We start from the raw sequence: 58,968 nt of genomic DNA on the forward strand, positions 1-58,968 counted from the left end.
TAAAACTTGACTCTTGATTCACTTTTGACCTTGACTGAACAGCCTCTGACAGCATCCAATAATAAAACTTTTGTCGCTGCTTTGTCAGTGCAAAGCAACTTGAAAGTTAGACAGAATTGTTCGAACTCAAAAGCAAGGAAAGAAATAATGTGATTATTGCATTAAAAATACATATGGGTTATTTATTTCAAGCCTCCGCTTGACACAAAAACGCTGTGAATAGGCCTGTGTAGCTGCTATGAGACTGAGGTCATATTGTGTGTGTTTTTATTTTCTTTGAGTTTGTGGGTTTTCATACCCTGGGAGGAGTTCACGTTCTACGATTAAAAACTTACAAATGGTGGGTATTTTATAAGCTGACTTTTAGACTCAATGGATTAAAATTGACTGCTTTTGGCTGACAGAATCAAAAATAAACAGAGGTTTCAGCATTTATGTGCCAGAATTTTATTCCTGACACTATGGGGAAGCCTTTGAAACAACATGTACGTTCCCATGTTGTTCCAGTCCAAGTATTCAAAGTATCTTATTTATTTTTTTTGTTTTTTTCTGGGTCAAAAGACAGTGATGAGGTGTGCATAGGGAGGATTTATGACCTCAGTATTTCTACAACACTGGCTACAGCCCTGCCCCTAAGCATGGAAAACATGCATAACAACTCAATAAATGACTCCAACTTTAATCATCAAGTTTAACTAAAAAAAAGGCTTAAGTTAATTTCTGGATACAACAGACAAACAATCCCCAGAAAGTCTCTCTGGGGCACCGCTGGCTCCTCACACAGGTCCATGATGCCGTGACTACACTACACAGACTTCAGAGGTGCCCATTCACCTTTCAACACTGTCCACAAGTGAGCCCGGGGAGGCTTGATCGAGTGGGTTTGTGGGTTTCTTCTAACGCTGCAAGGACCTCTCCAGCCGACCCCAGCACGTAAACAAATAAAGCTCCAGTTTCATCATCTAGAGGGGGCTGTTTCCTGTCCAAACGCAGCCCTCAGCCTGCACCCCCCCTCCACATATACACACAAAACTCTACACCTCCGCCTCATCAGAGCCACTCAGCTCCCCCGCCCCCAAAATGCCAGCCTCTTTCCACTGCTCAATTGCCGAGAGGAATGGAGGGATTTGAGGGAAGAAAGAGGGAAAGAGGGGGATGGGTGGTTGAGAGGCAAAGGGGATTGGGAGCATGCACGGGGATCTTATTGCAGCTTCATCCCAGTGAAATATTTTGCTGTGGAGAAAGCGCAGGGAGAGAGAGACAGAAAGGCTACACTGCTGTGGCATCTAGATAGTGAGAGACCCCAGACCCCCACCAAGCCCTCCATGCCTCTCTGACAATAGAAGCTTTATGCAGTGGAGTTTTTGGTTCTCTTAACAGCCTTTGAAAATAGGAAGGAAAGCACCACATAATAACACCAGTAAATGTCATTTACCCTTTTATGTTAACATTGGAGGGTGGAGGTTGCGTGATATGTACGTTTGCTTGCACGAGTATGTACGTGCACACACGCTCATCCGACTCAAAAACTTTTCCTTTTGTGCTTCCAAACTGATTTGCGGTAAAAGTTCCTCTTTCAACATGATACGCTGCGGAAATAAATCTCTGCCTGGTTGCAATGTTCACATACTTCTGCAACAGAGATGCACGTTACTCACCTGTGTAGTCTCTTGGCGTAATGTGAGGCGGACTGGAGAAGGGGGGAGGCACAGTTTCAGTGTAAGACAGACTTGAGTCTGGTAAATGCAGAAGAAGCACAGACATACAGAAGAAGAGTGAGATCCAGATTATCATTCAACCACAAGTTTGGCAATTGATTAATCGTAATTCATCAAGTAAAAATGCCAAATATTCCTGGCTACACCTGCTTACTTTTCTGATAAATGTGTTGAGGTTCTGGGCTGTTGGTAGGAAAAAAGCTCAGCTATTTCAGCCCTAAAACAGTCCCTGAAACTACAGAGCAGACTGCCTGTTTGCACAAACAGAGGCTCCCTATTATAAACTCCAGATGTCATGCTCATCAAAAGGGAAGATGAGAACAGGTTAAGCCCAACTAACTGTGCGTCGCTTTCAACACAACCAGCGTTTCAAAGATAATCTGTGTTTGCGGTCTAAAAATATGACGGTGACAACGCCCTCGGTGCCATTTACCGGGCTGTGATGCGGTATACGTTTTTCCAAACTCACCCAGTGGCTTGTGTTCATCTGAACGGGACAGAGAGTATGGGGGAGGAGGTGATTCTGGAAATACAAACAGAAGTGAAGATTTAGTTAAAGCCTGTGTGGTCTTAAAATGAGAAAAGAAACTCCTCGCTCATTACGCCTCACGTAGTATTAGCTGATGTGTGAGATAATCAAAAACTTAAGGTATTTTGCAGTGGTGCAACCAGCTATGTGAAAAGCTTATTGTTTGCAGAGTTAGTTGGTTAACATCTCATTTTTCATTTCATGGACTTATAAGACACCAAACAAGAATATAACCAAACACACAAAACACTGCACCCCATCACATCCTTCCCCAGACACAGTTCCTTATAATCATCCACCAAGACGAACCATAGCCCTTAAATGATCATATATTGAACAATAAAATGTTAAATGGACTTCATCTTCAGTGTCACCTCCAGTAAACCAATCTTTCCTCCTCAGGCCATTAAAAACTCACCTGTTTCTATATGAAATGGCACTTGTAGAGACTGTGTGCATGTAACTGTGCACAAACTGACTCTTGGCTATATTCTGCTTCAGATTATACTCTCTTGTTGTATTTCATGAGCTAAAATATTCAGAATTTAGGTTTACCAAACACCAACAGACCATCTTTGGTCACTATGTGCACATGACTGCATAACTGTAAATGCATCTATGCATCCATGTATAAATCACATCTCAGATCTGAGCATTTCATCCCAGACCTCGTATCTTTTAAATGATTCTCAAGATGTTTTATCCTCCGCCTGTCTTACATCTCCATAGATAGGACATTTTCACTCACACGGACACTGCGGATGACTTCTGTGTGAAAGCAGCTCTGTAAACTGAGCAACAGCTCCTGCTGCTGCTGCTGCTGCTGCTGCTGCAGGGATAGTCCCTGCAGTCAGAAGTGGACAAGAGTTTGTGGCTGCGGCCCCTTTAAGAGCAGAGCCAGTAATTGCCGGAGTCCTCAGTCAGTCAGATACCCAGCGAGTCAGTCTGGCGCCAGCACTATGCAAACTGTATATTATCGGCACTCCTTCACCTAAATAACAAGAGGAGGACCTCCTTGTCAGAGAAAAAAGAGCCTAAGTGCAACTTGAGAGCGACCCTCAATTGGATGATGTGGGAAGCAGCAAAGTTTTGCGCAAATTTAAATAGGCCTGAGTGTGTAATGTGTTTGGAATGTGGAGAGGAAATCAAAGTAATGGTTGACCAAAGTAAAAGCCGAGTTGTGAAAATGTTATAAAACTGTGGAGCAGGTCAAAAGTCTGTGACATTTCTTCTCGTTTGAGTGTTGTGTTTTGAGCTTTAAACTTTAATCCACGCCAGCAAATGTTCAGAGGACTTCATTAGTAGTAACTGACGAAAAGGACAATTCGTGACGCTGTTAGACAAGTAACTCAACAACAGCAACACTCTTCTGAGGCTGCAGGCCTGCAGGCAACAACAGGGATTTATAGGAAATCCCCATTAATTTCATTTTTTTTCTCTCTCAGCCATCAATTTTCCTGGTGCATTACGTCTAATTAAATTCATGACGCTCTTCACTTTTATGAGATAGGTTTTAGTCTGTGCAAGGCCCCCCACCTGACTCTGGACCACAATGGGTTTGGGGGGGGGGGGGGGGGGGGGGTCCCAGGGGCCCCGATGAAGAGGTGGGATGGTTTCGTTTCACTGACGCCTAGTGCGGTGGAAGTTAGGAGCACGACAGATTGACATGGTAATATTTACTACCTCCACCCTCCCACCAAATCAGTGTTGACGCTCTTACCTGGCCCACATAAGCGGCTGTAGTGATAGGGGTTGCAGCACACCTTTGCGCTGTCCACCGCGCCGAAGCTCTGGCAGTGGCTCAGCGTTCTGAGCCGAGCTGAGAGCGGCAGGTCGCTCCAGCGGTACATCTTACACAGCAGATACTGTGGAGAGATGTGATGAGCACCGAGCCGCAGCTCCGTGCTCGGCACCAAGACGCACTCGCTGGATATCCCACCTTTGGTCTCTACAGCCTTCACCAAGGCGTCCAGAGATCTCTCCTTGAGTCTTTTCAAAAAAGCGTGAGCGATGCTCGCGAGTTCCTCCTCCAGCCCCGCATGCTTCGATGCGCACTGACAGGGGCCCCCTCCGTCCTTTCTCGGGGCCCAATAAGGGCTCCGAGGTCTGAGATCCCATTCCCCAAACAAACAACACTTCACCGTCCTACTGTCGCCCTCCTGTCCCCGCCGAGAGCCCCTGTGCTCCCGGACGCACATGGCACCCCGGTCATCGTCAGGCTGCTCCTCTTCCTCCCTCTCCGCGCTCTCTGCCAGGTCTCCAGCCTCCCCCGTGAGTCCCGGAGCCGGGTCAGTCTGTGTCACCGACCGCTGCTCATGTCTGTGGAGCTTTCCTGAGTGTCCGCAACACGGACCGTTCCGTCCCCCCTCACCTCGTCTGCTTCCATCACGCCCGTCGCTCTCGGTGACCAGACGGCTTCTCCAGAGTCGCCGTACAAGACCTGAGCGTTTCGACTTGAACATACGACAACCTAGACAGTTTTGGATGTGTCCTGTCGGTCCCGTCCGGGTCCCGGGAGATGCCACATCGATTTACACTCGTCGCGCAAGACCAGGGGTTTGTGCTCGGTGCGCACAGCATGCGCAGCCGGTGGTCACCGTTCTCTGGCTCTCCCGCAGCATTAGAAAGAAATCTTCAGTCATGCGTTGCGTTAAACATCACCAAACGTCTGTAGAAGGAGAAGGCTACACACAGTCACTGCTCAGTGACCTGCTGTCGCCAACTCAATTAAGCCACAACTTTTGCCAGCCCTCTCACAAAGCCTTGAACTCCCCAACACTCTGGAGATCCCGCACACAATCCACCAACCATAGTTAGACCCCTCAAGGAGCAGTTACAGTTTATATGAACAAAAAGAGCATCAGAAACATCCAAATGTTTGCCCGGAGTTTCTCCTGAAGCTCCGCGAAACCCTGATCCATAAAATCCTCACTTCACCCCGAAATAAATCCTCGCAACTCTGAAATCCCAATGATTTCTGTCGCTGTGGTGGAAGCAGTAATCCCGCTGCAGAGTCCCGGGAGAAAGCAGAGATGGTCGGGGACTCCGGTGCCAAACTCCGGGACGGATTCCGTGCTGAGAAGTTGTTTTAAAGAGAGCTGGAATTACTCCACTCTCCACTCCCCTGCAAGTCCTTTTCGGACGCGCACACACAGAGAAACACTCACAGGCACACGCACACACGCTCCTGCACACACACATTAGTCAAGAGAGACAGAGTAAAACCATGCTTGTTCGACCCTGGTTTTCAAAATAAAAACCTCAGCGGTGAATACATTGTGTTGAGGGAAAAAAAGTGTCAAAAATGAAAATAAAGGCGTACTTTTGAGATAGAGGTACACGAAAAAGTTTTTTCTTTTTTTTTTATCCAAAACCATATATCGATATATTGAAATAACAATAATTGTCAGTCTATTTTCTTGAAATAATATTGTTTCTGGTAAAGCTTTATTTTATTTTTGATTTCCTGAGACCTTTCCTGGAAACACTATAGAAAATTGTTTAGGGAGAATTGTTTTTCCTTAAAGAATAACTTCATTTAAACCCAAGTAAACATCAACTCATATTTCACTTTTAACTTGAAACTTTTCACTGCTTAATTGAGCTGCTGTACTAGATTAACTGGATAAGATAAAAAATTAGTTTGAATTAATTTTTGGGTATCGCTAAGTGTATCGCTGGATATATTTAGTGCCACAATTTAAAGTTCAGGAGGTTATTGTTTTTTCAGAAAACGTCCATTATCTACATTATCTAAAAAAAAAAAAAAAAAAAAAAAAAAAGGATCTGTTTAGTCTCACAGTTGTCATAGAGACTACTGAAAAAAGTAAACGTTTCATTTTTCCAAAACTTAAACATGCTTTTATTTTGAAAGCAAAATGAATGAGCCTGTGTAATTCTGTCCGCTTTGACTCTCTCTCTCTCTCTCTCTCTCTCTCTCTCTCTCTCTCTCTCTCTCTCTCTCTCTCTTGGGGCCCCAGAGGAAAGCTCTGGAGCCATTGGTTGATTCCCGCCATCATGTGCCAGTCTAGACACTTTGGCGGCTGGGAGCCGCACTGATTGTTGCGCAAACAGGTTTCAAGTTTCTTAACTCTTAAAGACGCAACATCCTGCTCCGCTCTGCTCAAACTGGAAGCGTCCTGCAGGGTGGTGATCACAGTGAAAATCACATTGATCACAGCTGAATAGACAGATGATAAGTACATAAGAAATAATAAACGCCTCCACGGCCTGTAGATGTGCATGTGCAGCACAAAAACCACAGAATGAGACCTCCTAAAAACTCAACAACAACAACAACAACAACAGCAACAACAACAACAACAATAATCATTATCATTATCATCATCATAAAACAACTAAAGCTTTATCAACTGTTTTGAGGCATGCAGGATCATTATTCTGAGGTGTATCATTACTGTCATTGACTCTATTGGCTCCATATTGTTATTATACAGCCAAGGTATGGTTAATGCAGTACAATACAGGTAGTATTACACAGCCGCCTCATTCTTTAAGATGTAAAGTAGCTTATGTGCAGAGGCTGAGACTCTTGTTTAGTCCAGACTTTCAAGTTTCAGCCGCAGATGAGGAAATAAAGGGCTTAACAGTGAAAATAGAAAGCTGTACATTTCTGTGATTCCCTGCAGCTTGTGGGATTTAAATGATGTGTGAAGTTTTAGCCTGGCTTTGGTTACACAAAAGAACAACCTGATCGTATTTCTTTACTCCTACAGTATAGATTTTTATGGTGTGAAGATAAATGTGGTACACGAGCCACCTCTTTATTTTCAATAGTGAGGGAAGACGCATTCAGACCTTTTACTTGAGCAAAATTATCCATACATTTATACATATTCTAATTATGTCTAATTCTAGTTATTCTATTTATTTAATATGCTGTTAAATAATGCTTCATATTTTCTAAGCTGATTATATTTCTAGATGTGAAATCTTGATTTTCGAAGTAACAAAGTATAAGCTTATACTGTAGTTGTAAAATAAATGTAAACGCTACATTATTTTCCTCTTATGGGTAATGGAGTAGAAGTATAATCTAGCACTAAATGAAAATACTCAATTGCAAATGTCTCCAAACTGTATAAACTTCTGTGTACTTGTTTCTTTCATATTAGACTAATGTCATTATTATTATTGTACTAGCACACTTAATCTTTAATTCAAAATTAACATGCATTTATACTTTGAGCTGAATTTCAAATATTGTCAAAACATTCATGCTTTTACTTGTTTTACTGTATATATTTCCTCCCTTTGAGTGGGTATTCATTGGCAAGAAGTGTACAGTAACACATTCACTCAAGCACGTACAATTGTGAAGGACTTTTTTTTTTAACCCATTGCATGATGGCTGGAGTTTCCTTCTTAAACACATTTCACTGCAAGTACATCTTTAAAGTTACATAAGAGAATTGTACAAGTCTTCGACACTTAAGAGACATTAATGACATTAGACTCATAGATGACATCAGGTTGTGGTTCAAGAAGAGCAGATTGTCCACTCATCACAGAGTTGGTGGTTCAATTCCTGGCTCCTCCTGTTCTCGAGCAGTTGATCAAATAATTGTCAAAATAGTGAGTGTACACACAGATGAGCAGAAAAACCTGTTGAACATAAGTAGCACGGAGAATGAGAGGGTAGATGGGGTAAACAGGGGGTTAGGGTATCCCCCAGTGGCATCATGCCAGTCCTCCCATTACTTGTGTCTGGGCCAATGTGACCGCCTCCGCCACCGCTTGAGACTTGCATTTTAACATTTTAACAACTCTGCAAGCGTTGGTTCAAGTGGATGTTATGGCCGTAGGATTAGCACAGTCTTCCTGGTGGGTGACCGTTCACACCTCATATCAGAAGAGTTAAACCTGTCCAGTTATGTGTGCTGTGCCGTGATCAGTGTTCCCAAACTCTACTGGAGTATGTGAGGGCCGACGGGGCTGGCTGAAGAAGTGGGAGTCAAGTTACAATGACAGAAGGAGAGAGTCGAGGAAGAAGAGGAGAGCTGTGTGTGTGTGTATGTGTGTGTGTGTGTGTGTGTGTGTGTGTGTGTAGCTGCAGAGGGGTTCACTGGGCACCTGTTCAAAATGTGTTCCCCTGTGTAACTCAATCAGATGCAGAGAGGGAAGTGTTTTGGAAGCGTTTCGTCCAGAGCTGAACGTTTCAGTGGCCACATAAACACCACTGGGACTCCCAGTCGAGGGAAACGTGATTTACTGGTCTCTAAAACAATATATAACAATCTATATTTAATCAAATAGATCAGAGACTCATGAGAAGTTCAGGAGCATTGACCATCCAGCATCAGCTGACGTCACTAACTGTCAGCACTGGTGTTGGTTTCTATATGTCATTGTTTTCTGTAAGTCATTACTGATAAAAACCAGAAAAGAAAAAGTCAGGTCTACTTTTTGTCATATTGCTCTGTGATTTGACAAAAAACATATATGTGATGTAAATTCAACTGGGAAAACTATGTAATAATAACAGTAACAAAGACATCAAAAGGCCCAACCCAAAGTCTAACCAAGGGGTAATTAATGTGAGGCAATAGGAAAGATTCCCTCCATATCACATCCCACTCCTTTGTCACATCTGGCATGCATTCATAGACAAACACAGATCCCATAGAGTGCAATATAATAACTGTGTACATAGTGAGTGGCTCATATATACAGAAAGTACAATGTGTTTACATTATTAGTGCAATACAGGAATTATGTACAATAAAAAGATTACGTGGGCTGCACGGTGGCGCAGCAGGTAGTGCGCGTGCCTCACAGCAAGAAGGTTGCCGGTTCGATCCCCGGGTCAGACGGGGCCTTTCTGTGTGAAGTTTGCATGTTCTTCCCGTGCATGCGTGGGTTCTCTCCGGGTACTCTGGCTTCCTCCCACAGACCAAAAACATGCTCATTAGGTTAATTGATGACTCTAAATTGTCCGTAGGTGTGAGTGTGAGTGTGAATGGTTGTTTGTCCTTGAATGTGGCCCTGCAATCGGCTGGCGACCAGCTCAGGGTGTACCCCGCCTCTCGCCCATTGTAGCTGGGATAGGCTCCAGCCCCCCGCAACCCCGAAAGGGATAGGCGGTATAGATAATGGATGGATGGATGGAAAAAGATTACGTATATAAAGCTAATATGCACAGAGACAGTGTTGTGTTTGTGTATAAGTGTATGTTACACTTATGCCACACTGTAGGCTATATTTTAGTATTGCATGCAACTGTAACTATGTTGGAGACAATGACAGTAAAGCTTTCTTAAATTACCTGAATCTTGAATCAATAATAAGGGAACAGCTGAGTCTGCATAACTAAAAGTCAAAGAGGTCAAACCAGCTGGCTGACCTGGGAGAAACTGGTTATTGGACACTTGACAAAAAGGCAATAGTCTGTGCAGCCACGCCATCATTGAATTACACGTTCACTTATTATTACTGTTCAGTGTGCATTGATTTCCATCCATCCATCCATTTTCTATACTGCCTTTCCCTTTCGGGGTTGCGGGGGGGCTGGAGCCTATCCCAGCTGTCAACGGGCAAGAGGCGGGGTACAACCTGGACCGGTCGCCAGTCGATCGCAGGGCAACACTCAAGACAGACAACCATTCACACTCACACTCACAACTAGGGGCAATTTTAGAGTCACCAATTAACCTGAGCATGAGCATGTTTTTGGTCTGTGGGAGGAAGCCGGACTGCCCGGAGAGAACCCACGCATGCACGGGAAAATGCATGCAAACTTCACACAGAAAGGCCCCGCCTGGGGATCGAACCGGCGACCTTCTTGCTGTGAGGCACGCGCACTACCTGCTGCCCCACCATGCCGCCCTGCATTGATTTCCTAAACAGAAATAGAAGATAAATAGTAGAAGAAGAATAGAAGAAGACAAGAAGCATTGCTTTTATTCAATAAAATACAGACATCATAATGCAAGCTGTATCTAATAAATGACCACAGACATTTTATGCCTTCAGAGATGAAAAGAAATGAGGAGACGTTGGATATTGTTGTTCATGGTCGGTGCCTTAAACCTCTTGGCCACCTGGGCGGCTCTCACATATTTCCTGATGAGCAGTACTTGCCAAACGATAGTCACATTGCTCTTTATATTAATGTAACTACTTTATGTCATACACTAAAAGCACAGACAGCTTCCTAGACTTGTAATTTTAAATGTGTTGACAGACCTCACTGTGAACAGTTTTCTTTGGATTTGCTCTCTAATGAAAATCTTTTTTTTTTCTACACTTTGTGTGAACTGACCCTTTAATAGAATCTAGATCAGTCAAACAATTGCTACTGACGCCATGTACAAGCGTCCTGGTTGCGTGTGCCTTGGTGATAAGGTGTGTGTGTGTTTGTTGGGAGTATGGGAAGAGGGGGTGGTGGTGTAGAACGGTTGGTGGGAGAGTAGACAGGGTGTCCGGCACCAAACCACCTCCCAAAATAAATGCAGTCCCCGCGTCTCTGTGTCTGTCCAGTGGCAGACCTGTGGGCTCCCACAGCTCCAGCAGCAGCAGCTCCAGCAGCAGCAGCAGCAGTGGAGTCTGGGGCCAGGCGGCCTGTCACAGGAACAACATGTCATCAGCTTCATCGCTCCTCTAATGGCTCTCCTCTAGACCAGAGACATGGCAGACAGTGTGCTGCCCCACCAAGGCGGCAGTTTATTGTGCACCCACACAAACACACACACACACATGCGTACATAAACATTCATGCACACACAAACACTCCTGCTGCCCACTCCCATCCACTTACAGGCCAGCACTGGAGAGACTAGGAGGCCCCCTTATGAAAACATGCAGGGGTGCTGCAGATAATGTCTAGCCAGACCTCTGGATTCACGCCAGGCTGCCCTCTTAATCTGAGGTCCGGAGGACTCGCACACAAACACCGCCAATGGTTAGAAACATTAGCCAGCTAAAATATTTATCTATTTGCAGCTGATCCTGACTTTAAGTGATATTTCACATTTTGGCAAATACAGTTATTCGCATTCTTGCAGAGATTTAGATGAAAAGATGATACCGCTTCTGTATTGTTTGTTCCTTTTCTACATCTCCTTTTTATTCTTGCTATTATTATCTATTATCTTAACTTCCCTGGTGTTAGATCAATAAAATTATACCTTATCTGTATGTATATGAAGCTGTGGCCAGCAGTCGGTTAGCTTAGCTTAGAGCACAAACTGGTTAGCCAGAGCTAGTCTGGCTCTGTCCAATGGTAAAAAAAAAGAAAAAAAAGAAAAAAAATAATTTAAATGTATTTTGTTTTTTTATACACATAAAGAAATCATCATAATTAGTGAGCTTTAGATGTGCTGGTAGGTGGGTGTTGGTACCGTTTCCTATTTTTATGCTAAGCTAAACTAATTAGCTGTCAGCTGTAGCTGATTAGTTAGTTAAGTTAAGTAGTTAAGTTAACAAAGAGAATAAAAAAGAGTGTTATCAATTCTTATGTAATTCTCTGCGACAAAGTGGATACAAATGTTTCCCAAAATGTCAAATTATTCCTTTTAATTCTTAAGATAACAGCAGGTTAGCTTAGCATGAAGACTGGAGACAGGGGGAAGTAAGCCTGGTTCTATCCAAAGTAAAAAAAACCATCATAACAACATCAGTAAAGCCTACTAATTGTGTCTTGTTTGTTTACTCATACAAAAATACAGAATGAATTAATAAATCATGAAACAGGACTGGGGGAGCTGTTTCCCTGCTTCCAGTCTTAATGCTATCGACGCTAACCAACTGCTGGCTGTGGCTTCACATTTAGCCTGCAAGATGGGTGTGATATCAGTCTTCTCATCTGACTCTTGGCAGGAACGTCACACCTTAAGAGAGTGAAAGAAGTCAAGAAGCGGCCTGAACTGCTTTCCTTGTTAACAGCTCTCAGTTCAGCACACACCCATCCCCGTCTGCTGGACTTCTGGCACCAGAGAGGGCGTAATCAAGCCTCGCTCTGCCCTCTCACTCACAGTTCAGCTCTAATGCTCCACCATCCCTTTGAAACTGCACTCAGCTACCCTTTCAATGAATTTCCATGCATTTTTTTTCAAGGGCCACATATTTATTTTCTTTCTCTCTTTGTGGGTCCAGCTCTCACGCTCACCACTGGAGCTAGGCGAGCCACTGGCTGCACTAGTTAGCTCATTAATCACTCTTCTTGTCTCCCACTCCGTTCTGAGAAACAGAGTCACTAATTAATGGAAAGCACTTTATGACAGAACACAGGGGTTTCCTGGAAATTAACCATTAATCTAGGCTTCCATTACAGGTCTAATAGTATGAGGTGGGTGGGGATGAATGGGTTTGAAATGGTGGGGAAGGGTGATGGCAGTAACACGATGCTAGAAGCAAGAGCTGCATAAAAACGTGTGTAAAACCTCATTAATGTTAATTCAGGCATTAGCCAAGTTAACAACTGGGCAGGTTCATGGATGCTGCATCACCGGATGCATGTTCGAAGAAGCATTGCAGAATATTTAGGCAGAATTTGTTAATTTGCACTAATGCAGAGTCATCAGTTGACTATTTTGGGGCCTTTTTGGCTCTTATTAGATAATTATAACTAAAGAGAAAGCGGGATAACATGCAGTACAGGTCCTCCCCTGAGCTCACTCACAGAACATTGTAATTACATGCTACGGGCCACATCAGACCTCTCCCTCCTCTCGATTTGAAAGGCTGTTACACTTAAAGGACATTTGAGGTTTGACAATATCCTTCCTTATATCAACCAGTCATTGGAAACTGGCTTGCCAGACAACAAACTCGCTTTCAGGGCACAACATTGCACTCAGGAATAGATTTTGAAATCAGTTTCACAAGAAGGTATTTTGGCAGAGTTTAGGACAGCGTATGAGCTCAAGGTTTAAGATATGATGTGGGTCTAAAATTAAAGCAAACAGAGAAATGGCCATGAAACTAAAAGTACACTCCATAGTACTGGTGATGTTTTCAGTTTCTCTGAGGGAAACTGAATCAAAGCTGAATTCTGAATCAGCACATTCAATTAAGCTTTGTAAGCATATGCAGAATAGAAAAATACTTCCTGCACCAGAGTCACAAACCACATTCATAGCACATGGAATTCCAGTTAATCAGTATTGCAGCTGTTTAAGCAAGTGCCAGAATGATCCACCAAAACCTGCGGCTGGGATCCTCATAAAACTGGACCTGGTTTTGGTAGGGGCCAAGGTTATAGGACATGACATTTGTGCATTTGTTTACTTTCACAGTATTGTATTTTGTTTAGACTTCCATCGGGGGAGAACAACATCTAAGAAAACGAGGAAGGAAATGGGATGAAAACAAAGGAAGAGGAAGGGAACCCAGTGTGATGGAGCCTGTCCCTCACTGATCCTGGTTCAGCTGGAGTCATGAGGACAGTGGCGCCACCGTCATTCACAGAGGTCCTTTTATTTATATATTTATTTATTTATTCTAAATGAGAGCACAAACAACCAAATAAAATGATGAATGGAGGGAGAATTGATGTGGTCTGTTTTAGCCGTTATCTCAACGTAGAATCAGTCACTGATACTGACTGAAGTCAAGTGTCTCAGAAATAAACTGTGCATGTTTCGAAGTTTACAGCTTTGGGTGCATCACCTCGCTGGATCCTATGACTAGTATAGGATAAATGGATGTCAGTGCATCATTGTGTGTATTCATAGAAGTAATATATCAAAAATCTATAGTCTCTCATTACTTTCAAATGTATTAAAAGGTGCAAAACTAGAGCGTAATATGAGTGTTAAGTAGGATACAGCCTTTTGTAAAATGCTACAGAAATGATACTTTAATGATACTTTAATGGTTATCGCATCGCAATGTTATGCTAGCTTCCTTTCAGAAAATTAGCTAGCTAGCATACGTTGCATGCGTTATCTAGCAATTAGCCCGTACATTTCTGAGCATACTCCCCTCATAGCTTCGCGTAAAGATATAATCTGTTGTCGTCAGTTGTTGATAGGACAGTTATTATTGTAACACTGGAACAATAATAACACTTCACTTCAGCCTGGACATGCATGAAAAGTAACATTAAACTAAAAAAAAAAAGCATGTAGTGTAGTCAATAAACAACCATTAGCTCTCATTGCTAAGCTACCTTAATTAGCTACATACATGCTAGGCCTATCCAGCTAACATAAATGCTTTTATTGAGTTATATTTGTCAGAAGGCCCACATTGAGTCATAAAAAGCTCATCTTGTGTAACTGAATTTTCAGATATGTTGACTCCGTTGCTACAGCCTTGAAGTAGGCAAATAGTGTACCTCGAAATACATTTTTTCGATGCTGTCGTCAAAAATCATGGTTGTTAGCGACCAAAATACTGTGTATAAGGAAAAAAGAGATTCCTGCCTTTGCAGAATTAAAAGTGAGACAGTTCTGAATCAAAGTGGCAGCTTTTATGGATGAGAATATCATAGGCTTATCCACAGGATTTGCTTTAAATCTACGGAGACAAAATGTGTTCAAAATGATAAGATTTCCTGGCATGTCACTTTTCTTTCATCCCAGCGTTTTTTTGTTTGGAAATGTTTGCAAATTTGGTTATATTTCACAAAAGCATTTTTCCTAATTGCCGTATTGGCGTATGGTGTATTTCATAATGCAACCCACAAAGTCTTGGTCTGTCAAACATGATAAACAGAGACAGTTATGTGGTCTGCTCTGTCCTGTTTGTTTTAAAATTTGATGTGATTATACCACAATGTCATGGTTATATTACATATTTTGTCTGTATTTAGTCGTGCAATAATTTATTTCATAATGTCTTATTTGTTTTTCTTTGTCTACGCTCAGATTCAGCTTCAATTAAATGTGTTTTAGTTCAAGGTACCACCTTTGAGAAAGGAGAAACTGAAAATGAATTGTCAATAAAGGGTGAAAAGCAGAAAAAAGCAGGACTCAGGATGTGACATACAGCCAACACATGCATGTATGGTTCATTCAAGACTTTAAGTATGTAATGTCACAAGACTTACACAGTGAGTGCAAGTCATTACAAGCTCACAGTGTGTATGTAACACATTCCTACACGCACCATGAATTATTTATGATCAATTTAGCTCCACAGCAGAACAATTATCCTTATCCTGAGATTTATGCATGTTGTCTGATTTGTTAGTTTACCCTTGAATCACCCCAAACACACGTATGCACAAATTAAGCGCTTCATGTTGATGATGTTTCTCTTAATCAAGAATAACGTGAGGCTAATTTTCACTGCCTCTGACAGTGAGCTGTTTCATCACAAGATGGCAACTGCATGGGGTTGCTTTAGCCAGCCTATTCAAATGTACAAAATACAACTTTTATGCCTTCGAGTTCATGACCTTCCCAGTGAGGATCTGGCAGACGACGGCCAATAACTTAATATAGACGAGGCTGAACTGAGATTGATGATGTAAACAAACCTTGAGATCCTCAGGATGTTTCAGACATGATGTTCATGATTTTCCCTTTTGTGTCCAGGACCAAATCAAGAGGTTATATCTGCTGCGCTGATGAGCTCTGGAGAATTTTTTTTAATATACATTTTATATGCTGACCCTTTGTGACTCAGTTATTTTTATGGTACCTCATGGATTACATTTTATCCCCCTTACTCTGGAGGGCATTTCGTAATTCTTTGTGCTATTTTAACACATTCGTTTGATAATAAATTAAACACTGAGTGATTAATTTATCATTACAATAGAATTTTATTCAATTTCAAAGCTTCGGAATTGGCTGTATTCACCAAATATGTGTCGACATACAAGGTATTTGACTCTGGTTGAAACTTTACACTCAATGTGCTCGCAGAGGACAGAAGACATCCAGCTCAATGAGGACAGAAAGACAAAAAGAAGCAAAAAACTGAAGAACAAGTTAAAAACAATATATACAAAGAATGATGAGGCAATAAACAATATATACAATGAAATTTACAATATGCAGATATTTATGTCTGTGCTTGAGACTAGCGGTTCAAGCTACATTAGCTGCACTAGCCATCCCTGTTAGCCTCATGCAGAGGAGCCGGCAACAGAGGCCAAGTTTGCTCACGTCCACACCAAAGATTTTTTTTTTCCAAACTGACACTGACTTAAGTGACATCACTCGAGGCTCCCTCTGGAGTCATGAAAGAGGGGTTCCCCTTTAAAACTGCCTGGTAGGTTTCTTACATTTACTTTTTGTCATTTATAGTTTAATAATAACACTGGAGTATCTAAAACAAGCGTTGCCTTACAGTGATGGTAACGCTTTGACAGTAGACCTGCATTTACATATAATAAAAAGGTAGTGAGGTGTTTATGTGCAGACACCATTCATCATTAAATATGTCATAGTCCATAACATCTTATGTAAGTCTGCTAATAGCTGTGGCACATTCACGGATGTGACATTATGTCTATGGTTTTATTGATTTATCATATCTGTCTTCAGTGTGCAGCTGGTGACGAACAGGAGCAGATGACAGGCTGATAGGGGGACGGAGCGAGATGTTAAACAGAGGCGACAATCTCTGAGGAGGGTGGAGTATTTGCCACCAAGTATGATGCTCAAGATGCTTTCACACACACACACACACACACACACACACACACACACACACACACACACACACACAAACAGAGAGAGAGACAAATGTGGTACAAATTCTTCACAGCTCCCTTTTAAAGCTATGGCGGGAGCTGCGAACGCTGCCTGACCGGTGTCGTCTTTAAGCTAAATGATGATGCTGGAAATAGTGGTGCATACTTGCTATAAGCAAGAGAACGCCTGCAGATCATAGATGGAAAATTAAAATAATTGCAGGAGTGACTCGTACGAACACTAGCCACTCCTTCGCCACAACCCAAACTGTGAAAAGTGTTTGGGTCAGTTCTGTTTGAGTCAAAACAGGGTTGAAACAGAGCCGAGATTATAAACTTGAAGCGGACTACACCCACAGCTCTGCCAAACACACACAGAGAGCTCTGATTCTGTTTACACAGTGGAGGCTTAATGTTCAAGGGAACACACTCTGCATCGTGCATAATTGCTTGTGATTCTCTCTCTTGACTTCAAAGACAGGGAGGGCTGTAGTTCAAGGGTCAAAGGCTCGCCTGTTGCCCAGATGCCCCCCAATTTCCTGTTTTGTCTGGCTCTAAAAGGGATCTAAAATCTGAAGGCCATGCTCTGCCGGAGCCAATGAGACAAAAGGCTTCACTTCCCCGCTTTCTATCTTCAGGTTGAAGCGTTTTTGTGAATTTGTAAGCATTTATTTGCTCTTGCGCAGTTCGAATGGGTTTAAACTGCTGCAAATTTTTAGGTTATAACATGTAAATCTGCACACAAAGCCTGGAAAATGTAACGCAGCTCAACTCCCTTATTTCATCTTGTCAGGATGAACCCTTTTTACTGCCATGTTAAACAAGAGCCTCTCTCCCCCACTCTTTTCTCTCCATCTTAAATCAGCAGCCAAGACAGGGACTCTCACGTGCAGCACGTTATTTTAGGAGATACTTCTCTGTTTTGTGTTCAAAGTACGAGCAGAGACAATTTCGTGTTAGTGTACAAAAGGAAAGCTTGCCGATGAAAAAGCTTCCAGCAGAAACGATCACGTGTTTCCAGCCACACGGTTCGTTTTTCAAACTTTTCACTGGGGAGTATCTCAGCAGACAAACTGGCTGAAATAAACACACGTAAAATCAACATTTCTGCTCATCTTCCTCCAGAAAGCACAAAGTACATATGCGAGTTTTAAGGGGGTGGGGTAACGTGCAAGTGAGTGTCCTCAGTGCTAAATTACACTGCAACATGGTCCCTCTCAAAGCCCACATCTGGGATTGGCCCTGACAACTGGATGCCGTGCTGCTCTAATTTTGGTTACTTTGTTTATAACCCTATAATAGAGACAGTATAGGACCACAGGGCTGGAATGAAGGAGGGCAGAACACAGGCAAAGCAAAAGCAGTCATTTTGAAAAGGCTTGTGGGGATATTGGCATTTTAGGAAAAGTTTAAAGTTGGGTATAAAAGGCTGTTTGGGTTCCTGCATGTATGAGATTAAGGCAAACTTTGTAGATGCCATGTTGTTTTGTTTCCTTTAAACGGGATTCACACCATCGCAGTGATTCCCCTTCGTGAAGGCTGCAGGTTGCAGCTTGTTGAGTTGGGTAAGCATGGATGTAACAATAATGAGAAATCTGTAATTATATTGGGAGCAGATCTGGGCTTAGCCAGCCCACTCACTCTCTTTGGAGTCTGAGCATGAACATAATCACTGAATATACTTTTGTCAACACTGGATAGACAGTATAAAGTCACTTAGCAGACTTGATAATAAACAACATTTTCCCCCGAGGACAAGGCTCAACTCACCGGATGGAAACACAAATGTTGAGTGTAGCTGTGCGCCCAGCGGTCGACGTTTCTTCAGTATTTGGGGATTAAACTGTCATCTAAACGCTGATTTGTCAGATTTAATCATAAATCTCTAAACTTAAATATGTGAGTTTTCCAGAGCCACTGAAAAAAGACAGGCGACGGTGTCTGAAGTTCTCTAACCCGTAATTTCAATGTGATGCTTGTCTAAATCTCACACTTGTATTTAAAATCCTAAATAAAAAAATAACCTGTTTGCTGTCCTGGAAAGCCTGAAGCCGCCACATCATGCACGAGGCTGCAGCGCTCGAATCTGTAGGGCAGAAGGAAGTGAACCGCGAGTTCAAATGTCAAGCAGGAAATCTCATCCAAGATAAAACTAGGTGTTGTTTCTGTGAAAAAGCATGTCTCTGTTTGGAAGGTTGGGCTGTTTTTGTTCTCAGATACAGTAAATTAAAGGATTACATGCCTGGATCGAGAACACCCTCTCAACACACACAGGATTATGGTCAGCAGGACTGACTCATCCTCTTAAAAGGCCAAACAAGGAATTATTAATCTAATAAACAATCAACACATTAACTCATAATGAAAATGATTCAGCTGCAGTCTTAAAATGGCTAAAACACAAAAAAACAACTTGATATAACCCCATAAATTGATCTTTTAATGTCCCCAACAGAAGCTTTGAGTGCATGATCCCAACATCACAATCAATCCTTCCTCCTCTTCATGAATTTGTAGTAGTAAAGACAAGTAAACGGGGTGTCAGGAAGGTTATTTTATTATTAAAAAAAGTCTTAATTTCTATTTCGACAAGTGGACTGTTGAGAACCAAAACAATACAAGTTTTCATGTCATCAAATATGGCAGAATGACTAAAGTGAAAATAAGAGCAAAGAATTAATTCAGGTCGATAAACTGAGCAACTGAAAAGAACTCAGCATCTTTCCTGGAGATCATTTGTTGTCACAACGAATAGTTTTGGTTGCTTTTAGTGGAAAATAAGGATAACTGTCATGGCCTTTATGCTACACTTGATTTGAACCTGTTTTTGATTGAGGAAGCTTTCATTCCACGTTTTTCTATGAGAAATACATCATAACCATCTACAGCCTGTTAGAGAGCCTTTAAGGTGGACCCGGCCTTTTAAAAGACACACTCAGAGACAGAGACAATGGAGCATAACTGGTCAGTAATTCAAGTCATGACTGAGAGCATAATGTTAACCAGGCAGACTGAAAAATAAAACGAAACGCATACGATGATCGACTCCACACACTGGAGGAAGAGTTTTATTGCAAAAAAAGTTTACACTTTCACATTAACGTTGACTTACATCCAGTTCATTTTGTAAAAGCTTACAAACAAAACGTCTCGGCTCTGTAATGAAGGCTCACCGATGAATTCTGATACGATCAGCAAAAATAAAATCAAGGAAAAGACGTGCCACAACAAAAGTGGCACCGACAGAGTAAATTCAGCTGGCTATGGTTTGGACTCATTTCGTCACTGTATCGCAGGGTTTTGGGGGGAGTATTTGATGGAAATCTGCAGGGGGCAGCTTGACGGGATTGTGCAACGGCAAAACTCTTAAATCTCTGCATGAGGACAAATGAAATTTGGACCGTGACATTATCTAAATAGGGAAGATTTCATTTCATAATTTAGGGAGAAAATGTGATTACAGGAGAAAGCAGAAAGAAAACAAACATGGAAAACAAGATCCTGCAGTATCAGATTTGGATCGAGTTTAACTTAATAACAACATTTCTTCCTAAATAACTTATGAGTTCCTCGCTATCTGTAGATTAGATTCTGTGTATAAAAATACTGCTCCGTCTGCTCTGCAGCATCAGAATCTCTTCATCTGTCTGCGCTCTTGTCTTCTCTGCTTCTTCTCATTGACTTCCTCTGGTGCTGACGGGCTTTCTGCCATAAACCAGGGGCCCAGAAAGTTCACCCACAGCAGGTGCAGGGCTCGGGCCGGGGCCTGACAACACACGCAAGATCGAATTATGAGGCATGAGGACAGCAAAACAGAAGAGGCATCAGGCAGAAGAAAAACAGCTAACTGAAAGGATTTATGGGAGAAACTGGACACAGGAAGCTCTTACCAGCAGCCAAAGATACCAGAAATAAGAGGAGATGGCGCTGAGGACTTGCACTATGGCTGTGAGCAGGATGACGTCCTTCAGGTGCCTAAATCCAAAACACACAGAAAATAAATGATCACTGAATTGGAGTTAATGGAGTTATCTGTGGAGGGATGCCCCCACCAACCTGTCACAGTGCATTTACGTCCACGTCTGTCCTTACATGTAGTGGAGACTTCAATAAAAGGCATTTTTGACTAAATGGAGATTATCACTATACTGACATGTATGATTCCAGGGCATAATGTTCAGTGAGAAACATGTTGTCTTCACTTAGAGACTGTTTTCCAGAGGACTGATAAAGTTCTACATGATTAATGCACAAACCCAACTGAACATCACATTTAGCTTCTTTGATAGAGAAGTAAGACTAACATACAGTGAAGCTCTGCTGGCATCTCGACTCCAAGACAAAAACAGTCTTATTCACCAAAAACTCTACCTGTGTCTCAGAGACTGTCCTTCATTGCCTTAACTGATGGCAAGTTGCAGCATATTTTTATTCCAGTTTTAGAATGTGAAGTCAAACATCGTCACGTCTTAAAGATATAAATTCAATTATTTACACAGTAGATGAGGGCGGGAGGTATTTTCAGCCCTGAGTAACGTCTGCAAAGCTTCCTGTCTCCAATATGTTCCATCAATTAGAGGGTTAGGACAGACAGATTGTAGCCTGATAGGTGAAACCCAGGGCGAAAAAAAAAGCCTGCCAAGCACTCACCAGTGCTCAAAAGGCGTATCATTACTACACGAGCAAAGTAAAAAGACGGGGACTTTAATACGCCATCTGCTTACATCTACTACGCTCCCTCTTTACCTTTTTACTCTTTATTCTGCTTCATGATCAGCATCCAGAAACATCCTGATACTTGGCTCTATTTTCGGCACTTTAAGCTGTGTGTAAAAGAGTATTTTCAAGTTGTTTCACAGAGTCACGTTGTTTTTATGATACATTTATTACCTAATTATGGAGCTCCTCTTCCAAATATATTTATATTTAATACATAATGAGGTCTGCTTACTCTGCCATTCCCTGCTCCATGTTTAGGTCTATTCCTCCGTCCAGGAGACTCCCATCCTCAGCAAACACTGGCTTGGCCATGGCAGACATGGAGCGGTAACTCCCGACATACACGGCTAGTGCAAACACAAGCAGCAGCTACAGGAGGAGGACACGGTTTAGGGCCAGGCAGAGCGTGGCGTCAGCAGAAACCACATTAGATTTGTGGATATGTGGATTTGAAAAAAAGCACTCACCCATGTCCAAAATGTGGACGAACTGTAGAAAACCAGAAGATTTACGGCAGCGTATATTGCCTGCGGAGGAAGAGCAGCAAAGACTAGACGGTTGATCAATTAGTCCATCAACAGAAAACTAATCTGTCAGTCATTTCAATCATCTCTCAAGCAAAAATGAAACATCATCTAGTTCCAGTTTCTTAAATGTGACCATTTGCTTTTTAACATTTCTTATATTACACTACTCTTTAATTAATCTATAAAATCTAGAGCTGATTAATGTTAGAAATAATTATTAGTTGAAGCCCTACAGTAGGATCCATCCCAGATTTTTCTATATGTTTTATTGCAGGTACTGCTTTGTGTGTATTTTGGATTCACAGGATTTTACCAAAAATATGATGAATTACATTGATTCTACAGGCATTTAATTCACTCTAATAACCAGAAAAGTTGAATTTCCAGATAATTTACTGGATATCACAATTCAAAATTACTTACAGTGCAAGAGAGGATTTTATTTATATTGGACTGAAGTTTAGCATGAACAAGCCCTGAATCCAATGAGAATAAAGTTAATAAACACAGACAACATGTCTGCAAAGTGATGTTATTGTGATACAACTCATTCATGGACACGATGGTCAGCGTCCACCACAGTGACGTTCAGTCATTTCCTTTGACTGAAACAACAACAAAAAAAAAACAGCTTTGAGGTTCTTACATTAGCTCCCAGGATGACTCTCGTGTAGAACTTCAGCGTTGCCTCGTTCTCCTCATAGATCTGCTTCTTTCCCTTTGTGCCAACTTTAACTTTGGGCTGTCGGGAGACACACAGAGCAGTTTCAGATATATCTGACTGTTTCTACGCCACATCAACCCATCAATGTGTTCTGAATTAATGCAGGGGCAGCATTTGATATCTGACACTCATCTTACTGTTTCTGCTCAACTTTGAAAATCATTTGCATCAGTATCCTGACTTAGTATAGGGAAGATGAAAACACACATCTTTGTTATGTTATTTTTTAATGGCCAATAAATGAAGGAAAGTGTCTCACTATAGATCTCCTTTCTGGTGTGTAAACATGAACTGAATACACATTTTTCTACTGTTTTCCAACTATATTAAAATCATGACAATAGTGCATTTTTAACCATTTTTCTTGTAGATCTGGGACAAATATTTCTTATGCTGTTTGCTCTGTTCTGTGTTCGTTTATTGGTTGTACATGTTTGTACCCTCTTAGAAAATTTCATGTAGGTAAATATAATTTGTAATGTTTAATTAATTTTAAACGCGATCATAAAACAAAACTCACATGTAGGGATTTTAATAAGGGGGCACGGAAGGTTGCATAACATCACACGTAAATAGATTTACTGTTACAGATTTACAAATGAAAGTCCAGGAAGTGATTTATCTTACTTTTGATTAAATTCTCTGTGATTCAGCATTATTCAGAAATATTCTGTCAGTGGGACACACTGACGTAAATGTGACTTTTGTGTTCATTAAGGTTAATAATAGGAGTAAATGTCGAGGTGAAAGAGCCAATCTCTCGTCAGTCATTCAGTGCTGCAGCGGCATGTGTCTGCTTCTCTCACCGCCATCGGCTCTCTGACCCGCTGCTGCTGAGCTCTTCCACGGCGTCTCCTTTGACATCGACCTGGGACCCTCCGCCGCTTCTCTCCGTCGTTATATTACTGCACCAAAAGAGAAAGTCAAAGGTCTCTCTGCTGTGTTATTCCTTGTAACACATCAGCACTTCAGATTTCTGTGTGGAGTAAGCATTTCCGGCGCATGAGAATGTCGTCATCAACTCGCTGTCCTCATGAGGCGGCGACAGCGCTCGTGAAATTTGGTGCCAGGGTGCCACCTGCTGGTGCTTTAACATATAATACTAAATGACTAGTCTGAGTTAATTTTTAATAAATACTCGAATCAAGAGACAGTTACAGCCGTTAAAACGGAGATAAATGCAGCATAAGCCATACTAGAAAAACTGTACTTATAAAATTAATATTAAAGCATGGAAGAATTTGGTTGGCTTTTGTTGTAGATCATTTATAAAGTGTACCAAAAATAAAACCAGGTTTTTATCTGATAAATTTGCCACTTGACAAATGTTTTGGCCATTGTGTCTAATGTAGGCCCCTTGGCACATAGGCTACTCTTATTGTTATTAAAGTAAAGCTACCAAAGCGATAGGGGCGCACTGTTGGGTTTTCGAAAAAAAAATGCTTACCCTCTCGGCCACCGTAGCCTCAACAGTGCGATTGCTTTCCTAACAACAACATCAGGTGGCTGCTTAACACAGTGAAACTCCCATCGTACGGGTCAGCAAGCCTCGGCTCGCTTCATATCTATCAAATGGTCGTACATTTAGGTCGTGAACGTCTTTCTTGAACTGACACTTTATGCGACAAAATGGATTATTTGCTCCAGGTGAAAATCGGCGCTCTGGTCGGTTTATTGCTCTTAACTCTTCTTTTTGGATTCATCCCTGCTCGAGTCAGATGGTTCAGAGACACAAACGGGACCGGTCGGTACACCTTCATATTACATATAAGCTGAAATAAACTGTTAACATTGTTTTTCATTAAGATATCAGGGTTATATTAATTTTCAAGGAAGAGTTGGCGTTACCGTTGTCTCCACTCAGATAAATGATGTGGATTATGGCGAACTATTTTAACGTTTTACTTTCATTTGGTTATTTGTTGGTTTATTACTCGCCGAACTAAAACAAAGAATATTCACTAATTAATGTGTAGTTTTGGATCGTATTCTTGTTGGGCTATTATTTGCAAATAGACAAATCATGCTTAAATTGGCAGAAATTTAAATGAGGTTTGGTAGAAGTGCCCCACCTAAGATTAGCGGAAGGTACAGGGTGTAAGATAGTGGCTTCACCAGGCGTCTGTCTCACCGAATCACGTGTTTTTAGCCCTAGATCGTGTTGTAATGGCAATTAACTGTTATAGATTTTATCAACTGCAACCTAGAAACCATTAACGAAGTGATAACGGAAATGTGATTGAGTAAAAGAAGGGGTTCGAATCATTGATTATAAGTCAAACAACCGCCGTTGTGAGCAAAAAACTACCAACTCTTTGGAAACGTTTTTTTTTTTTTTTTTTTCTTTTACATTCCCATAAAGCTTGCAATCGTCTGACACGGCTGATTCTTGCATTGCTGTTACCATCATTTATGTCAGCCTTAATCTCTAATGTGTAAACTCGTTACTACCATTGATAAACCCTCCTGAGCTGGGGTCACCTGACAGGGTTGGAGCCTGAAGCCCAAATCCTTCTGAGCACATGATCACATTTGATGTAGTGTATGACACAAGTTGGTGAACCTTGGAAGTGGAAGTGAAAGTGTGTGTCACATGATCCTCCAGCAATTATCAACCATGTCTGAGATGTGCCATCAATCCCTCAGTTATGAGCTAACGAAGTAATCAGGTTTTTTTATTCAACCAAGTGACAATAACACAGTTTATCAAAAATTGGAAAATATGCTTCGTTCACTCTGCAGTTTGAGGCATTTTGTCTGTAGTAACTTTACCACTCTTTGTGTAAATTCATGTTGGATCATAACAGATGTTTTCTTTGTCCGTCTGCAGAAACCCATCGCACAGTGCTGAGTCTGATCAGCTGTTTTGCCGGCGGCGTTTTCCTGGCAGCATGTCTGCTGGACATCATTCCAGATTATCTGTCAGACATCAACGCCGAGCTGGAGGCTCAGGAGGTGGAGGTACGTCTGAATACGCGCTGGTTTTGACAAACTAGGTCTGAAGAAATCCTCGCATATGTTACAGACACTGCAACTAAATCTCAGAAAAATCTACATCAGATTATTTGTTTTGTCCGACCGGCAGTCTGAACGTCTTCAGTTCACAGTGATATAAAACTATATGCTATAAAACCCGGCAAATCCTCACATTTGAGAAGCTGGAACCAGAGAGTGTTTGGTGTTTTTAACTTGATAATTTACTTAAAGGATGCATCAATTATCCAAATAGTTGTCGATTAATTTTCTGTTGATCGACTAATTGGTTCATTGACTAACTAATACACACACTGTCGATATTACAGCATACTGTTGTTAATCTAAGAGTACTAAGTTAAAGGCAGCTGTTTGCTCTTCTGTTCTCTTAATGAGTAAAACATTGTTCAGTTGCTTTTGTCGCCTCACTTTTGGACATCCTCTCCTTGTACTGTGCTTTAGTCTGTACACTAATTCATCTCTCTGTGTCGGTCTCAAATAGATCGGTTTCCCCCTTCCAGAGTTCATCATAGCTGCCGGCTTCTTCATGGTCCTCATACTGGAGAGGATTGTCCTGAACTGTAGAGAGATTGGAGGGGCTCAGGAGGAGAGGGCGCCCCTCATGCAGGACAACAGAAACGGCCACGGCCACGCAACAAGCCCCGACCTGGAGAGCAGCGGCCACCACGTCCATGTTGACTTTCAGGCTCACTCCCCCTTTCGCTCCTTCATGCTCTTCCTCTCCCTCTCGCTCCACTCGGTTTTTGAGGGTCTTGCTATCGGCCTGCAGAGCACTGACTCAAAGGTAAGGAGGCAGAAGCTGATGTTAAAAGAGTCCTGAGGAGCTTCCTGTTGTTCTCCATAGTGCTTCTTCCCTCTCAGCCAGTCTTCCCTCTCACGTCTCCAGTTGGTCCAGAACGCTGCTGCTCGTCTCCTGACCGGAACACGTAAGAGGGAACACATAACGCCCGTCCTGGCCTCCCTCCACTGGCTGCCTGTGCATTTTAGAGTTCAATTTAAGATTCTTTTATTTGTTTTTAAATCTTGAAATGGTCTCGCCCCGCCTTACCTCTCTGAGCTGCTTCATCTTTACGCTCCTGCTCGGTGCCTCAGGTCAGCTGATCAGCTGCTCCTGGAGGTACCGAGGTCAAAGTTGAAGCTCAGAGGGGATCGTGCCTTTTCTGTCGCTGCCCCAAGATTATGGAACGACCTACCTTTGTGCATCAGACAGGCCCCCTCATTGCCCATTTTTAAAACTCGTCTTAAAACACATTTTTATTCCTTGGCTTTCGACCAAGCTTGAGACCTTGCTCCTGTTTTACTGTGTCTATTGTTTTTATTGTTTGTCTTATATTTTAGGTTTATTCATTTTATCTATTTATTTATGTTCCTATGTGCAGCACTTTGTCACAGCTGTGGTTGTTTTTTAAAGTGCTTTATAAATAAAGTTGAGTTGAGTTGAGTTGAGTTCTAGGGTCAAATTCCAAGCACTCTCATATAGCAAGAAGAAAGCGGGGATTCAGTTCGTAGCTTCAGGACGCTTTGAGAGGAAAGGAATCTCGTCTGATCTGTGTCACAAGACAGCCGAAACAGTCCAAACATGCTGTCAGCGTTCCTGCTTTTCATCTACATGTAATTCAGTCAGGAGTTTGAACCAATATTTAGCGGACATTTGCACAATAATGATGAGAAATAGGAAGAGGCTAGACACTGGTGGTGGTGGTGGTGGTGGTGGTGGTGGTGGTGGTGTGGATGAGGTGAGGAGTGGACATCTGAGGAGCTCCACCTTGGCACTGGATGGGATGACTTGGAGGCGATTCGGGTGGAGGAAGGCAGTGAAATGACAGCAAGCAGAGGGGAGACCAGATTCAGTGTTCATCAGAAACAATGTGATTGGCTGATGGAGACTGTGGCAAAAACCCTGGTTGGTTTAACTGAAAGAGAAAACCGCCACAGTCAGCTGATTAAAAGAAAGAGAGAGAGACTTGACTGTGTGAGGCATAAAGAGAGTCTTCATGACTGAACTTACTCTGAACTTCATCTGTGTGTTGTTTATGTGTGTTCAGCTAGAAATTCACTTCACTGTTACACTTAAAATAAACAGTAGACAGTTAATTAAAGGCCCAGTGTGTAAGATTTAGGCCGCTAATATAAAATGTAGAATTTAAAGCAGACCTGCAGCAGGGCAAAAATCTCCAATGGTTGACAAATCCATAATATATTTTAGTTCATATTGCCTTATTGCTCCATCCTGTTTACCACTAAAACTCAGCTCAGCCTTTAAATACATAATCATCAACTTTTATGATTGTTTCTGTAGGCTGGTTCTTTATGGACTGTTCGACAAAAGCTGTTAAAGGAGGTTGAAATAACCGTAAAACCTGTTTGTTTCTGCAGGTGTTAGAGATCTGCATCGCTATACTTGTCCACAAGAGCATCATAGTGTTCAGCCTGTCTGTGAAGCTGGTCCAGAGCGCAGTGCGTCCACTATGGGTGACCGCTTACATCGGCGTGTTCGCCGTGATGTCGCCGATAGGCATCGCCATCGGCATCAGCGTGATGGAGGCTCAGCTCGCAGCTGGAGCGCTGATCCAGGCCGTCCTGGAGGGGCTCGCCGCAGGGACGTTTGTTTACATCACCTTTCTGGAAATCCTCCCACATGAGCTCAACTCTCCCGGGAAGCAGCTGCTCAAGGTGCTCTTCATCCTGCTGGGCTTCAGTGTCATGGCAGCTCTGACGTTTCTGGGCTGAGACGGAGAGCCGTCGTCATTTCGGGTGGCTGTCAGGATGTGACCCGAAGGTGCCGACTGCTGCTGCTCCCACAGGTGTGGGTGACTCATGTGCAGGAAGACAAACTGCTTTCATCAGGAAAGAAGAAGTAGGATTACCGGCAAACTGTTACATCCAACTGTGGAGTTTTTAATGTCAAAGGGAGCAGGTCAACAGCTGTTGAATTGCTTTCCATTTACTTTTACATCATTTTATAACAGAGCAGTCTGGACAATTAGTGCATATAGAATTTCTTTTTAAGAGGATTTTACATAAAGAGGAAACACTTCTGGTCCAAGGGAAAGCGGTGACACATCACTGAGTCCCTTCATTTATCACTGGCCTTGTTTTCAAACATGCTTTGGACCCGCAAACAAGTCTCTGACCTTTGACACTATTGAGGAAACCACTGGAAACAAAGCGCTGCGTTATATGTGTATGAAACCTTGCATGCAATTCAGTCATGTCAGTATATCAGTACCTCATTAATGTTTACATTTTAGTCGAAACTAATTCAAAGGGGAAGCTTCTTCTTTCCAAAAAGCACTGTTTGTGCCTTCACTTGTATTTCCTGTGGTGTGTTCCTCACTGCGGGCTCAGCTGCATGGTTGGCCTTTGTAAAGTGTTATTAATGGTGTTTCCACTGGCCCAGGTTTATGTGATGAATACTGGCATTTTAGTGCAATGCTTTTAGATGTAGTGTCCAGCATTAGGCTGCTTATTTCACAATGATTCAACAATCAACTTTTCTTTGTCCAGTACACTAGTGTAAATGTAAACTGACTCCGTGATGCCTTAAGAATTTGTATGCCAAAAAAATAAGACATGAGAAAATGTGTAGGATTTATCTTTATTCTGTTTGCACTTTTCCAATAAAAAGAATTACCGATTACCTCCACACATTTAGACAAGCTGATGGCTGTTTTTTGCTTCATTTGCTTCATGTCGACCTTTCCCCTGGTTCAGTCCAACCTGTTTTGCCGCTTTATCGACCTGAACAGGACCAGACAGAAGTGAAAAACAATAAAAGTCAGAGTGTAGCACACAGTTAAAAAGGTCCAGTGTACATGTAGTTTGAGCCTGTTTATGCCCAAAGTCAATGTCTTAAGTCTTAAGTCCATGTGTGCAAGTATAGCTTTAACTGTCTGTTTAGTCACAATTCCTGCTTGTCATGTGACGGTCACGTTGTTTCCTGGTCAGAGCAGGCAGCAGGAGGATGAAAAAGAAACATGGATCATGTTCTGTGCCAATGTGCATAGTATTCATATTTTTGCATCATCAGGTCATCTGCTGAAAGGAATGACACTGCTTTCACCTCAGCGTTTGTCACAATAACCACGTATAAAAAGTCAGCCCTAGAGGCGACTTTGTTGTCTATAAACTTCATCTGAATAAAGTTAAAAAAAATCTGCCTGCTTGTTTATTGCATGAAAAGGTGGCAGAGCCTGTAATCAATGTTAGGTGACTTTATAGACAGACTAAATGAATCATTTTTATGCTTATTTAGACGTCATTGAAACAAAGCTTCAGGTTATTCAAATTATTCTCTCAGTGATTATATTTTAATATTAAGTATGTTAGTAATCTCTTGTATAATAAGCATGCTGTATATTAATGGGTCTCCAAAATATATTAGCTAATGTAATTATTTTACTTTTACATCTAAAAGTACTTTTGTTCATGAATGATGTCTCAAACTTAAGTATCTGTTATGTAGTTCAGGGGAATTTGCAGCGAATAAAGTGATAATATAAAGAATCAGTAAGAAAGAAAGCAGAATGTGATGAATAAGAAAACAATACATAAAACAGACAGTGGTTGAATTCACATTATTGCACATAGGAAATATTAATTTTGCAGGTTTAGTGTGCATTGATATTGACTCGCCTGTAGCTGATGGAGCTGCCCGGTGCCGTCAGAGGCTGCGGGGGGGTGGGACATGTTCTCCATTGGGGATGGTAGCTCAGCTTTCACCCTCCACTGGGTTGAGATTCAGTCTGTTCTGACCTTTCGTATTATAGAACATTTGTACTGTCAGTCCAGTCTCGTTTATTATTCAGGTGAACACTCGGGTAATTGTAGGATTCCACCATTAGAAGAAGAAGTCCACCACAAAGTCTTTGGTTTTCCCTGCATTGACCTGGAGGCGGCTCAGTCTCTCCTCTGTTCTCCGTCAGAGAGGTTTTGCAGATGGCAGTTAGCTGATCTGTGGGTGGTCTTCAGAGCAGAGGATGAGGAGGAAGGGAGTCAGCCTGTTCCCTGACAATGCGGAACTCACAGTCCTGTATACTCGCATGCTGTGGTCAGTTGGTCAGGTAGTGGAGGGGCGTTTAGATTATGTGGCTGGCAGCATGTTACTGGTGCCACTAGGTGGGAGTGTCGATCCTCTGATTGACAGCCTCTCTCAGTAAAGAGTGTTTTACAAAGGCATGATTAGAGGACTGGAATATCAGTGATGCATGTTTAAGATTTAAGGACTTATAAGAGATAAAATAAGATAATGCTTTATTAATCCCACAGTGGGGAAACTTGCAGTGTTACAGCATTAAAGGGGATAGTGTGAGAAAAAAAGTAAGATGTGGCACACATGTAAACAATGTAATGAGTAATGAGAAATAATTAATGGTATTTGTGATAATGCACAGTTTATTGTACACTGATAATGCACAATTTCAGAAGGTATTTTAATTCAGAAAGTCTTCTGGCCACCTCGCCTCGTTTTCCTTTTTCACAGAGCACACTTTGACATGTCGCAGTAGGAAAGCCACAGGTGTAATCAACGACTCTCATGGCTAACTGGGACACTTGAATAGAACGGACCTTTGTTAATGGTATTAGTAACACCTGTGCAGTGGGTTTACAGGTGTCCTACTTGTTAAGCTAAATAAATCTCATGTATGAAAATGCATCATCACGAAGCTCATCTGAGCTCATGAAAGGTTGACTTTTTAGAGATACGAGGTTCTCACAGGACAGCGATGCTACAAACATGTGATGATCTTATAGAACATGATGCATCGCTGTGGATTAAACTACCCAGCAGCATATAAAGCAGCCACCACTGCCTATTTGTGACATAACTGGCAGGAATTCCTTTACGCCGAAGAACCCAACAGTATAGAATAAAACACTTGTACAGCCACGTCTGATGTGATACATGGCGGCATTGTTAACCCCTGTTTGTCTTTGCGAGGGAATAGGAGGTTATTCATGAGGATCCACTAATGAGAGGTGCTGATGGAGGAACAATAGCAGAGTACAGTAAGTCTGCCAGCTCTGGATGACAGAGGCCTCAGTGTGTGGAGGAGGGAGACCCAGCGGAGCATCGAGCTTTAATGTGGGATGCAGGGACGCTTCCTGTGTTCACCCACAGCTCATTAACCTCTTCCACCAGCTCAGCGATGGCACTCGATGGTATTCTCGTCTCTCAGACATGATGCAGATTATGTCACAAACCTACACAAGCTCTGCTTTTTCATGCTGCGATGGCATGCTGTATCCCAGGGGTGTACAAGAGAGGGTAGGGGTGTGTCGAGAGAAAGGAGAAAAACATGCAAGCCACAGTTCATCATTTAAAACTTTTCAATTACATGAACAATTATTTTTAAAAAACCTAACTACAAACAGGCCTGAAAGAGGTTAAAGGAAATGTTTGCCGATTTGGGAAATCCACTTGAAAGAGAAGAAGGCGACCATTTTCATATCTGTTCATTTAATATAAAGATAGACCTCAAGTCAAGTCCATCCATCCATTATCTATACCGCCTATCCCTTTCGGGGTTGCGGGGGGCTGGAGCCTATCCCAGCTACAATGGGCGAGAGGCGGGGTACACCCTGAACCGGTCGCCAGCCGATTGCAGGGCCACATGCAAGGACAAACAAACATTCACACTCACACTCACACCTACGGACAATTTAGAGTCATCAATTAACCTAATGAGCATGTTTTTGGTCTGTGGGAGGAAGCCGGAGTACCCGGAGAGAACCCACGCATGCACGGGAAGAACATGCAAACTTCACACAGAAAGGCCCCGCCTGACCCAGGGATCGAACCGGCAGCCTTCTTGCTGTGAGGCACGCACACTACCTGCTGTGCCACCGTGCAGCCCTCAAGTCAAGTCAAGTCATTTAATTTGTATAGCACATTTAAACGCACAACAGTTGACCCAAAGTGCTTTACAGGTATTGTAGGTAAGGCAAAACAGTATACATGCCCTGAAAATACAAACTCAAGTATACAAGACTCCAATAATATAGTAAGGCAAAGATAGTGTAAAACGAAATAAAGTAAATACATAAGAGAAATACACAAGAATACAACAAGAACCAAGTATAAAAGATTTACGGGGATAAAAAAGAGCATAAAAAGAAATTACAAGGAATAAAAGTGTGTCTTCAGGTTAGACTTAAAACTGACAATAGTGGTACATGATTTGATATGGGGTGGGAGGGACTTCCAAAGTTTGGGGGCTGCAACAGAAAAGGCTCGGTCCCCTCTTGGTTTTTAAGCGTGTCTGGCAGATGGCAAGGAGCTGTGTTGTTGTGGATCCAGGTGACCTGGAAGCAGAGTAGCCGGATAAAAGATCAGAGATATATGGAGGGGCTTGACCATGGAGGGCTTTAAAAACAAAAAGTATAACTTTGAAATCAATCCTAAATTTCACTGGCAACCGATGAAGCTCAGCTAAAACGGGAGTTATGAGCTCATAGTTTTTGGTGCTAGTGAGGAGTGTTGCAGCAGCATTTTGTACTAGCTGGAGTCTGTTTGAATCGTGCTGGGTTAAGCCCGTGTACAGTGAGTGGCAGTCATCTAAACGTGATGTAATAAAAGCATGTACGACTGTTTCGAGGTCTTTTTTAGATTAAAAAAAAAAAAAACTTCAGCTTTGCTATTGTCCTAAGCTGATAAAAAGTACCTTTGACAACAGAGCTGACTTGTTTATTAAAATTTAGAGAGCTGTCGAAGATGACACCTAGGTTTCTGACCTCGCTCTGCAAATTTGATGACCAAGGGCTTTGTTCATGTTATTTATAGGGGTGGGGGATCGGTGGTGGTGGTTAGCTTAGCTTAGCATAAAGCATAGCATAAATTACACCCATAAACCATTGTTGGTGCTTACAGGTGAATCATTTTATCGTTGGACAGTCAGGCTAGCTTTTTCCCCCATTTCCAGCCTTTATGCTAAGCTAAGCTAACTGCCTCTTAGCTGTAGCTTCACATTTAACAGACTGATATGTGAGTGTGGTATTGATCTTCTCGTCCAACTTTTGGCTAGAAAGTCTACATGTATTTCCCAAAATGTCCAACTTTTCTTTTAGACTTTTCTGCTAGAGGAGAGGCAAGTTGTCTGATGTCGTGCAATCATGGATAAGTAATCCATAATCTGGGTCCCACAACAAGTGGTCCCCTCTGCTGAGGATTTCAAAGAATGTGTAATGTGAAGCTGGACGTGTGAGTTCTTCACAGGTGGTCTCCCTTCATACGTTTGCACAGACGCACATACTCAAATCCCACCTTTCAGGTTAAATGTACCGGGCTGACAGCCAGGTTTAGTGGGAGATACCGTCCACACCAGACGTCTCACTGGGAACAAGAGGGATGTGTGAGACAGCAGTGAGACAAAACCTCCAGTTTCACACAGTATGATCTTTACCTTCTCCATGAGATGTGATTTTATTTGTGTTTCATGTGTGATGAAAATGACCATCAGTGCAGAGTACGGTGGCCCAGAGGTGCAAAACAGAATAACACTGAATAAGACACATGAATAAAATGTTGGTGAAAAACATTTCTTAACTCGTTTTCTCTACTTTTGTTGTGTTTTCAGACATTTTCATTTCTTTTTTTCTTGGTGTGTTTTGGCAAATTATTATTATTATTATTTATGTGAAAGGTTTTCTGTAATATTAGTGTGATTTCTAAAATGTCACATTTTCATCCCGTGTTGTTGTGTTTTGCCACTCAGGACCACCGTACAAACCGGGCAACAGTCCAGACCAACACCCCTCTCCTCCTCCATCCCAGCTCCTCCTTCACTTCAGTTTGCATGATGTAGATTAGACACTGGCTGTAATCCACTGTGTCATTTTAATCCTACTTTGAGTGACGTTTTCGGTAACTCCTCCCCTCCTGGTCCTCTCTCCTCCTGTCGTCTCCCCTGCCACTCCGTCCACTCCTCTCATCCTGCCTGCTTAAGGTAAGTCTGCTCAGCTCTTTGGCTGAAATAACGGATCAAGAAATAAAGATGAATGACGAGCACTGCAAAGAAGTTGGTATTGTTTAGTGCGATGATAAAAATTTAATCAATAACTGGTGTGATAAGCAAAACGTCTCTTCACTGGATGTTGGACGACAGATAGTAACTGTTTACTTAATGTGTCTTAAAGCGTGTAAATTCAGTGGACTGGATGTACTGGATGTTTCATTCATTCCAGAGTCTGTATTTGACTTTATGCCAAACTAAATTAGCATTATTCCACAAAATATGTTTTAAGTGTTTTGATTATTTTAAGGATACTTGAGTAGCAATACTGTGTCCTTTCAATGTCTAACAAATGTCCATTTTTAGACCTCAGTTAGTTTGGGGTTTGTGCCTCTCATGTTTTACCAGAAGTCACAGAGGTAAGCATCTGATTTTAGAAAAAAATAAATAGCAAGTGAGCTTTGAAAAACCCACACTGGCTTAAATATGTCACGTCTTGCTACTTGAATTTAGGAATAAAGCAGCAAACAGAACAAACAGAGTCTTCCAGGATTCTGGAAATACCTTCAGAAGAACCAGAAGTGTTTTGAACCATCTTGTTTTTTTTGTTTTTTTTTATTTGATGAAAAATCAGATGCTTCGACATGAGAAACAATCCAGACTGTTTGATTCAGTTTCATGGGAGAGTAGATTCCTGCTGTTTTGTTCCTGTATTGTGTCAGCCTCTTATGTAAGAGGATGTCCGCTCCACTGATGAGTAAAGAAACTCATCATCTTCAACATTTCACTGAACCAAATGATTATTTTTACAAGGCAAGGCAGCTTCATTTCTAAAACACATTTCTTGACAGAGGCAATTCAAGGTGCTTTACATAAAGAAGTAACACAAAGCCACCTGTTGCATTTGCGTCGACCCTTTCTGTAATACGCCACCGGCTGGTTCAACGTGTTTCTGATCTCATGGCCTCTTCTCAACAAACTGACATGAACAAACCAAACGTCTGGACGGCTCTGAAAGAAAGCCTTCACGCTTTAATATCTCGCACAACGGTTCGATGTGCTCACGCTCTGTTTGTGCCAATTCCTCTCTCTTCACAGTGAAGCTGCTGTCCGACGCTGCAACCATGGCTGCTGTAAGTTCAAACACTCTGCAACAATTCAAGTGTCACCTTGTCTCTGCTGAAGCCACTTCATCATCAGTGTCTGGCCTCACTTCACTGGTGGGACCGGGGTTAAAAGCATCAGCTCTTGGAGGTTTGACTGTCAGCGCATGATGCTGCTTAATGCTGTTATTGTGCCAGTAGATGCTGGCTCTGGGATGGACCCTTAAGCTGTTTTTAAGAGGTGGCTTTAGAAGTCCTCTCTGTAATCATGTGAAGCAGATTAACCGTTCACCGATGTGAGTCGTTTGGGGTCTGCTTTGGCTCAGATGGGCTGTTGGTTCTCAGCTAAAGGTCATTACAATGGGCTGCCATTGAAGTTTTGAAGCAGTAAAGCATGTATAATAGAAGCACTCTTTGATTTGTTTCAGCGACTTTAAAACTGTGATGTTAAAGGAAAACATAAGGGAGGATTTCAACCACATTGGTTTGTTGGTGTGTGTGAGAAAATAGATGATGACTGGTCATAACCTGCATGAGCTGATATGATCTCCTCTTTGTGAAAAGCTTTAACGCGTTCATCCTTATGCAGACTGGATCTTACCGTGTGGTGTCAGAGGAGGAGCAGGCCATGAGGGCTAAGCTGGAGCATTTGACAGTGAAGGATCATGGGCCGGTGTTTGGGCCTTGCCACAAACTGCCCGGTCACACTGTGCAAAAGGTAAAAAGTAATTGTTGTGACAGTCACTGTCGCTCCCTGATGTGTTTGTTCCAGTGATGCCATGTTTTTTTTTTCCCTCTAGGCGAAGGACGAGCTGAGCGAGACGGATGAGAGGCGGGCGTCGTCGCTGAAGGACCTGAGGGCCTTGATGAAGGAGAGAGCGGCGGAGGGGGACGACCTGGCCAAACTGGTGCTGGAGCGCTTCGGGGACAAACCGGACCCTCTGATGCTGCGTTTCCTCAGAGCTCGCAAGTTTGATGTCGTCAGAGCCCATGACCTCATGAAGGGTTAGTAGTAACGAGATAATCAATCGCTCCATACACTTCTATAGCAATGATTTGGTTTTTCTTTCAAAATAAGGTACCGTAAAGTGATTTTGTTGGGGGGCTTCCGCATGCTTTGATTCAGGTTCTGCAGACATTTTCAAATACTTGCAGTAATTGAGGGTGAGACCTCATTTGTGCTCCTGGTTTGTATGAAGCCGGCTCATCACTGAGACAGGGAGGCATGTGTTCATTAATTGGGGGCTTTTAGATGCTTCTGAGTTTCCTCCTGACAAAGCCCTCCTTTGTGTCCAAATAGGACAGCAAGTTTACTTTACTTGTGAACCCACAGCGTTCTCCTGGGAACTGATTGTGTTGGTCTGGGAGAGGAGATGAGATTAAAAAGCAGGGTGGGTTGACCCTCCGAAGAGAAGACACTGTGCTTATGACCTGCTTACTGTTCCTGTGTGTGTGCTCAGGAGCTGCCATGCTGCTGTAGAAACTGGATTTGTAATTGTATTATATGTAAATGGAATTTACTTCATCATAAACTCCCAAACTATTTAACATTTATCACGACTATAACCTACAATCAGCCAAATTTCAACCAAATAACCCAAATTTAAAGATACCATCACCACTAATCTAAACTTTAATACTCAAAAACGTAATATTAGATGTAAACAATACCTCCAACTGGATACACAGCCTCCAACCAAACCTCCACTTCAAAAATGATCCAGAATTACTTTACTTTACAAAATGGTCAGGGCCAACAGTCTTGTGTCAATCTGCATCTGTCCAATGCTGTGAGAATATTTGGTCCTCACAAAGACACAAGAAAACACACACACACTTATGAATATAGGAGCAGAGCGTAGTGTGAGAGGGGAATGTGATGTGAACTTGTTCTGTGGGGTTAATTGCTGCCTGCGAGTAAAACACAGACACATGCACATGCAAAAGGACTCACACACACACACACACACACACACACACACACACACACACACACACACACACACACACACACACACACACACACACACACACACACACACACACACTGGGTTAATTGGTGCCTCAGTATGAGGAGGTTTAGAGCAGTGATGTAGATACACTGAGACAGTGGCGTCATTGTGTTTTTCACATCAACAACCTGCACTGAACTGCCACACTCTGCACAAAGAGTCTGTGAACCATTAGAGCCAGATAAGAGAATCAGCTGATCTTTCACTTCTGATCTGTGTGTGTGTGTGTGTGTGTGTGTGTGTGTGTGTGTGTGTGTGTGTGTGTGTGTGTGTGTGTGTGTGTGTGTGTGTGTTCTGGGGGTCCTCTAGGTTACGTGCGCTTCAGGAAGGAGTATCCTGAACTGTTTGAGAACCTGACCCCCGAGGCAGTGCGCAGCACCATCGAGGCGGGTTACCCCGTGGTTCTGCCCAGCAGGGACAAGTACGGCCGCGTAGTCCTGCTCTTCAACATCGAGAACTGGGACCTGGAGGAGATCACATTCGATGAGGTACCCGAAACGCAGCCTTGCAGAGCTGCAAGATGTTGGAAGAAGTACTCAGATCTTTTACTGAAGTAAAGTGTTCCCAAAGTAAATGTGTTTAAAGTATTAAAAGTAAAAGTACACACTATGCAAACCCTTTCAGAGAGTTAACTCATGGACCCTTCAAGGTCCTCAAAGTTGATTTATTTCTTTTAATCTTATATGCACACAATACATTTTAGCTTTTATCATGTGCAACATGATTAAAAAAAAAACATTTTTAGGGGGGCTTCAGGGGCTCTCCTGTTAGTTTTGTCGCAGGGCAATTTGCAGCTTTATCACTACCAGTACATGAGGAGCTCATGTGAATCTCAGCAGAGCTTCACACAGCTCCAACCTGAGCAGCTCTAATCAGCAGTGTAACTGAAAACACCTGCGAGGACATGCGGAGACTGGACTACAACAATGCTTCATATTTAACAAGCTGAGCATATGTTTTGTATGTAAAATCAAAGAAATTAGTAGCTAGCTGTCAAATAGATGCAGTGAAGTAGTATAACTTGGATATACTTCAGTAAAGTATCTCAAGATTAAAAGAAAGTACACCAGTTGAGTAGATGTACTTAGTCTCTGTTGAAAATATGTGTGTCAGATCTTAAGAGCGTACTGCGTGATCCTGGAGAAGCTGCTGGAGAATGAAGAAACCCAGATTAATGGCTTTGTCCTGATCGAGAATTTCAAGGGCTTCACCATGCAGCACGCCTCGGGAATTAAGCCGGCCGAGCTCAAGAAGATGGTGGACATGCTGCAGGTCAGAGCAGACTCGGGGGGCGAGCTGGGGATTTCTCGATGTGCCGCCTCGGAGCTGTTTTTCAAACCCTTTGCTGTGCTTTTTGGCGCAGGACTCCTTCCCTGCCCGTTTCAAGGCGGTCCACGTCACCCACCAGCCCTGGTACTTCACCACCACCTACAACGTGGTCAAACCCTTCATGAAGAGCAAGCTGCTGGAGAGGGTCAGAAGCTAGCTGCCCTTTCATCTAAATCCAACTCTCATTATCATTTATTTTGCATTTCCTCTGAATCTTGCTCTTCGTTTTCTCCCCTAAGGTCTTCGTTCACGGTGACGAGCTGGACAACTACATGAAAGAATTTGATGCGGACATCCTGCCTGCAGACTTTGATGGGAAAGCCTCTGTCGCTGACTGCCAGGCCATCGCCACCAAGCTTTTTGGCTCTGAAGACACTGCTCTCTGAGAGGACAACCCCCTAATTTCAAGCCCAAGAGTTGTAGTGTCCTTCGCCCTAGATGCTTCTTTTGTGATCAGATCAGATTTGTGGTCTATTTTGAAGCTAGGTTGACATTTTTATTTTATTATTCAGGCAGTTCCTGTGAGCGAAAAAGAAGTATCTAGAGTTAGGAGCAGGGGATGGTTTACAAATACATGGTGATATGTACGGGAAGGAAAAAGGATGTTTAGATATTACAGAGAGAATAATTGATGGTTGATGTTTGTTCTTTTGCATTCCTTGTTACTTTACGAGCAGAGATGGAGTCAGACTGAGTTTGGAGTTTTTTTTTTGCCTTCAAAATGAATTTACACAACATGCACATCAGCCTTGTGCCTCAAATCCTGTCAGATGAACGAGTACATTAAGTGTATCACAGTACCGGAGGGTGATTTTAGAAGGATATGAAGAGGGGAAACTGATCTTGGATACGCCTGCGTTTGATTATTGTTTAAGGAGCAGGAGCCTCCTGATGCAGTGCCGTGGAAACAGTTCTTTGTCTCAGCAGCCTTGTTTGACACTCAGATGCCGCAAAAATCCGTTCTGCAATTTGCACTGGAATGAGACATTTTCAATTAAATAGATGTTGTTTGTGTGTGTGTCTGAAGTTTTATGTGAACTGTCATTTTTTTACATCTGTCTTGTTGTTCCACCCGATCTGTGTCATTAAGAAAGATTACCAGTTAAACTAGGATTACCTCATAAAATAAGGTTTATTTGTAGCTAATCTGTTTCATAAAAGAGGATTAAATGGGTCCAACCCCATTTACAACCCCAATTCCAAAAACATTGTGGGATTTTTAAAAATGATCATTTTCCGTGAAAAAAACCCCAACAAAACTCTGTTTGCGTGTAAACAAGAGGCCAAACCGCATGAAAACATATGCGTTTTCCCTAAGTGTAAATGTAGCCTCAGTCAGTCACAAGTGAGGCTCACCAATTTGTGAAATACAAGGTTGGATAAAGGCTCAGGAAAACTTCATTAAGTTTGTAAAGTTTGGTCCACTGTCTGTCCTGCTGTACAGCTTAATCTATAATATTAATCTGGAACCAGTAGGTAAATTTGTTGAAGAAATGTAGTGTGAGTAAAGTACAATAAAGTGGAATATTTCCCCCTGAAATCTAGTTAAACAGAAGTACAAAATAACATAAAATTGTCTCTTAAAATCTTAAGTACACTAATTGAGTAAATATACTTCCACCACTGCTCCAGACTGCCATGGTCCTGGTAAGGGTGGTTTTTCAGACTTGGTGTCACCTCAGGCTGAACTGGTGTTACAGTCAATGCCAGACTGAAACGCTGTTTTCTCCTCTTCACATCTGTGCACGTGAGCCAGTGTGCAGTTCATGCCAAATATTCCACATACAGCTAAGAAACATGTTAAACCCATCAGTGCAACCTCAAAGTGAGAAGCATTCTGACCATGTGTTCCTCTTTAAATGTCACTTGCATGAAATTAAAGAAACAGATACTCCCTTTATTAAAAATACAAGATATTTAAAGTCTGCGGGCACCATGTGGAGGAAGTCATGTCAAAACAAACGCACTTACAGTGTGGCTGCCACAAGGGGGCACAACTGAACCATAAAGTGAAAAAGGTCCCTTCAAATCTCATTTTTTAATCTTGTCAAATTCTTTACCAGGTTAGATATAAACCTTAATATTAATTTATTCTCAAGAGCTTCTTTAAAAAAATAAAATCTAGCTGGCAAGTCAAGAGAAAAGGAAACCGTTTTTCATTTGAGAAAATAATTTATTTTGGAACACAATAACCATATTTCCTCGCATAATAAGCTCACACACACCACTGGTTTTCTTCAACAAAAACACCCAGTGTTCACCATCAGAGGACGTCATGTTGTGTGACTGCGTGCCCCTTCTGCTCGTGGCCACATCCCTTCACCGTCTTCCTGCATCAAAACGTTGGTTAACACAAAATTAAAGCTGTGTGACGTCAACGTACAGCCGGCTGTCATCCCCTCGTTTGGGCTGGTAAGACTTCAAATGAAAGATTTACACTTAAATTCATCAGTTTCTGAGAAATTTAAGATGAGGCCACAATCTTGAAAGAAGGAGCTGCTTGAAGCACTGGGGTTCAGATAACTACAGCGGAGCACATACTCAATTCAACACAGTAAAACAACATTTCACATCCCAAACATGAGAAAATGATCTTCATGTATATGACATGTTTTGGTCAAATACACTTTGACACTGCTTCCTGTCACGTGAGCATTCAGATGACAAAATAATCCCTCCTGGTTGGTTATTGCCTTTATTTCTTTTCCATAGCTGTTCCCTCATATATTTGAATATACACTATATTTATATATTTCTTTTTAATTGTTAAAGTGAAGAAGTTTTGGTTTGTCAATCAGAGATGGAGATATGACGCAGCACACGCATCCTGTACTCGTCCACACTCGCGCTCTGATGCATTTGCACAAGCAAATAACACAAGAAGTCATATGAACAATACAAAATACACCAATAAAAAATAAAATACCCCAAATCATCGACTAGAAAAAAATACATCCAAAATAATACATCCAAACCTGCATTTTTGTGCAAAGTTGGGGGAGGTGAAAATCTTAAAAAGAATACAAACAGCTCGCACTGCAGAAACCGGGTTTGTGCTGGTGTCGTTAATATTCGTCTGATTTGTCTACGAGCCAGAATAAACCAAACCACGTCTGATGCTGTTGGAATGAGAGCTGTGGACAGTGAACCACGAACCGTGTCAGAGTCTCTCTGCAGGTGAATGACTGGCAGTTGTAGTTTGGTCTCCCTGACAGCAGATGGCAGCAGTGATTTGCTGTTTGTACGATGGAGGATGAAAAGTCTTCAGAGGCAAAGACAGAAGACAAATCCACACTTTACGATAAGGGGTGCACCGACCCAAACGCTTTGGGAAGTGGATCAGGAATCGGCCACATATGTGGGGAAAAAGAGGGCACTGGTATCTAATCTGGACCTGGTATTGAGTGAGCTGAGAGGGATGAAGTTGGATCGGTGAATCCCTATTTTTTAATTCTAGCCGAGCCAGCGACGGTGAGATTAACACCCGGATTTCACAGTATTTGCACAGAATAATCTGCACCGAAGGAGGTTAAATTTAAGCCAATTACATTAAAAAAAAAGCCAAAGAAGCACAACTGATTTGAGGACAGCGGAGATCAGAATCACAGTTACAGTACTATATGAAAACTAAAATGCAGTTTCTCATGTGTTGTAAGCAGTCAGTGGCATCTTTGAGTGTAAACAAAAACTGAAATAGTGTTTAGCATCATAAGGGTTTTGGTTCTTCTGATTCCATAGCTTTAAAACTCTGTGCTCTTTATAATTGATAGCAAATCATCATATGAATTGTCCTGATACGTCAAACTTCTTGCAACTTAAATAACCTACTAATGCACCTGAAAAGAGGGGCTCTTGTCAATCACTGTGCCTCCCTTCGTCACTTCCCTCTGTCTCATCACAGTGTTCAGTAGCAGACTACACATTACTTGGCTGGACTGGAAGAAGCTTCCTAAGCCCTTACAAGAAGGTTCGTGACAAGATTTCATTAGATTCAGGTTCTGAAAAGTCCACAGGTCCCATTATTGCCGTATGATTTCATCAGGACACGTCTGAGATCAGCAGTAAGTCGTTCCTGCTGTGCTGCGACGGCTTTAATGCAGTCAAGAAAACAAGATGCAGTCTATGAACCAAAAATATTCCCTGGCGTTATAAGCTGTCTCTTCTTTCCTGCATGCAGCATTCTCCATCTAATTATACAACAGAACAATCACCAGTATTTTACAAACAATCCACTAAAATAAACATTTGGTTTAGAGTTGGTATCCTCTGCCCTCCTACTCATCCCACCTCACAGCTCAGATTATAAAGAGGAAATCCGCTTCGCACGCTGAATTTTCCCTTTTAACAGCACCGCAGTGGCCAATCAGTCCCACACCGCAGAATCATTGTGAGATGTTTGCACCAAATGAGGCGTTTACGGCGGATGGGCGCGCAAGCACTGAGAGGCTAGCTGGTGGCAGCGGTCCGTGCAGTAAGAAAAGGATTTCAGAGCCTCTGCTGGACCTGCAGCTGATCAAAGGCAGACGGCAGAGTAAGAGGGCTCAAACACACGGACAAAAGACAACACAGGGAACACTCGAGTCATCTAACTTTTCGTTATCATCCTCGCTCCCTCCGGTTCTTCCTCTAGGTCACAAGGAAAGCTAAACCATGAATAATGCCTACGCTTCGACTAATGGGGAAAAAATAAAAAAAAAGATTGTGTCATACAGGTGTAAAGTGCATTAAATCAAAGTGATAGAATGCGGCTGTGGGAATGTGCACGGACCCCCTCTGGGGCTGATCCCCGGCCATGTCTGGTAAGTGCCAAACCGAAGTGCCAGGAGGATGTCATGAGCTGGAAATCATGAGTGAAGTCCCACCGTAATACTGTACATTTTCTACACACAACGGAGCAACAGTTCACCCAAAAGAACGTTTTAAGGGCCAATTAACCATGAGCAGAGAATCTGCCTCACGCCGACCAAACACAGAGATCACGTGCTCGGTCACAGGTCTTTAACTCTCGGTCGACACACAGACATCCATACTACATCTGTGAGTTACATACATACATACATACTACAAAGACGCTGTGTTGGTTAAGACAGCAGACTAGGCTATATGGCCTTGGCGGTGATAAGCAGTGAGCTTCTTACAGGTGCCGGAAGTGGACACCGACTGCAGCACAGTCCTTGTTTACAGTAAGAGGAGGCTTCTTGTGTGCTCTTGTTTTTCACTGGACTACTCTAAAGTGGTGCTCGCACTTTCCTTTGAATGGCAGCTTGACGTCATCTCTCCTCATATTTGGTCGACGCCACCGTTAGCCAAGGATCATTGTTGCGTACGCGCAGAGAAAGAAAATGTCCCTGCTCTGAATTCAAAGTCCTCGCAACAGAAAAGAGCACGAAGGCAGTTAGACGTTTTTGTTCCTCCACATCCTGTAAGGTGACGGTGATTACGAAGGGGAACTGTAGAGAAGGCGTGGAGACGTGTGTGTGAAGGGGAGGTGTGGGTAGGCAGAGGTGAGCAGCACCGGAGGAGAAGGCAGAGAAAAGAGAGAGGTTTAAGGTTTAGTTCAGGTGTCTCCTCAGTGCTGGGACAGTGGGGTTGGAGAGGGAGAGAGGGGAGAGGAGGAGGAGTGAGACAGAGACGGAGGTCAGAGGTTCAGGCTTTTCCCTCCATGCACGAGCTCTCACTCAGGTGTGCGCTTTGGCACGGCGGTTTCTGCTTCTCCCACTGGCACATGGCGTTGGCGTAACCCACGATCACTTTGTCCATCCAGGTGAGGGGCTGGGGGAAGAGCACCGCGCCCTCGAAGAAACCCAGGTGGCCTCCGTGTAGCGTCAGGGAAAAGATCACATTCGGCATCTTTGCTGATGGATGACACAACAAACAGCAATTAGGGGTCTGTACAGTGTGTTCGCATCAGTATCTGAGAGTCAGCTGGACACTTGCACAAATATGGGCTTTCCAGGGGCTGTTTTATGCCTGGTGCAGATAGCGAGGGTGCGTTTGCATGGTCAAACAGATAACAGTGTGACTCATCTCCTTCCAAGGATGTGTGAAATGCAACTATCACAGCTGGAAGTTTGAACCGATCAATAAACTGCCAAAGATCAGTTAATCTCTAAACCACTGCTTCTCTCATACATTACGAAATTAGTCAATGTTTTGCTAAAAGTAGACTCTGAATGGTTGATTTAGTTCTTCCAATGTGTATCCTGGAGGTGATTTTGAAAATTACAGGATATATATACAACAGGTTTGGCTTGACTGACGGGGCATTCACACTCAGCGTCTCACTTACTTAGCGAACACAATATGGCCAAAGGTATGTGGACACACCTGTCCTTGCCCTTGTGTGCAAAACAAGGTCATTAAGATTTGTTGTGGGGTTTTTTTTGTCCAGGTTTCCTGTGGAAGAACTTGACTGGTCTGGATAGAGCCCTGGCCTGAACCCCATCAAACTGTCTTGGGATGAACTGGAACTTATCGCCTCACATCTGTGTTGAACCTAACGAATGCATTTGTGGCTGAATGGGAGCAAATCCCTGCTGCCAGGTTCCAAAATGTTATGAGAAGTCTCTCAGAAGAGTGGAAGCTGTCATCACAGCACATTAAAGGCATACTAGATATATATATATATATATATACTAGACTATACATACTAGATATACATATAATGTAATGTTCAACAGTCGGGTGTAATGCTCAGGTGTCCACATACTTTTGGCCATGTTATTATTAACAACTAACATGACAGGACTGAGTGCTACACCTACACACCATGTTTAAAATCCTTCCTTAAAAGACCTCTGGGTCCTGACTGATGCTACATCTGTGATTTTCAATAGTGTATAAATATAGCAAGAGGGCACGAATCCACTCAGACTGAAATTACTGAAGCCTGAACTCAAAGCACATCATCTCCACGCTGCAGACGACCATTAATCTCTTTCTGATTCGCTGTATGCTGCAGCTGTGGACGAGCAGGAAGAGTGGTCTCTTGAAAAGGACTGGGCCGGATCTCTTTATTCTCCTGCTCTTATCTGGGTTAGTGGGTGAGCCTGATGCGGCTGACTCGTGATTAAGATCCTACAGGGCTTTCACCGCTGTGCACTATTCATGGCGGCTGCTGAGCTGCGCTGGGACGACTGAGTGCTCGCGGAGAGCCTCCGTCTCAGCGGGCGCTGAGTGACAGGTGGGAACAGAACGGGCTCGAGAAGTCGTACTAAAAAAAGACGTCGAGTCATGTGAGCACAACACATACTGCGACAGGACTGTAATGAATTACTGTTTGAAGCCTTCACTGTTTCACTCCATAAAACCTGTTCTCCTGATGCAGCAGTTGTACGCATTCAGCACATCGCTGCATTAAAGGAACAATAACCTGACTACACCACACATCAGAGGTGAATATAAACCAAATGTGACATTTCTACTTCCATAGATCTGACTTAACAGTTAGCTGTAAACTCTTCTTATCAATAGTTTTTAATCAAAAGTTTTAATGTGCTGAATATCCTTTTCTTTTTTTTACATTATAGTGAGGTTTCTGTCAAATTTTATGACATCATTTTTGGATTTATTTTTGCCAACTGGATCGATCGCACAAGTCAGAAATAATCCTACGCAGCCACCACTGGAATCCAATTCTATAAATATTGAAATACTAATGATATAATGATCGGCACCTGTGCATAAATACTGGGTTTAAACAGAAGGCAGAGATATGAGAAAAGAAAAAAGCTGATTTAGAATTCAAACAATGTGATGAATGAAGCTTCGCAGCTGTTCGGTTCAGCCTCAGTCGTGAGTCAGTGTGTCAACATTTGAGGCCAAGGGGCAGCTGATCCTCTTTTCAGTAAGTGTTTCTCTCTGGAGACACACACGGGATTGAGTCGCAAGTACTTCCAGTCATGACTCATCCACTCCCACACTTAGATGACAGATTTTCCTTTTCCAAAAAGTGGTCAGTAAGTTTAAATATAGCAAAGGCTGAGGAGAAGGAACGCCTGATAAGCACTATGTCATTCAGAGGCAGTCAAAGAGTAGACTGTCTCTTGCTGCCTGTAAAATGAGGTTCAACCACTCTGGATCCGTTTCAGGATAAAGGTTTTGATGTTGGGAACCCGTGAAAGAGTTAACCTCACTTTAAACACATAGGGGACAGTCAGGTGTGTGTGTTGCTGAATGTTACAGTTGCTGTGACACACCAGACATTACTCATAGACCTGACCTCAGCGCCACACCCTGTCCCGTTCAGGGTGCAGAGCCAAGTCATCAGAAGGCTCTTTGAGATTACAGACATGTTCCTGAGAACAAAATGTGCAGTGTTAGTATTGATTGTGCACTGAATATTTACACATGATCAGTGTTATCTATTATTGTAAATACTATTATGCATGGTTTATTTTTCAGAACAACCCTCAGTGACTTTGATCTACAGCATATTCTGCAGCCTTTGAACATTTCCCCCCATTTTCTTCCCTTTTTATGAGTGGAGTTCTTCTGAGCCGGGAGGACAGAGTTTACTCTGAACTGATCGACCAGCACTTTACTTGCCACAGGAAGCTATTTTTTGTTTAAAACAAACATTATTAGGTCATTAATAATGCAGTCTGTTGCATGACGGCATGACGACAAGCCCACCACCTCACTCACAGTTTGTCCCTTTTACAGAAATGTGTGCGGAATCATATGAAATCTACAAAACTTGGGCTTCAGTACTGCTGCTGCTGTCATGACACTGTTAGCTACCTGCTAGCGTGCGAGGGATGGTGAGCAGTGAGTCATGAACCAGAGGATCATCTGCAGAGTTCACTAGCAGCAGGGGCACCTTTACCTGGAAAATAAAAATCCATATTTCAAACAAATACACAAACAGACCAAAAAGAGCAACATGATGTGAGGAGTATGCAAAAGCAGATCTTACATTATGAATATAATGTACACAGCTCTCCTTCTCGTAGTACTCTTTGAGGGAGCTGTGGCCGTGGAATTTTCTGTTCAAACCCAAAAACAAGGAAGGGTTATTAAATTATTCCACTTGATAAATCCAGTTCAGACATTTCATACTCTCACCACAGACAAGGGGATGCACATTACTGCAAGTGCAAGGTAAAAATACAGAGATGCAAAAACACGGATCTACAATCTACCACATCAAAGCAGCACTGAGAGCTGTGACTTCCACGTACCTCATGATGTTGTCGTCGATCTGCATGAGGGACGTCGCCGTGTACAGCCGACTGAGATCTGCATCTAACATCTTAACTGAGCTTCCTCCGAACAGACTCTGCCTGTAACATGTAAATAATACACACAGTAAGTACACACACACACAAACGTTATTTATGAAATCAGAGACTGATATAAATGCTTGCATCTAGAGTCCAAAACCATCTCAAAATGACTGATTAAGATGCCCTGAAAACCTGTTCTACAGTTCTACAGTGTCTACAGGATGAGCCCTGTGGACGTTTAGGGGACATTTGCAAAATTGATAATCCGTGTTGTCTGTTATATTGATGTGAAGTTAAGATACTGCTCTGGCAGAAATGTGTGCGAAGTGTGAACAGACTTTCACAGGAATGAGAAACTACAGGGAATGATTAGTACTGCATGTTCAGGACTAACAGTGATACCTGTGTGAGAGGATGATTTTCTTCATGTTGTCAGCCATGAGAAAGTTATAGAAGCGCCTGAACTGGTCCCATTGAAGGAACGTTTCCTGGGCCCTGAGAGATAAAGACAAACACACAGGAAGTTAGCTTTGTGCAGCCTGTCTGCATTCCAAACAACACACTAAATGTCCTGTGTAATCCACCGGACAAAGAGTCAGGCTGGTGCAGAGAGTAGCACTGGTGTCAGGCATTAGTATGCAGCTCACTGACAGAGACAGGCTGAACCAACACTGCTAAAGATATTTAACAAATAACTGATCACTAGGCTCGTTGTTTCTTATTCTCCTCTTGGCAATTCAACACCACTTGAGGCCAAATACAGCTATAAAAGTAATCAAAAGTATGATTTGTTAATCACACATGAACTGTTGGAAAGAGGAATCCACAGCTCTCAAAAGCAGCGCTGACAGGAGTGACAGCTTAGGCTTGGACTCTGATTTGAAAGGAGAATCCATTAAAAGGGGAAACTGCAAATTCCAGTCTCTACAACACACCCTTCCCCACTGCCTACATCCAAACTTTAACAGACCCAGCCTGTCATGTGTGCGAAGAGACGCTGGCTGCATTTAAAACACAGAGGGAGTGGCTCAGTCCGACATGAACACAGTGTACAGAGCCGGCTCCCGCCCACACGGACCCGTGGTTTAGAAACATCGTCCAAATGCATTTGTTTGTCCAGCGTGTTTCACAAATGATGGCTGTGCACACAAAGTGAGTTATTCTGGCCATGCGGTCAAACAGCCAGTTCAGTTCAGTGCACTGTACAGGCGAAGGGATTTAGGCAAAGATCCATAATATAGACTACATCGCCTGAACACACACAAAACCATCCGCACCACAAAGTCGGAGCAAACTGTGGAAAAAATGAGTGGATGAACCAGCGCAGGGCAGTCGACCGATCTGTGAGGCTGACGGCCCTTCAGCACAAGCTTTTACAATTTGTCTTGTCAGTTGTGTGTCTAAAAAGGTGTTCCAAATGTAACTTTGGCAAAAATAGAAAGCAGAATAAAGATGCTTGGTAGACGCGTGACTAAATGTGGGATTACAATTATGCAAGTAGTAATCATTTTGTGGCATTATGCTAAGCTTTGTTTATATTTAGAGACCATGTGCATCGAGTGTCGGTGTTATAAAGGGGCTTTGATGAAACAGTGCATTTCAATTAAGAGATGAGAGGACAACAACCCACCTGAGAGCGCTGTACCCCTGACACACGCTGACACAACACAGCACTCGCTCCTGGTTCGTCCTGTTCTCGCCCAGGAACTTGCAGACAATGTTTCCACCCAGACTGAAGCCCACCACGATCAGCTGGGTCTGAGGATACGTCCGCTTTATGTAGCCGACCATAGCTGCAAACTCCCATGTGCACCCTGACACGGTACAGGTAACAATCAATACATAACACAGCTGTAGGACAGAGCGTTGTTCCCTGCTCAGCACTTCCAGCTGAAGGTGCCTTTAGCTCAGGGTATTAAATTCGTGTCTTTCAGACCTTTTAAATAAGCTCAGGTTTGAAACACTATCTCTGATTCTGGGAGCTTTAGTAGCTCTTAAAGCCTTTACCTTGAAATGATGTCCTGAGATTTGCCTAAATGATGGAAAATTATGACTATATTCCAATGCCTTTAAATTAACCAGATCACATCAAGATGAAGTCACTGTGCCACCAAAGGATATCATTTTTTAAAAGAATGCTCTGAACTAATATCTCAGCTGTGCTCACTGCTATGAAAATTGCTTCTGGCCAGAGCTTCTTAAGCCTCAGCCACACCAGACAATTGGATAAGAGAAGCACAGCCAAAAAAAATGATGATGCGGTATTACTGATCATCAGACCAAATCAAATCCTATTTTCATTGTAAAAACTGGGTTATCATTCCTGGATACTCATAATATAAAGAAGTGATACTGAGGGGGAAGGTTCATCTCTCAGTGGTGAAGTAGGACTGAAGTCAGCTCTTTGGTCTCACCATAGGTGAACATGCGTGGAGAGGTCAGCTCGATGTTGGGAAGAGCTCCGAGGTGGTTCAGCACAGCACAGCGGTAACCGTCCTTCTGGGCGTGATCCACAAAGGTCCGGATGTAATGCTTCTCGCTGTGGTTCCCAATACCAGGGCATATCACCATGGTGATGTCATCTGGTGAAACGGATCAGAGAGAAATATGTCGCTCACATCAGTGTAATAAAAAGGAGTAAGGCAAAGCGCTGCAGTCGATCCAAAACAAAGGATTAGGCTGTTTGTGTGTCAAATATAGCTTCAGCAAAACAGAATGGAAATAGTAACGCTACTTTTTTGGGAAGCAAAGGTCATGTGAGTCTTAAGCTTTCTGAGAGGATCACGAGATCAACGCTGAGGTGGAAGGGTTAGAGTTCAGCTGAGGCATTCAGAGAGGGATCCATCTTGAAAACGGCCCTCACACAACTGCATGACAACCGTGAGTGAGTCCTTTGTTTTACTGTAGCTGAACTGGAAGACCTGAGAAAAATATTCAAAGCTCGACATAAAAACACTTCATCAGTCTGTTTTATCATATTATGTATCTCAAATGAATTTTATCTATATAGCCGAGTCTCAGGGGCTTTTCTAAACCTCTTTGAGGTGTTGCACGAACAGACTTGATGAAAGACTAACAGGCAGACTAACAACATACATCTAAGAATTACAAAGTATGAGATATCGGTGTTTGCCGTGGCAGTAAAGAGTCAATCAGCCATCATCTCAGAAGTATCCTCCAAATAGCACCAATCAGCAAAAACAATCTTGATAAAATGCATCACCTGCTGTTCGATGGTCCCCCATTGGCTCAAAGAGGTCAAAGGTCGAAGTGGCCCCATCCTGCATGGGCAAGTACTTCCTCACTCCACTGGGGTGAGGCGAGCTCACCCGACCAAGTTTACCATACAGTGCTGTCTGGAGGTGACCGCTCTTACCCCACAGTAAGGGAGGAATGTACCTGGAAAACAGAAAATACGGCTTTTAAATGTGATGCAGAAATATGAGCTCATTCTGCAAATGCATCAATATGAGCTCGAGGTTAGAGCCCAGAAATAACATCAACACCTGAGTAGGTACATTTGCACTGGTGCTTTATGACACACAGATGCAGACATGAACCTTCCGGCACATAGTTTGCATACAAAGTCACATTCCTGCTACAGCTTTTGCAAGACTGCTGCACCCTCCTAACTGACATCAGTAGTTAATGTCAGTCTGCTGCTTTGTTTTGTTTTGTTAAGTTACTCTGTGCACGTCTACTTGAATTCCAGCGACACCTCAGTAGGAGTTTGCTGTAGGAGTCGAATCTTTGTGTTACGTAATATTCCTTTGAAATATGGTGCTTTGTGTTGTGCATTATCATGAATCGTGCTGAGACCAGAAGAACAACTTGACAGGAAAACCCTTTTAGCTGCTGTTTTTCCTATTTTTTCATAGAAACAAAAGTCACATCAATGCGATATCAAGACCATGGCTCATGATAAGAGCTGCAGGGAACAGCCAAACAACTATTTGTCTACTTTTCACGTAATACTGCAGTCATAAACAGGTTTTGCAGCTATTTAAGGGGGAATTTAGGAAATTTTTTATTCATAGGCTCACTTAAAGACAAACCAAACTCCACTGAAAAGCTCTTAAGAGTACAAGTCCAACTTGTTCACAGTGTGGAAATTACCCATAAGCAAACATCTGATTGCCTATTTCTCACTTTCCTTCAATTATGTAACATCCTATCTGGATTTTTCTCGTTTGACACGCTGACAATGAAGTGAAGAGTGGGCCATCTTGGGAGGCGGTGAGATGGAATAAACAAGATCAGCATAACTGTGAAGTCAAGTGCAGATGCGACGTGGACACAAGTTGTGCATACAGTCCATAAAACACAGAGACGGCAAAGGGTTCAATTACATCAATAGTTGCACAAGCCCTTCAACCCTGTGCTGCCTCACCTCTTACCGTGGCTCCGACAATTACTGCACTGACAAAGTACACTCTTACGTAAGAGAACTGCCAATCAAAAAGCAGACTGCTTCCCTTTGGTGATAATGTAATCACCTGTAAATTGAAGCTTAACCACACTTTTCTAGAAGGTATGCTGCAGGCTTAATCTATGTCCACAGGAAGAGGATAACCTCACTGTTGACACATGGGTGGAGGTAGAGCACACCACCAGGTTCATCGAGGTGACAGACAGCTAAGAACACAAACAGCTCTTATCTTGGTTGGTCTTTTTCACTCTCATCAATACAGTTTGAAAAACACCCATTAATGAACACAATTGATCCTTTTTTTACTATTTAAATTACAGTTATGTACACAAATAGCTGAGAACTGTTACCACTTCACAGAAGTACCTCTGCTGATAATAACTGAAAAACTGTCTTTTCATTGGAAATTACAAATGCTACTAACATGAACTAACCTTAAACTAAACTTGTCAGCCTCTTGAGGTGGTAAATGTCACCTTCTCATACTGTGTTTGCGTGCCTGCTGTTGTTTCTCCATCGCTGTTAGGTAACGGAAAGGGGAAACAGATGCATCTCTGTGGTTTGATGAAGCAAAGATCTGAAGTCCAGATCAAAGTTCAGAAGTAATGTTTCAGGCTTTTGATACCAGCAAGCTGGGAAAACATCAAACACCACCATTTGTAAAAATGAATAAAGACTAAATGGCTTGTCTTGGCAATCAGCCCAAAGAACTGCTAAAATAAAAATGTAGAGGGAAACCTGGCGGCTCATACACCTAAAAGGTAGACATCACTTACAATAACAATAACATGCGAGACTTGAATCCATGCAGCGGTCTTTGCTCTCATGCAGGGTTCCTTTCTCTTCTGAGACTTTTAACTGTACTTGACTTTACTCAATTATATCTCTGCTATATTTTGTCTGTTCCTGGTCTGTTTAGTGTTGGCTGCTGGCTTGATATTTGTACTTGTAACATCACTGCTGCTTTCACATCACAGAAGTTGTACAATCCTTAACTCTAGCCTTGGCCAGCAGCTGCAGCATATCTGCGGCTTTTTTTGTCAAATTAATCTAATAACGACAAAATAAGCTCCTCTTGATAAAGAAAAATCAAGCTAACACCAAGATGCACGTCAAGAGAAGGTCATTTATTCTGTGCTGTCCTCTATGTGAGCCAAAACCCTGGTGTGCATGTCCCCAAACAAACAATGCTGTTGACTCTGTTAACCTCACAACATCCCTCCTATGCTTTCCACTGTGTAATTGATCTTTGTTATGCAACACCGCAGGATGTCATTATGAGCGACAAATGTGACTTCTCAACAACACAGAGACACCACACAGATAATGCCGACAACAGCATCAACAATGCTGACGGCTTCCAGGACTCCAATTATCTCAGTTCAGCGACACACTGGGGCATACATTTTCTGTGAGCAAAATATGGCAGCTCAGGGGGGAACGATAACAAGACAGACAGAGATGTAAACATCAGTGTGGCCTTCAGATTCACTGACGCCGCAGCTGAGAGGCAAAGGGCTCAGAAACAACCAGTTATATAAGAAGACACTTGTGCTGAAGGCATGAAGGGAGCCACCCTACAGAGCTGAAAGTTACTCTGGAGTATTACAACACCAGCAGACCACAGGACATAGACAGCAACGCTTGTTTGGGAAAAACAACCATGTTTACTTTGTTTAAAGGCAGGTCCAACAATCTACAGGACATTAGCGCCCAGCTGGTAACCTTATTTAGCCTACACAGAGAAGACCTGCCTCCCGCTGCCCTGTTCGAACAACCGCTAGTTTGCATCAGTTATTATAAAACCAGATGGAAGATTCAAATTATAGCAGACATCAGAGTTCCCTCAAGGGAAAGACGTGCTTCATCATATATGCAAATGTTCTTGCCCTGTGGTGAATAAGTCTATATTTGCCAGTGAGAGTGACAAACCTAGTCTACCATTGGGATAATTTAATAAAGCCTAGTGTTTAATTCACGCCAGAGCTGACTTTAAAGCCAGACATCTCCAGTACAGACATGTGGCACACTCAGGAACACTGATGACAGATGGGACCCCCGCCAAACTGCTACCTTCACTGCAGCCCCAGATGGCTGACTAGCATTTCCATGGTAATGCCTGGCGTGACAGAGTGACAGACACAGAGCTGAGAACTCACTCTTTGGTCAGCTGAGGGCAGGACTTGAGGAGGAAGCGGTTGAGGGGTGTGTCCTGGTAGGTGAGGTCCGGGGGTGCAGTGGGGCTCTTGAGGTTCAGGCAGCGGACGATGACGTAGAGCACCGTGGCCACCGCCGCCAGCTTCATGCCGTCGAACATGGCTGGCAGCTCCGGTGAGATGGTGTGCACGTCTGACTCGTGGGCGTTCATGGTTTTTCTGAAAAACAAAACAGTGGATTTCTTTCAGTACTTTCCCTTGTGATACACAAATGATAATTATATTTACAAAGCCAATTAATTAGGAAGTGAATTTTTAAAGAAACCCGAGCTCCATTTCATTATCTAAATATTCAATCATAAAAAGCACCCGGAACTTTAACAAAATAATCCAATTATTTTATTTATTTATTAAATAAATTATTTAGCTCTGAGTCAGGGATGGAATAAAGCACAGAAATGGAAAAGAGAAATATCTGATGATGTCTGGCTGACCTAATTGTCCTCCTGGTGCCCAAGGCGCTGCAGCAACAGATCTGTGGGAATACAGAGTGAGAACAACTCAGTCAGATAAAGAACAGTTATTTAACACACTCACCTTAATTACATTACAGCTCACAAAGTGCCAATACAAAGCCTCGGTACATGGAAACTAGAGGTGCTGACATTACTTAAAATAAATCTTTACTTTCAGCAGATTCTGCACTGAATAACATCACTCCTAATGCAATGCACCTATTATACCATAAAACATCTACTTAAAGATTACATACAGTATGTTAAAAGCATTAAAGTGATCTGTGAGCCGTGAAATTGCAGGAAAAAAAGAACAGGAACTGTGGCAGCATCACATCATCACAAATAAGGGAAGCTGTGGTCGGGGATTTCACAAAAACAGATGTTTATTTTAACATTGTTGTGATCAAGCAGCGGCATAATAAAGAGGGTGATACATTAGGAATTAAAGCCAAGCTGAAAACATTTTACTTACATCTTATTTTCCGATAAAGACTTCAAAAGTCTGAAAATGTGAAGTCACAGTGATGAGGTCAAACCTGAAGACAAACACAGAAAATAAATTGACCCACTGACTTTATTTACCGAGCATGCACCCTCCTCTTATTCCACAAACTGACCAGTAAGCATGGTGATTTAATTTAGTGATACTGGATTAACTGCCACTTATCATGTACAAACTATTTAAGCCTCACATTTACGTACTGTACTCGCTTGTCTCTGTGCAGCTCAATCTAATTTTAACAATGTAGACAGCTTTTGGCTGGTGGTCAAAGGTGAATTACCAACACATTCAGTACACTGAACGTACGGCTGCTTATCACCAGTGTCTCTGACCTGAAATCAGCTAAAAACACATCAGGTATGTTTCTCTGCCCATAAGTTCCTGCTCCTCAAAGCCAATAAAGAGTCATTAATAATAAGTATCAATAAAGCTTTTACTGAGTGGTGTGTTGCCACCACAGAGAGGAGGTTACGACCACTCTGAATTTAAGATTATCACCTATAAAATAGTCTTTTAGAAGTGACGGAGTAATACAAACATCACCTGTAAACATAAATCAGCCCCAAACAAACATGGTGCCACAATAATGGACAGCTGCATAAAACTAGCTTAATTAAATAACTCGCCCCCACATCCTCAGTTTACACCAGTTTCACCCACCACAAACAAATCCAGCGAGTGTATCTGACAGCTGTGTCGAGCTAAGGCCGAGAAAAAGTGTTTTCATTGTACGCCACATAAATAAACGACCCCCTTTGGCGTCGGAACATTTTGCTAACATTAGCTCCTCTTTCTTGTTCGCGGCTCACACAACACAAGGGCACATACACTGAGGTTTGCTAGCTATTGATAGCTACCTAATAACGCGTGAAAGGGGTTGAAACATTAAGAAAACAAACGCTGGATGTTAACCTGCACATCTGTGTTAGCGTTATGTCTGTCGAGGAGCAGGCCAACGACCCCCCCGCCGCATCTTCGTTTGCCCCCAAGTCTAAATGAAATCCATGTCGCCTTTTGCATGAGACTGGTGACTACCCTGAATATTTTGCCCACTAAATTTACAGATGCAATGCTCGGGACGAAAAACAGCTCCGTTTTCTTCATAAGGCAGAGTATCAGAGTCTTTAACGTCCGTTAATTCTGCCGTTAATTATCGATCTGATGTGGGAGCATCATCTGCCACAGCACCAGCATCTTTAGCTTACTCACCTCGGCTGGGGGGGCTGAATCTCCTTCCTGTTTCAAAGCGACAGGCCTTATTAATGTTCGCACATTTCGTTCCTTTGTCTGTTCTGTGTTCCTCTAAATCATGGCTGGCTAATGCGTGAGACGCCCTTCTGATTCACAGAGCCCAAGCTAGCCACACTGGCTGCAGCACCGACAGTAGCAGCTTCTCCGACATCTCCGATTCCACTTCCCAGAAGAATCTGGAATTTGCATCATTCACTCATCACTCTCTCATTGGTTAATAATGCGGTGACGTATCATCTGTGCAGCAGGTCAGTGAGTTTCCACGCCCCTTATCTGTCAAACATCACGTGGTGCCTTTTCTTATACTGCATATCTTTTGCTATTATAATATAAATATGTTATATTTTTATTACAATATTCTTTTCTGTTCCAAGCGTGGTTGCAAGAATCGTTTCAAACACTTATATGACAGTATTGTGGAGAAAAATGTTACAGTACATTCCCAATCTTGCACGCATTTTTGACAAAAAAACAACGATGTGACGGGTAATCAAATCCATTTTAATATCTTTATAGTATATCCTCTTTGAATGCAGGAGTATTTGAGTGTGACATACAGCCAATGAGGGCCTTCCTGAACGTGACAGGAACGTGAGCTGAAACCTGTTACATAACATTTAGCCTATAGACTGGAATGTACCAGCAGATGTTGACTGACTAACAGATTTATTTTCCGGATTCTTGCTGGTTTTTATTTATTTAAAAGAGAATAGAACTGATGCTTATTTCACTTTTCCTTATTAAAACTTAACACATACGCATACAAGGCAGGCCAAGTGTAAATGTGCAAGTGCTAGACACTTACTGTATGTCACTACGCTGCTGTTTTATTTGGTTTGGCATCTAATTAATCACAGCTTTAAAGCGACAAGTGAGTCTTCAGTTAAACGTGGCCTGCAGCAGAGTGTCACTAGTCACTGGGACGAAGGGATCCCTGTTGTAGTTACAGCTGAATGTCCACATGATGGCGACAGAGTTCAACTGATTTTTTTCACGAAGCTCTTCACCCCAGTGATGTAAAGTTCAGTAAAATAAACTTTAATTATGCCTAAATTCCTTGTGAAAACAGAGCAATATTGTACTTTCCACAATCAATTAATCTTTTGACGATTTTATGATTAAACACTGGCTACAAAGAGATCACGTGTTTTAATGTTTCTACTTATTGTTGACCAGTTGTAATATTTTTCTGAACATGGTTGAACCAGGATAGAAACAATTCAGGAAAGCAATCGGGCGAATAAAATGGCTTACAATGATACAAAAATAGAATATAATGCAATATAATACAATAGTATAAGATAAAAATAAAAAATAAAACGATGAGCTAGAATTAATAATGGTCTGTTTTTTCTTTTAAACATAAGTTATGAAAAGTGATTTGAAAGATGTCACCGATTCCACAAGCCTCAGATCCTCATGTCATATATAATTGGCGCACACACACACACACACACACACACACACATATATATATATATGAAACTCTGGGCCTCTCTTTTCTTTTTGCCAAATATCCAGATGAATGATCTCCTAAAATATTTGGTATTAATAATGCTCCTGCGGTTCACTAGACCAAAGTGTATACTGGCCCCAGAACTGGAGCTGGTTGAGCTGCACTTTGCCTGCTGGGTCCTTAAATACTTGGCAGTGGTCAAATGCAGGGTTTTC

The 58,968-nt window shown here is 42.4% G+C and overlaps 5 protein-coding genes across 6 annotated transcripts in view; 2 read left to right on the top strand and 3 right to left on the bottom strand.

Moving 5' to 3' along the window:
* Positions 1 to 5,369, bottom strand: part of LOC139336226 (mothers against decapentaplegic homolog 6-like) — a 20,730-nt gene extending 15,361 nt beyond the window's left edge. The window contains exons 1-3 of the mRNA XM_070970237.1: positions 3,968 to 5,369; positions 2,188 to 2,241; positions 1,659 to 1,736 (exon numbers count right to left, since the gene is read on the bottom strand). Coding sequence (XP_070826338.1) covers positions 1,659 to 1,736; positions 2,188 to 2,241; positions 3,968 to 4,709 — 874 coding nt within the window. The 5' untranslated portion in view covers positions 4,710 to 5,369. The remainder of the gene's footprint in view (positions 1 to 1,658; positions 1,737 to 2,187; positions 2,242 to 3,967) is intronic.
* A 14,027-nt stretch (positions 5,370 to 19,396) lies between these two features.
* On the bottom strand, positions 19,397 to 23,835 carry tmem208 (transmembrane protein 208). The gene is made up of 6 exons (XM_070963315.1): positions 23,632 to 23,835; positions 22,748 to 22,843; positions 22,042 to 22,101; positions 21,807 to 21,943; positions 20,746 to 20,830; positions 19,397 to 20,621 (listed from the first exon to the last, which is right to left on the bottom strand). The coding sequence occupies exons 1-6, from the start codon at positions 23,635 to 23,637 to the stop codon at positions 20,484 to 20,486; spliced, it is 522 nt and encodes a 173-aa protein (XP_070819416.1). The 5' UTR covers positions 23,638 to 23,835; the 3' UTR covers positions 19,397 to 20,483.
* A 443-nt stretch (positions 23,836 to 24,278) lies between these two features.
* slc39a1 (solute carrier family 39 member 1) lies at positions 24,279 to 29,389 on the top strand. Its single transcript, XM_070963201.1, has 4 exons — positions 24,279 to 24,569; positions 25,656 to 25,786; positions 26,301 to 26,603; positions 28,196 to 29,389. The coding sequence occupies exons 1-4, from the start codon at positions 24,455 to 24,457 to the stop codon at positions 28,547 to 28,549; spliced, it is 903 nt and encodes a 300-aa protein (XP_070819302.1). The 5' UTR covers positions 24,279 to 24,454; the 3' UTR covers positions 28,550 to 29,389.
* A 5,272-nt stretch (positions 29,390 to 34,661) lies between these two features.
* On the top strand, positions 34,662 to 40,244 carry LOC139330534 (retinaldehyde-binding protein 1-like). Its single transcript, XM_070961494.1, has 8 exons — positions 34,662 to 34,764; positions 35,869 to 35,903; positions 36,463 to 36,591; positions 36,674 to 36,878; positions 38,195 to 38,373; positions 38,999 to 39,157; positions 39,249 to 39,359; positions 39,454 to 40,244. Exons 2-8 carry the CDS (start codon positions 35,895 to 35,897, stop codon positions 39,598 to 39,600), a joined length of 939 nt encoding a protein of 312 aa, XP_070817595.1. The 5' UTR covers positions 34,662 to 34,764; positions 35,869 to 35,894; the 3' UTR covers positions 39,601 to 40,244.
* Positions 40,245 to 41,371: 1,127 nt separating this feature from the next.
* On the bottom strand, positions 41,372 to 57,482 carry LOC139332934 (monoacylglycerol lipase ABHD2). Of its 2 annotated transcripts, none has more exons than XM_070965124.1 (12): positions 57,256 to 57,482; positions 56,017 to 56,080; positions 55,521 to 55,561; positions 55,030 to 55,245; positions 51,665 to 51,840; positions 50,856 to 51,023; positions 50,072 to 50,255; positions 48,844 to 48,936; positions 48,397 to 48,498; positions 48,132 to 48,201; positions 47,957 to 48,041; positions 41,372 to 45,069 (listed from the first exon to the last, which is right to left on the bottom strand). In XM_070965124.1, the coding sequence occupies exons 4-12, from the start codon at positions 55,236 to 55,238 to the stop codon at positions 44,861 to 44,863; spliced, it is 1,296 nt and encodes a 431-aa protein (XP_070821225.1). In that variant the 5' UTR covers positions 55,239 to 55,245; positions 55,521 to 55,561; positions 56,017 to 56,080; positions 57,256 to 57,482; the 3' UTR covers positions 41,372 to 44,860. The 2 variants fall into 2 exon arrangements, with proteins under 2 accessions (XP_070821225.1, XP_070821233.1); XM_070965132.1 differs by having other exon boundaries at positions 57,252 to 57,373.
* Between the last annotated feature and the right edge of the window lie 1,486 nt (positions 57,483 to 58,968).

The sequence above is a fragment of the Chaetodon trifascialis genome, chromosome 1, assembly GCF_039877785.1.
Source record: "Chaetodon trifascialis isolate fChaTrf1 chromosome 1, fChaTrf1.hap1, whole genome shotgun sequence".
In the NCBI taxonomy this organism is placed as follows: Eukaryota; Metazoa; Chordata; class Actinopteri; order Chaetodontiformes; family Chaetodontidae; genus Chaetodon; species Chaetodon trifascialis.

Excerpts from the sequence above, each read along its gene's own strand:
- tmem208 (XM_070963315.1), bottom strand. Across the intron at positions 22,102-22,747 it reads GAGTCATCCTGGGAGCTAAT|GCAATATACGCTGCCGTAAA; the intron begins GTAAGAACCTCA and ends CTTCCTCCGCAG. Across the intron at positions 21,944-22,041 it reads CGTCCACATTTTGGACATGG|CTGCTGCTTGTGTTTGCACT; the intron begins GTGAGTGCTTTT and ends CTCCTCCTGTAG.
- LOC139332934 (XM_070965124.1), bottom strand. The coding sequence starts at position 55,238 with ATGAACGCCCACGAGTCAGACGTGCACACCATCTCACCGGAGCTGCCA. Across the intron at positions 51,841-55,029 it reads TGCCCTCAGCTGACCAAAGA|GTACATTCCTCCCTTACTGT; the intron begins GTGAGTTCTCAG and ends TCTGTTTTCCAG. Across the intron at positions 45,070-47,956 it reads CATCCCTCGCACGCTAGCAG|CAAAGATGCCGAATGTGATC; the intron begins GTAGCTAACAGT and ends GTCATCCATCAG.
- slc39a1 (XM_070963201.1), top strand. The coding sequence starts at position 24,455 with ATGGATTATTTGCTCCAGGTGAAAATCGGCGCTCTGGTCGGTTTATTG. Across the intron at positions 25,787-26,300 it reads TGGAGGCTCAGGAGGTGGAG|ATCGGTTTCCCCCTTCCAGA; the intron begins GTACGTCTGAAT and ends GGTCTCAAATAG. Across the intron at positions 26,604-28,195 it reads TGCAGAGCACTGACTCAAAG|GTGTTAGAGATCTGCATCGC; the intron begins GTAAGGAGGCAG and ends TTGTTTCTGCAG.
- LOC139330534 (XM_070961494.1), top strand. Across the intron at positions 36,592-36,673 it reads CCGGTCACACTGTGCAAAAG|GCGAAGGACGAGCTGAGCGA; the intron begins GTAAAAAGTAAT and ends TTTTCCCTCTAG. Across the intron at positions 36,879-38,194 it reads AGCCCATGACCTCATGAAGG|GTTACGTGCGCTTCAGGAAG; the intron begins GTTAGTAGTAAC and ends GGGGTCCTCTAG.